The sequence below is a fragment of the Salmo trutta genome, chromosome 19, assembly GCF_901001165.1.
Source record: "Salmo trutta chromosome 19, fSalTru1.1, whole genome shotgun sequence".
Classification (NCBI taxonomy): domain Eukaryota; kingdom Metazoa; phylum Chordata; class Actinopteri; order Salmoniformes; family Salmonidae; genus Salmo; species Salmo trutta.
Genome location: NC_042975.1, coordinates 44,184,522 through 44,246,516, shown reverse-complemented (window position 1 = coordinate 44,246,516; position 61,995 = coordinate 44,184,522). Strand labels below are relative to the sequence as shown.

At 42.4% G+C, this 61,995-nt stretch overlaps 7 protein-coding genes and 1 pseudogene across 9 annotated transcripts; 4 read left to right on the top strand and 4 right to left on the bottom strand.

Annotated features, from left to right (window-relative positions):
• Positions 1-1,723: 1,723 nt before the first annotated feature.
• LOC115154695 (uncharacterized) lies at positions 1,724-6,237 on the bottom strand. Its single transcript, XM_029701173.1, has 2 exons — positions 6,208-6,237; positions 1,724-3,669 (listed from the first exon to the last, which is right to left on the bottom strand). The coding sequence occupies exons 1-2, from the start codon at positions 6,220-6,222 to the stop codon at positions 2,791-2,793; spliced, it is 894 nt and encodes a 297-aa protein (XP_029557033.1). The 5' UTR covers positions 6,223-6,237; the 3' UTR covers positions 1,724-2,790.
• Positions 6,238-13,034: 6,797 nt separating this feature from the next.
• cdca5 (cell division cycle associated 5) lies at positions 13,035-18,144 on the bottom strand. Its single transcript, XM_029701172.1, has 6 exons — positions 18,064-18,144; positions 17,595-17,679; positions 14,949-15,016; positions 14,722-14,790; positions 14,099-14,602; positions 13,035-13,911 (listed from the first exon to the last, which is right to left on the bottom strand). The coding sequence occupies exons 2-6, from the start codon at positions 17,626-17,628 to the stop codon at positions 13,831-13,833; spliced, it is 756 nt and encodes a 251-aa protein (XP_029557032.1). The 5' UTR covers positions 17,629-17,679; positions 18,064-18,144; the 3' UTR covers positions 13,035-13,830.
• A 618-nt stretch (positions 18,145-18,762) lies between these two features.
• Positions 18,763-26,049, top strand: LOC115154693 (zinc finger protein-like 1). The gene is made up of 8 exons (XM_029701171.1): positions 18,763-18,947; positions 19,190-19,306; positions 20,928-21,039; positions 21,213-21,406; positions 21,648-21,723; positions 21,887-22,081; positions 22,303-22,450; positions 23,598-26,049. The coding sequence occupies exons 2-8, from the start codon at positions 19,205-19,207 to the stop codon at positions 23,782-23,784; spliced, it is 1,014 nt and encodes a 337-aa protein (XP_029557031.1). The 5' UTR covers positions 18,763-18,947; positions 19,190-19,204; the 3' UTR covers positions 23,785-26,049.
• Positions 26,050-30,715: 4,666 nt separating this feature from the next.
• Positions 30,716-35,091, top strand: LOC115154691 (FERM domain-containing protein 8). The gene is made up of 11 exons (XM_029701170.1): positions 30,716-30,891; positions 31,467-31,554; positions 31,764-31,931; positions 32,432-32,533; positions 32,799-32,857; positions 33,108-33,274; positions 33,412-33,627; positions 33,737-33,860; positions 34,232-34,381; positions 34,505-34,739; positions 34,870-35,091. The coding sequence occupies exons 2-11, from the start codon at positions 31,467-31,469 to the stop codon at positions 34,968-34,970; spliced, it is 1,410 nt and encodes a 469-aa protein (XP_029557030.1). The 5' UTR covers positions 30,716-30,891; the 3' UTR covers positions 34,971-35,091.
• A 3,221-nt stretch (positions 35,092-38,312) lies between these two features.
• Positions 38,313-45,703, top strand: LOC115154688 (vacuolar protein sorting-associated protein 51 homolog). Of its 2 annotated transcripts, none has more exons than XM_029701166.1 (11): positions 38,313-38,535; positions 38,867-38,996; positions 39,138-39,284; positions 39,437-39,656; positions 40,103-41,024; positions 41,147-41,362; positions 41,508-41,591; positions 43,292-43,426; positions 43,578-43,699; positions 43,860-43,947; positions 44,925-45,703. In XM_029701166.1, exons 1-11 carry the CDS (start codon positions 38,344-38,346, stop codon positions 45,183-45,185), a joined length of 2,517 nt encoding a protein of 838 aa, XP_029557026.1. In that variant the 5' UTR covers positions 38,313-38,343; the 3' UTR covers positions 45,186-45,703. The 2 variants fall into 2 exon arrangements, with proteins under 2 accessions (XP_029557026.1, XP_029557025.1); XM_029701165.1 differs by having other exon boundaries at positions 38,463-38,654.
• A 149-nt stretch (positions 45,704-45,852) lies between these two features.
• Positions 45,853-51,824, top strand: tm7sf2 (transmembrane 7 superfamily member 2). 2 transcript variants are annotated; one of them, XM_029701167.1, is made up of 11 exons: positions 45,853-46,090; positions 46,481-46,548; positions 46,694-46,890; positions 47,001-47,055; positions 47,387-47,581; positions 47,694-47,797; positions 47,897-48,016; positions 48,215-48,383; positions 48,497-48,577; positions 49,036-49,158; positions 50,870-51,824. In XM_029701167.1, the coding sequence occupies exons 1-11, from the start codon at positions 46,008-46,010 to the stop codon at positions 51,028-51,030; spliced, it is 1,356 nt and encodes a 451-aa protein (XP_029557027.1). In that variant the 5' UTR covers positions 45,853-46,007; the 3' UTR covers positions 51,031-51,824. The 2 variants fall into 2 exon arrangements, with proteins under 2 accessions (XP_029557027.1, XP_029557028.1); XM_029701168.1 differs by lacking the exon at positions 45,853-46,090 and adding an exon at positions 46,140-46,400.
• A 135-nt stretch (positions 51,825-51,959) lies between these two features.
• Positions 51,960-53,213, bottom strand: LOC115153764 (uncharacterized; annotated as a pseudogene).
• Positions 53,214-53,728: 515 nt separating this feature from the next.
• On the bottom strand, positions 53,729-55,873 carry mrpl49 (mitochondrial ribosomal protein L49). The gene is made up of 4 exons (XM_029701169.1): positions 55,719-55,873; positions 55,329-55,479; positions 54,780-54,904; positions 53,729-54,586 (listed from the first exon to the last, which is right to left on the bottom strand). Exons 1-4 carry the CDS (start codon positions 55,827-55,829, stop codon positions 54,440-54,442), a joined length of 534 nt encoding a protein of 177 aa, XP_029557029.1. The 5' UTR covers positions 55,830-55,873; the 3' UTR covers positions 53,729-54,439.
• Between the last annotated feature and the right edge of the window lie 6,122 nt (positions 55,874-61,995).

Here is a 61,995-nt window from a genome sequence, read left to right as displayed (position 1 = left end):
CTGACATGACCTTATGGCATTATATCAGTGTTAATGAAGCCTTAGTAACAGCATTTGACAAGACAAGCCAACCCTTAAATTAGCAGGCCACTAAAATGGCCTGAGAAGTGGGTAGAAATACATATACTCGTATACTACTCATATCTCAGTAAACCTGCTGCACGCCGAGGAGAACCCATGAATCAAAGTGTGTCTCCTCTTTGTGATAACTGACTGACTCTCCTCCCCTCAATCTAACGCCGTCGCCTACGATCAAACACAACAGTGTCACGCGTTTGACGGAATTATTTATACTAGACTTTGTGTGTCATTATTTGTTTTAATTCATGTTAAATTAGTACATTATAGAGGACTATATTTATTGAGAACATTCAGACACATGTGCAGTACACAACACGAGGATAATAAATACAGACAGTGGTAGTTCTACACAGCTCTGTAGTATCGTGCATGGTTAATGAGGTTCAACCTGGGGATGTAGAACAGGGAGACATATGGTGAAAGCAACAGCTATTGCTAAATAATAAATATGTAATATATACAAACATTATCGTACATAATCCATATAGTGGAACTCTATCCCAAAACTACTGGACCTGCAATAGAGGTATGGATTGGAGGGGGAGGCAGAAGGGGGCATGACAGTACAGTCATCATAACACACTGTGCTTTCATTACGTTTTGACACATGACACACTGACTATGATTTTAGTTGAAAATAACAATATATATTCCCGACACACCCTCTCTATATATGCCCCTTCCGATCCATCTCAATACACTGAGTGTACAAAACATTATGAACACCTGCTCTTTCCTTGACTGACCAGGTGAATCCATGTGAAAGCTATGATCCCTTGTTGATGCAACTTGTTAAATCCACTACAATCAGTGTAGATGAAGGGGAGGAGACGGGTTAAAGAAGGATTTTAAGAGACAATTGAGACATGGATTGTGTATGGGTGCCATTCAGAGGGTGAACGGGCAAGACAAAAGATTTAAGTGTCTTTGAACAGGGTATGGTAGTAGGTGCCAGGCGCACCAGTTTGAGTGTGTCAAGAACTGCAACATTACTGGGTTTTTCGCGCTCAACAGCTTCCTGTGTGTATCAAGAATGATCCACCACCCAAAGGACATCCAGCCAACTTGACACAACTGTGGGAAGCATTGGAGGGCCTTGAGGCCGGTACGTGGAGCTTATTAAAGAGCAGTGTGCGGGTTTCTTCTTTTCTCTCATTTTAGTCAACTGTTACCATGCACCTGCAAAAAAGGTTGCTCAGATGTGCGAGTGCCTTTTGAATTTTGAAACATTGGAGTAAACATGGGCCAGCATCCCTGTGGAACGCTTTCGACACCTTGTAGAGTCCATGCCCTGACGAATTGAGGCTGTTTTGAGGGCCAAAGGAGGTGTAACTCAATATTAGTATGGTTTCCTAATGTTTTGTACGCTCAGTGTTTTTTATTATGGTTACCAGAGGAAAATCTCCTACAGGACAAAACTGACATTTCATGTGGCATAACATTGCTTATATCATACATCTCTCAACTGACTGTTGCATGCCTCTGGTGACCACAATGAGAAATGGTGATTCAGATTTACATTGTGTCTTGTGGTTTTTGCCATAATATCAATATGGAGACTACAGCATGTACACAAACATCAATATTAAAATATAAAACATACTGTAGTTTGCATGTACATAAACATCAATATTTTCAAGACAAAACATAGTTTTCATGCAAGAAGAATAAATATGTTTCTTTTTTTTTTCCCCATGGAAGGAGGAAACTATCTAGCAGTTGGAACCATTCACACCAGACCACACAGATCCATCTGCACAATTCATAAAAACGTATCAAATATTTCTGTTTTAATTTTTATCTCCATCAATTAAAACCTGACTTAAAATATATTGTTTCCCATCCACAGTGACGGTCCAACGGACACTATTTATACTGTATGTTATTAAATATTTGACTATACACTGTAAAGATTAGATTATGTCTATATCTGCAGGTGAATTAACTTATGAGGATAAACAAAGTCTATCAACATGTCTTACATCTTACCTAAGGACCTAAATTCTATGAAACACTCCTCTTCTTATCTAAAGTGCACTGAGGGAAAAACACAAACCATTACAATGAATTATGCACAAGAGGTTCTGAAAGGATCTAGTTTTATATAATCCAGAGACAATGGGGGGATTCGGCTGCGCTCTGCTATGATGAGACAGGAGTGAAGCCTAGGACAGGGTTTCCCAGAGTGAGGGAACAGGGAAAATCAAAGCCACATGCGTTTTTGTTTGATGTTACCTCTGGAGGACATCAAAGCCAAATCCCTGCATACTGGGAAAAAAAGACCTCAGGACATGTCTTTGATTATGAATCGAGAAAAATATCACCAATATTAAAATGTGGAGCTGAGGATCTCCAACTTGGTCCGCTTGCCATTACAGCTCTTTGCAGGCGTTAATTACTTAATATCTTCAAAAAGAGGAAAACACTATGTTTGAAACAGTTTCTTTATCTTACTTGTTTTTAATGATGAATACTCTTTGGGGCCTTGTTATTTAGCCCTGAAAACGTTTTAAATCAGATGAAAATGTAAATAATTATAATTAAAAGTATTATTATTCAAGTGGTCAGTTCTGTTGCTTTATGTTCAATATACAAAATATTCAAAGGTGAATTATGAATACCAAATGTTATCAAAGTCATGCTTACTTCAGTAACCACCAACCCAGTCGACACCTGTCCACATCTGTGTCTCTGTGAAGAGATCAGGTGTCACAGCTGTGTTCTCTCACCATTCAGCACTTCGTCCGGCACCACTCCGGTCCAGCCCCGCCCCTCCTCCACACTGGGCTGCAGCTGGCAGATGAAGTGGTTGAGCATATTTTGGGCCGACTGCAGGTTGTCCAAGCTGCTGCCAGGATCTACCTCCCTGACATCCACACCCATGTCCTCGCTCCTTGTCCTCCAGTTACGGATGATCTCATCTTCTGAGTCGTCCATGGTACCGTCCTCTGGTTGGTGGAGGTCCATCATGGCCTCTGTGCCCTTCAGCTGGCCATGCTGGTCCTCCTGCCTGTGCTTCTGTCTCCTGGAGGAGGGAATCTCATCCAGACTGGCTGACAGGATGCGGATGGGAGAGCCCAGTTTGCGGCTCGCAGTGACCCTGTACCCATCCTCCTCTGTTGGGCCATAAGCTGAGTTCTTGAAGCTGGTGGTGAGGGTGACATCATCCATGGGGGCTGGTAAGGTCTCAGAGTGAATGGTGACATGGAGATGGGGGATCTGTAGGGAGTGGGGAGGGTGTTGTCTGACAATTTCCTCACCTCCTGACTCACTCTCTGTGTCTCCCTCTCCCTGTCCTGCCCAGCAAATACGCTCCTGTCTCCATGGTTGAAACGCTGTGCCACCATGATGACCTCCCGCTGACCTCAAAACGCATTTTGGAGCCTCATCCCCCATCTCCGACCAATCAGATTCCTCCTCTTCTGGCAATGTTCCCAGCGATAGGTCTTCCCCTTTGGTGGTGACCTTTCCATAATGATGACTATCCATGAATTGGACTGGAGGGGGGGCAACAGGGAGAAGGAATTGATTGACAGAATCATCTGGGTGGAAATGTTTGTCGAGGGCTTCCTGTAGCAAGGATGTTACCTAAGGAATGAAAATAGACGACACAGAACAGAATACAGTTATGTTGTTATGACAGTGAACAATGAACAACTGTACATCAAGAACAAAGCTGAGTCAAGACTAAAAGACAACTCATAGCTTTATAACAATGGGCTTTAGAAAGAATGGGCTACGTAAAACAGCATTTACTAACTACACGCAGCTCAAAGCAAAAACAATGGTTTCTATTGGTGGTTTCACTCTGAACTAAAACGGGTTCGATGAATAAACAAAAGGTCAAACTAATGGGAGATGTGGGTGGTGGAAGGAAGGAGACATTCTATACAAAGAGGAACATACACTACATGGCTAAAAGTATGTGGACACCTGCTCGCCGAACATCTCATTTCAAAATCATGGACATTAATATGGAGTTGGTCCCCCCCTTTGCTGCTATAACAGCCTCCACTCTTCTGGGAAGGCTTTCCACTAGATGTTGGAACATTGCTGTGGGGACCTGCTTCCATTCAGCCACAAGAGTATTAGTGAGGTTGGGTACTGATGTTGGGCGATTAGACCTGGCTCGCAGTCGGCGTTCCAATTCATCCCGAAGGTGTTCAATGGGGTTGAGGTCAGGGCTCTGTGCATGCCAGTCAAGTTCCTATTACTGTGCCACGTTGAATGTCACTGAGCTCTTCAGTAAGGCCATTCTAGTTCCAATGTTTGTCTATGGAGATTGCATGGCTGCGCGCTCGATTTTATACACCGGGTGTGGCTGAATTAGTCGAATCCACTCATTTGAAGGGGTGTCCACATACTTTTGTATATATGTTGTAGTTACAATTCGTTAATCCTTTACAGTCGTGGGAATTGGCCTATATGGTTAGGGCTAAATTTACATTTCTTACAGAAGAAATATAAAAAGCATATACATAACCATGGTAGCAATTGAAAGGGAACAGTTTGGAGATAATGGAAAAATTATTAGACAAAAGGTGAGTGCACAACCGTTCATCTGACACAAGACTGAATCTAAAAATTACACTTTTGATTTAAGTGCATTTTACATATGCTTTTCCCCGAATTTGTTGATAATGAAATCTGAAAATACTCTGGATACAGTCATCAACATGATAAGACTAATCCTGGAAAATGTGGAGTAGGTGCAACATAAGACAAAGAAATGACAAGGGTTTGAGTGAGAGGACTAACTGGTGTCGCCAAGTGGCCACACCTCTCCAAAGTGTGCACAGTTCCTAAGCAATTTCATTGTACTAATATGACTCATAGAAGAGTTTTCAACTATAAGGTACTTTTTTGAGCTCTCCTAGCTGTGCTGTCAAGGAACTAGAGCAAGCACACTTGTAGTTGTTTCGTTTGGAACACAACAGTTGTTGTTTACGCAATCCAAAATCTGACCATTTTTAAATCGCAATCTGAGTCAGGTGGGCATGATTTAAAATCTTCTTCTATTGCCAACATAAGTTATAAAATACCATCTTGCAGTGTTAGGCATCATAAGGCAATTCAGAGAAGCAGATCGTATTTTTGCAGCAAATAGAAAGGAGTCCTGAGTGCATTCAGGTGCGTGTGCCGTGTCAAATCTCTTCAAAATAAACAAAGATAGGCTCATTCTGTTCGGAACAACCTAGGGTATGATGCCATGTTATCTTGTAACTGTACATCATACATAGTGATCATAGATGTTGTCCCTGTACAGATAGATGTAGGATCTTAATTTGAGCCAGTTTGCTACAACAGGGAAATAATCCTGCAGAAACAGGAAATGTGAATTATTATGGTGATTATAATGAATGGATTTTGTTTTAGGAGTTTATACATTTTTCGTTGGGGCAAATCAAGTCTGACATTTTAAAGTGGAAATTACAAACTTCAGAAGCCTTTTTAAACTTTGAATGCACTGCAAGTTTGCATTTCCTGCTGTGCATGAAAATGATGAGCAACAAAAGAGTGATCAAATTAAGATCCTACATCTGTATATGACATGCGTTTTAGGATTTGAAGTGCACATTTGGACTCTAAGGTGTTTGGCTTGCTTGTTTGACATCAAAGCGGGATTTATTATAATCCTCAAAGTCTTATCTTTCAAAATACATTGAGTCATCTTAATTTACAGCATTTCCCTCGCTCAGACAATAAAAAAATGGTAAAAGTTGCCCAATTACGGGGCGGGATGGGGTAACTTCTTGTCGCGCAGTGCTCAAGTTCAGATCGGCTGTCAGTCAAAACCCATACAGAGCTCTGACGTCATGTATAGCATGTTACTGTACAGCCACTACGCTCCAATTTAGGAGCCATTTTCAACCAGTATACGGGTACGAATGTAAAGGGATAACATTGTGTAAGTGCATGCCATGCACTATAGCTCATTCTTATTGCAATGCATTCCAAGGTTGGGGCTTGAGGGTCAGGGGATCATAGAGGTCAGGCGGGTTTGATTCAGGACCTGTACTAGCAGTACAGTATTTCTCTGTACTTGGCCACTCTGATCTGGTTTTGCGCACGTTTTTGGTTGTCTTTTTGTCTCGGCTAGATCTGTTCATCAGGAGGAGTTCTCACGTTAATAGTCTCCATGCTGTGGATGGTGGTCTTGGCTGAGGACAGCTGATCTGTCAGGGCTGTGATGCGCTGGTTCAGATGCTCACGCTCCCCGTCCATACTCTGAGCCTGTCAAACCACACACATAACATAAAACACACATAAACATGACTAAAAAATTGTAATACAATTTTCCAGAAGTGTAAACAATGTACTTCTATCGACTTCAAAAAGTCAAATGAGCCATCTGCTGGTGCCTCACCACTGAATGAAGCTTCCGCTCCAAGAGATTATTGGTCTGTTGAGTGTAGGAGTAGTTATCACTAAGTCTGAAATGCAAGAGAGAGAGAAGGATTGTCAGAGTTACAGTAAAAACACTATCTAAGCTTGTCAATGTCATTCACATCAACAGAAAATAAATGGCAAATAAAAGAACATTGTAACGGCCACACTAATTTTCCTCCCTGAACCCCCTTTTAATTCTGAGGTACCAATGACGTATAACTCCTCCCCCGACCTTTTGAATTTGTCCAGGAGGCTACTCAGCTCCACACGTGTGTTCTGTAGTTCTGACTCAAGGAGCTGGTGACTGCTCTTAAACTCCGTCCCCATGCACTCCATTCGCACGGCAGTCTGGAGCAAACTGTGGTGCAGATCCTCATTTTGCTCCTGAAGCATCCTGAAGGGAGTAGGAGAGAGGAGGGCGAAGAGGTTAGTGCTCAGTTAGATCATCATTTGTATCTTCATGAAACATTTATTCATTTGTTAAACAACAATAATATGGAACATGTGACAAAAAACTTTTATTTTACATTCCCAATTTGAATTATTCCCCCGATAAGCAACAAGACAGAGATCAAATTAGACATAAAATCAAACTCACATTATTCGATCAACCTCGGATCCTTCCTATATGGGAAGGACAAAACCAAAATTGATTTTTACAGTAGTCAACAACGTGCATTTCATAAATAGAAATGGATTTTGCAGCTTCCAGTTAATAGACATTGATAACCAATAGTGACACATTGTGTGATAATTTTGATGTGTCATCCATGATTATGTAGGTAGGTGCCTGCATGTTTAATGCCACAATCAATGGAAAGCAAATTAATGGAACATTCTTACATAAATAATTAAGAATGTAAAACACGTGCAACGGTACAAATTGGTCAATAAATATAAAGTGTACAGTAGATAATGCATGACATAACTAGCAATAGTAATAAACACAACCCCAGGAGCAGTCATACTTTATGTAGAGAGGCAGTTGAGCCGCTGTAGCCCGTCTGCTGCTCGTCCTGATTCGTGGGGCTGCTGGTATTCCTGGAAGACTTGCTGGAATGGGACAATGACTCCAGCTCTGCAGCTGATACACTGACAGGAGAGTTCTCCTTAGAATGGCTTGATGGGCTGTGGTGATCGTCATGGTGATGATGGTGGTGGTGTGTGTCTGCAGGTGAGGAGGGATGGTGGTGAGATTCATAGTGGGAAGGATGGTGGTGATGATGAGGTTCTAGGTTGCTAGGACTGTGATGTGGTTCAGAATGGGAGTGTGGATGGTGAGATTCTGAATGAGAGGGGTGGTGGTGATGGTGAGAATCTTGGTGGGAACTATGGTGGTGTTGGAGAGATTCTGGATGGGAGCCGTGGAGATGGAGAAAATCTGGATGGGAGCCATGGTGACGGAGAGATTCTGGATAGGAACCATGGTGATGGAGAGATTGTGAATGAGAGCTATGGTCATGGAGAGATTCTGGATGGGAGCTGTGGTGATCATGAGATTCTGGATGGGAGCTGTGGTGATGGAGAGATTCTGGATGGGAGCTGTGGTGATGGAGAGATTCTGGATGGGAGCCATGGTGATCATGAGATTCTGGATGGGAGCTGTGGTGATGGAGAGATTCTGGATGGGAGCCGTGGTGATGGAGAGATTCTGGATGGGAGCTGTGGTGATGGAGAGATTCTGGATGGGAGCCGTGGTGATGGAGAGATTCTGGATGGGAGCGGTGGTGATCGTTGGATTCAGGGTGGGACAGATGATGGTGGTGGTGCAATTCTGGATGGGAGCCATGGCGATGGTGAGAATCTGGGTGGAGAGGATGGTGGTGGTGTCCATGGTGATGGGGATGAGTTGGGCTGTGGTGGTCTCCATGGTGATGAGGATGAGTTGGGCTGTGGTGGTCTCCATGGTGATGAGGATGAGTTGGGCTGTGGTGGTCTCCATGGTGATGAGGATGAGTTGGGCTGTGGTGATGTCCATGGTGATCGGAATGACTCGGGCTGAGGTGATCTCCCTGTTGATGGGGATGCGTTAGACTGTGATGGTCTCCATGGTGACGGGGTTGGCTTGGGCTTTGGTGGTCTCTATGGTGATGGGAATGAGTTGGGCTGTGGTGGTCTCCATGGGTATGAGTTTGGATTTGGCTGTCTCCATGGGGATGTTGATGGGTTGGGCTGTGTTGGTCTCCATGGTAATGGGGATGAGTTGGGCTGTGGTGGTGTCTATGGTGATGGGGATGACTGGGACTGGGGAGGTCTCCATGGTGATGGAGGTGGCTTGGGCTGTGGTTGTCTCCATGGGGATGAGTTTGGCTGTGGTGGTCTCTATGGGGATGAGTTTGACTGTGGTGGCTTCCATGGTGATGGGTTGGGCTGTGGTGGTCTCCATGTTGGTGGGGATGAGTTGGGCTGTGGTGGTCTCCATGGTGATGGGAATGGCATGGGCTGTGGTGTTCTCCATGAGGACGAGTTTGGCTGTGGTGGTCTTCATGGGGATGGGGATGAGTTGGGCTGTGGTGGTCTCCATGGTGATGGGGGTTTCTTGGGCTGTGGTGTTCTCCATGAGGACGAGTTTGGCTGTGGTGGTCTTCATGGGGATGGGGAAGAGTTGGGCTGTGGTGGTCTCCATGGTGATGGGGGTTTCTTGGGCTGTGGTGTTCTCCACGAGGATGAGTTTGGCTGTGGTTGTCTTCATGAGGATGGGGATGAGTTGGGCTGTGGTGGTCTCCATGGTGATGGGTTGGGCTGTGATGTTCTCCATGACAATGGGGATGACTTGGGCTGTGGTGGTCTCCATGGCGGTGGGGATGGCTTGGGCTGTGGAGGTCTCCATGGTGATGGGGGTTTCTTGGGCTGTGGTGTTCTCCATGAGGATGAGTTTGGCTGTGGTTGTCTTCATGGGGATGGGGATGAGTTGGGCTGTGGTGGTCTCCATGGTGATGGGTTGGGCTGTGATGTTCTCCGTGACGATGGGGATGGCTTGGTCTGTGGTGGTCTCCATGGTGATGAGATGGACTGTGAAGACCGTGATGGTGATGGTGGTGAAATGGAGAATGGGAGCGATGCTGGTGATGATGGTGGTGTGTGGTTGAATGAACGGAGGGATGTCTTGATGAGGAGGGGCTATTATCTGGGCTAGTGCTGTGATCGGTGTGGCTGCTGGGACTGTGGTTTAAGTCTCTTGCAGGCTGATGGTGTTTATTGTCCTGGTGTTTGCCGAGATGGGAGCGAGAGTGCTTGCTGGAATGAGAGTGCTTGCTGGAGCGGAACTGCCTGCGGATATGGGAGTGGACACTGAAGGTCGTAGAGCTTGCACTGCCAGGCCGACTACTCTTTTGTCTTTGCCTCTCCTCCCCTCTGTGTTCCACCTTGGGGGACCTCAGGGAGGCTTGTCCGGGGCTGCTGGGCCTCTGAGCAGCTGTGACCCCAAGAGAGGTGAGTCTGTACGGGCTGAACACCTGCCTGGTGATCTCGTTCAAAAAGGCAGAGAACTTCAATTTATCCTGCAATAAGTTCTTCTTGGCGACCTGCTCCCTTTTCTCCAACTCCTTGTCTACAATGGTACCTGCATCTCCATCCCTGTCCTTACAATGGGACAGTGCCTCCATTGACTTTGCCTTGCGAAATTTGCCAGCCATTCCTGCCACTTCAGAACTCTCCTGCTTCTTCAGGATGACATTGGCAGGGGTCTGATGAGAGGACATTGCTTTCTTTTTCTTTTTTTCTTTCAGGCTCTTTTCCTGTCTTGGGAGGTGGCCTTCATCATCTATCAAAGGAGATGTGTCATCTTCCTCATCTTCCTCCTCGTCATAGGCCTTCCTCCCCCTGTAGATGTCAGTGCAGGACTGTGAGTACTTGGGCTTCTGCAGTGGATGTTTCTTATCCTTCACGGACTCATTAATACTAGTCTGAGAGGACCAGGTGGAGGAAGAGCCAGAGGATGACGAGGAGGAAGAGGATGATGTTGAGGAAGAGGAGGAAGAGGATGAAGATGATGATGATGAGGAACCAGAGGAGGAGCTGGATGAGGTGGCTGCAATCTGAGGGTGGGAGGTCACATTTGTAGCATGGTGATGCAGATAGTGATGGTGATGATGGTCAGGGGAAGTGGGATGAGATTTCTCATTGTGGTGGTGAGGGTGATTGTTGTGGTCATGGTGATGGTGGTGGACAATGCTGCCCTCTGATGTTGAATGGTTGCTACTGCAAGAGAAGATAACAATGACAGAATTGAGCAGTATTTCACTGAGGCAGAGACCATACTCTTAGGCTGAGTTACACACTTTACTATAATGTAGCGTTGGTAAATTAACTAGGACAAGATCATTTTGTCACATCTGCATAATATTGATCAAAATATGTACAATTTCCAAAATGTTGAATACCAAAACAAGAAATTACAGTTCCATCCAGACAAAATGTCAGAACTTAGTTAACTAATAAAGTAATGTAATCAAACATACCCATGATCATTCTGATCTTCTGACCAATCTGTCTTTTGCTGGTGAGGATGAGGATGGTGATGATGATCATGGTTATGGTGGTGGCGGGGATGGTGTTTGTGGTGATACGTTTTTTGGTCAGCCATCTTGCCATGCTTGGGGTCCTTCTCCTGATGCTCATGGAGGTGGGGCTTGCCATGCCTGTGGCCCCTGGTCCCCTGCTTAAGCTGCACAGGAGTGAAGTACTTCTCCATCACCTGCTGCTTCCCACTCCACTGCTTCCGTGTGGTAGTCCTGGGTGCAGGAACAATCTGTTCCTTTGCTTGCTGTGCAGTCTGCAACTGTCTTTGAACTATCCCTCTCCTTGCGTAATGGGTGTATTTCCTTGATTATTTCTGATGATTCAAAAATATTTTCTGGACCAGAACTCAACTGTTTGGAAAAATGCCACATAATTATAGCAAAGTTAGGACATTACTACATGTGAGCTAATTCAAACTGAGCACATTCATAAGTGCGCAATAGTTATGCTGACTTAAAACAAGCTATTTACCACATTATCTTGCATCAAGTACAACTATTTTTATTACAAAACTAATAACATGTTGAGTTATTATTTAAATATTTTAAGAGGTCAACACAAATACAAAAACATATCAGCAAATACAATCAATCTCAAATCCATCAAATCAGTCAGACTTACCTAAAAAAATGAATTGAAAATATTTCGATGTGCCATTAATTCAAGAATCCTTATCAGGATTAATGAACTTGATCTTATTAATGAATTCAGATATTATCCTAAACCACATAAGCAGTGAGTGCCAGCACATACTCTGTCAGAGAACCCACAAGAATGACACAGGCTGAGATGCTCATTGATGTTTTGTACCAGGATTCTGCTGGCACTCTCCATCTGATGAAACCATTTTCCAATTGCGCTGGAGCGTGCATGAAACACACCACACAGAAACATCAATAAATTCTCTCCACCCACCCATTAGCCCCAAGCTATTTCAGAACACATGTGGAAGCTACTTAATAATAGACAAAACACACAAACTTTTCCTATTTTTGTGATGCATAATAAAGTAAAGCATTGGTCAGCTAGTCTATTCAAATGACATGGTATGGCCAATGTTACATTTCAAAACACTTGTGTCATTTTTGCAACATTCTTGGGAGATGTAGTTTATTCACAAACTCAATTATTATATTTAAGAACTCATTGTTTATGTTAAGCTTAAACTGAAACCAAAAATATCTCTGAATTTGATCAAATAATGTTGCCCTTTAAGTTTTCTATGAATACAATTAAACTGTGTGGACTTCAGTCTTTAGGAGATTGCCTGGTTATTAATGCCCAGCTTGCTATTGACCTACCTGCTTCTATTGTGTCACTGCAATATCCACCATGATATGTGACCAATAAAATGTGATTTGATTTGCAATAGTCCATGATAACTAAAAGGAACAGCACTGAGAATTATATTTAATTCCAATGGCATGACACAAGCAATCACATCTTATTCCCATATCACTCCACCCTGACAGTTAAGTACAGAGGTACACATAAAATTGCTTCTGGGATGTTTGACACCAGTAATATAGACAATAATTTGTCTCCGGACTGTCTATCTCTGAGGTTATAGCCATACAATACTAGCGTCTGTAGTTGTCCATCGCCCGCAGCCCCTTTCCCTGAATTGATTATCAATTGTGTGATACAGCACAGCCCTCCACTCGCAATCAATGGCAGCACTGCACTGATGTGACCCTCCAGCAAAGAGAATGGAAGGTCAAAGCAGTGTGGGGCTGAAACCCAGCCCACAGGTTATATAACTCAGAAATCAAGTGTTTTCTCCTTCAATTCTAAAGGACAATGTTATTTTGGAGACCTAGAACATTGATACTCAATATAATCAAAATTGACTTTTTTTTTTTTTTTTTTTAAATCACTGGCCTGGTAAAATGTTAGTTCAAAAAGTATCTTTAAAAGATAAAAAAGAATGACTATAATGAACGCATCATGTAGCACAGTTGTTATAACAAATGCATAGATCAAAGGAAAAAAACATAAATAACTTAGTTTGTTTCATACAGTAATTATTCAAACTGGAAGAGTTACACAGATTAAACTATTTATTATATAATTGATAGCAGAACAATTCTAAAAAGTAACATTACTTCTTACAAAAAAACGAAATAAAGCAGAAACGTCTTCAACCATATGATAGACTTGAGTCAGTAACGGACATGGTCAGCCAATAAGAACGCGTTTCCAATTGATATGGAGTAGTGATCAGATAAGTCTTAATCACTAACATCTAAACTATCATCTATGAGTGGAATAAAGAAACTAATTACATTTACACTAATACAAAAGAAAACAACAGTGATGGAAGAAGCCACAATGAGAGGGTGAGCGCAACCTCTAGGGAACAAAATGTGACAGGAGCTTTGTAAACTATTCTTATAGGTTAAAACACACCTGCAATCCAACAATGATTTAGTAAATAATTTAAAATATAAAGGGTGCTCATCAACACAAAATTATGTCCCAGTGACCTAATGAAGTTGTAATTTCAAAAAACAAATAACTATCAACATATCAAAGTGACAGGAACATCCTTGTAGCTAGAATTCTTTCTTGAGATGCATTGTTGATGATACCAATCTGACATTTCCAACTGAATTTTTTTTATGATTAAAAAATAAAATAAAAAATTAAATCAACATTTCGGTCTTGTAAATGAATCCTTTTGGTTTCCCATAGTTGGCATTTTCATGAAAATAAAAACTTAACTCGTCTTCATTGTCTTTGTAATTCAATAATGAAATTAAAAACATTAACGTTCTCCAGTATTGGCAACAAGTCTTTCTAGTTACATGTCAAAGTCTTTGTAGATGACCCATGAGTTTATTCCACCAACAATTCAAATCCTTCTGCCTCTTCAAACTCTGCATTCATCTTTGCCGCAAGGTCGTCCAGCTCTGCCAGCTGGTTAGGAAGGAAATTGAAAAGTAGATCAACAAAGGTACAAATGCTATAGCTTCTTCCACATCTTCATCTTGAAAATAGTGTAAGTGCTGGTTTTCATATCTTGTTAAGTGGTAAAGTACACTGTAGTCTACTATAGTTTAGTTGTCCATCAATGTTGTCAACAGTGACATATGTCCTCACTTACTTTTATTTGAGGAACCTTCTTCCTCCTCCTCTTCTCCTTTACCACAACGACACCAGGGATGTTGACATCTGGCTCTGGGTCGGGAGCAGCACTGTTGTCCCCTTCCAGCAGGGTGAAGGAGCTGACTCCACAGAGAGACCTGGAGGCTTCAGGGCCCACCCTGAACTGCTCCACCTTGCGGAGAACCTGAGGTGTCTGAAGCTTCTCAAATCCAAACAGGGTCTCCCGACGCTGAGGAGATGGGGAGTACTCGACCTGGTGACTTTCAAACGAAGGGTCTCCTAGGCTTAGGCGGGTATAGGACCGCCGCACCTTTTGTGACCATGCTGAGTCTTCTGGGTTTGCTGCAGCCTGTGGACAGGGTGGTGAGGGGGCCAAGATCGGGGAGATCATGGTGGCTTTTGGTGGAGGGACCTGGGCAGGTCCTGGGGTATAGATTTGGGACTTCTTCCGACTGCCTTCAAGCAATCTTTGTTCATTTCCTGTGTGGTCCTCGGAGGGGACCTGAAACAAAATTAATTGTGCACATATGACTGGGCTGATATGAAATAGCAGAAGGACCAAACATTTTAAAACCATGCAGCTTATTATGGAAACCGATTTGCTGTGTTCTTTCAACTCACATTGACTTGTGTTTTCCTGGGTGCAATCTTCCTCACAGTGATGCGCCGTTTTACGGCATCTGTAGGAGCCTGTGGATTACAGTAACATAATAATTCGACAAAATACTGAAATGACTGAAGATGTTTGCAGGATGCAGTTTGACTATGTCAATAGGTAAATTGAAATGTTACTAGTTCTGAAAGACTGGTGGTGTTTAGTTCTAGCTGCTGACAAAGGTACTACTCACAGAGTTAGGAACATTATCATTTGGAGAGTTCAACCGCATTGACCTCCTTCGTGGCTGGCTGGCAGAATCTGGTATAAGCCAAAGAATGGTCCAACCATCAACAATTTTACCTCACCGGCAGCTTACAACCGGCAGCTGCACATCTATCACTCCAGTGTTTAATTGCTATATTGTAAATATTTCCCCACTATAGCCTATTTATTGCCTTACCTCCCTTATCCTACCTCATTTGCACACACTGTATATAGGATTTTTCTATTGTATATGTTTGTTTATCCCATGTATAACTCTGCATTGTTGTTTGTTGCACTGCTTTTCTTTATCTTGGCCAGGTCGCAGTTGTAAATGAGAACTTGTTCTCAACTAGCCTACCTGGTTAAATAAAGGTGAAATAAATATTATTTTAAACAATTGTGTGTGATCTTTGTAGCCAGTAGCAACATGACTTGACTGGTAAAGTTGAAGTGACAGTTGTTTTTAGTCTAATGTCAAGATGAGTCCATGTCCAAAGCCATCTGTTGTCAAGATCCAGCTGTATGCTTTAATATGTAAAGGCATGGGGAAGATAGGCAATAGTTTGTAACTGCAGCCTGCAATTCAGGGCGTTCCCCCTGCCTACCCTTACCACCTGGGGGAGGACCGTCAGGAAGTCCAGAATCCAGTTGCAAAGGAGTGTTCAGTCCCTGGTTCCTGCAGATGCAGTAATGCCCAAATGCAGGGATGCCCTGAATTGCAAGCTACAGTTGTACCCTTCTCAAGATAGACATCAAAATGATGTAAATAGATAGATCTTGCATTGATTTGAGATTGGGGCATATAGTTAGCTATATAACTAAGTCTACAAAATAGATAACTTTTGACACGCATCTCACTATAAAATAAATGTAAAGTTTGATTTAGTGAACCACACATTGGCTAGCTACAGGCAAGCACTTAAGAACTTCTCTAAATGACTTAGAATCTAAGACATTTAGGTATCAAAAAATGATTTGATAAAATATTGACTTTGACCTTACTACTAAAGCCCATAGAAATATATTGAATAACACATTCATGGCAAAAAGGACAGTATACACACACACACATACATACATACATCCATCTCCAGTCAAATGTTTGGACACACCTACTAATTCAAGGGTTTTTCTTTATTTTCACATTGTAGCATAATAGTGAAGACATCAAAACTGTTAAATAACACATATGGAATCATGTAGTAACCAAACAAGTGTTAAAAAAATATATATATATATATATATTTTAAATTCTTCAACGTAGCCACCCTTTGCCTTGACAGGTTTGCACACTCTTGGCATTCTCTCAACCAGATTCACCTGGAATGCTTTTCCAACAGTCTTGAAGGACTTCCCACATACGCTGAGCACTTGTTGGCTACTTTTCCTTCACTCTGCAGTCCAACTCATCCCAAACCATCTCAATTGAGGTCAGGTGATTGTGGGGGCCAGGTCATCTGATGCAGCACTCCATCACTCTACTTCTTGGTCAAATAGCCCTTACACAGCATGAAGGTGTGTTTTGGGTCATTGTCCTGTTGAAAAACAAATGATAGTCCCACTAAGCCCAAACCAGATGGGATGGCATATCACTGCTGAATGCTGTGGTTGCCATGTTGGTTAAGTGTGCCTTGAATTCTAAATAAATCAGACAGTGTCACTCGCAAAGCACCCCCACACCTCCATGCTTCACGGTGGGAACCACACATACGTAGATCATCCAATCACCTACTTTGCGTCTTCCAAAGACACGGCAGTTGGAACCAAGTCTCAAATTTGGACTCAACAGACCAAAGGACAGATTTGCACCGGTCTAATGTCCATTGCTCGTGTTTCTTGGCCCAAGCAAGTCTCTTCGACCATGAAGGCCTGATTCACGCAGCCTCTGCTGAACAGTTGATGTTGAGATGTGTCTGTTACTTGAACTCTGAAGCATCTATTTGGGCTGCAATAACTCTAATGAACTTATCCTCTGCAGCAGAGGTAACTCTGGGTCTTCCTTTCCTGTGGAGGTCCTGATGAGAACCAGTTTCATCATAGCGCTTGATGGTTTCTGCGACTGCACTTGAAGAAACCTTTAAAGTTCTTGACATTTTCCACATTGACTGACCTTCATGTCTTAAGGTAATGGACTGTCGATTCTCTTTGCTTATTTGAACGGTAGCCTAGTGGTTAGATCGTTGGACTAGTAACCGAAAGGTTGCAAGATTGAATCCCCGAGCTGACAAGTTAAAAATATGTCCTTCTGCCCCTGAACAAGGCAGGTTCCTAGGCCATCATTGAAAATAAGAATTTGTTCTTAGCTGACTTGCCTATTTTTTTTTAAAGGGAAAAAAAAGGGGCTTGGTATTTTACCAAATAGGGCTATCTTCTGTATACCACCCCTACCTTGTCACAACACAACTGATTAGCTCATACACATTAAGGAAATAAATTCCACATATTAACTTTTAACAAGGCACAACTATTAATTGAAATGCATTCCAGGTAACTACCTCATGAAGCTGGTTGAAAGAATGCCAAGAGTGTACAAAGCTGTCAAGGCAAAGGGTGGCTACTTTGAAGAATCCCGAGGGACATTTTCCGGATATAGCGGGTGTGAAATAAAGAACAAAATAACAAAAATACTGACCAGCCAAAACGGGTTGTGGTGTCTCGTTGCTCATCCTTGCCGCCTGTCCAGCTTGATTTACCAATTAAAATCAGTAGCTAACAAGCTAGCTCACGAAATGAGAACAAAGACAATTGTATAGTTAACAAATAAATACATATAAAAAGCTAACTATGCCCCTAATAACTAATGCAAAATTCCGAGTGTATAACTTGCTAGCTGGATAGCTACTGTAGTAGTTCATTTTGCTTGAACTCCCTAGCTGAAGTCCTACTGGTTTCAAAATTGCCCGCCCGGAAGTACCGGAAGTGTTGGATTGCCATTTCCTGTCCGTTATTTACGTCTTTCTCCACAACCATTTACTTCAGTACTGCACAGGTGCTACATTAACGATAAATGTGCGATTCCAGCTAAACTATGATAAACTCCAGAATAGTAGGCGGAAACACAGGGCTAGATCAAATAAATAGATTAACACTCCAGTATACACCTTTCAGTTTGTTGCAATCCGCCAAATACACATTTAAAGAAGAAGAAAACCTACGATAAACACATTTGCCAGATATTTCACCGGATGTATACGTTTGAAGCATCCGGTTGGCGTTTCCACTCACTACCGAATATGGCGATGACAGGAAGCGAGATGGATTTGGCCTATATTATGCAAATTTTCTAATACCGTTTTCTATTCTCAAACCAATAATTGTATTTTTCCAAAACTAAAACCTGTTACCAACAGTGGACTAAGTTTTGTAGATTTTACCCTTTAGGAGTGCAAGGGCGAATTGACTTACACAGTTGCACGTCATAGAGTAGGCGAAAATATGCAATTACGTACTAGAACGCGCCAATATTATTATTATGAACAAAACAAATACAAAAACAAAAATATACAAACAAGAGTACATCAACCTAACAGACATGAGTATTATGTATCGAGATACATTTTCAATTTGTCAAAAAGGTTTATGGTACGTAACGTTATTGCTTTTTTGTTTTTACACTTACTGATAATTTTAAAATAATACTTAAATTCAATCTTAAACAATGTGAAGAGGGGTTTGTTCTCCACCCACTTCATTTAAAAAAATAATTGTATAATAAAATCTGATCGTTGATCAGCTCTCGCCAAACCAATTTTAACCTGACAACCTCAATTAAAAACTGCACAAACTAATCTTGGGCCAGCTGTGCCGTGCTCACGTGACATCATTGTTCTGCGACTCTACCGGAAGAGACGTGGCAAAATGTCAGCATCTGAAAACATTCGCATTTTCTAGATTTAGCTGACCAAGTTGGTAGAGCAGAACAGCAGTATTTTTACAACCCCTTCCTTCATACGAAAAAGCATCGAGAAGAAATCTTGCGTAACAGGTAAGGTTGAGATAACTTATAATTAAGGCCACCCGAAACAAATCTGATGCTAGTGAACTAGCTATATCTATCAATACACGTAAGCAGTGTCTTACACACCCATATGTAATCATCAAACTTAATTTGATCCATGAGTAGATTTGACTGGGATATCAGAACATTGCTTAGATAATACCTATAACTATGATGTCGTTGCTGAAGCTTGTTTTGGTGGTTACTTGTGTCTGAATCTGTGTGTACAGTACTACAGACAGACCATGGGTCTGTGCAAGTGTCCTAAGAGGAAGGTGACCAACCTGTTCTGCTTTGAACATCGGGTGAATGTTTGTGAGCATTGCCTGGTCTCCAACCACAACAAGGTCAGTGGATGGACAGCTCTAAATATTAATGTAATGTGAACATCAATTATCATGTAATTTCAGATATGTGAGGGTAGCCAATCCGATTGGCATGTAGCTAGCTAGCCCATGACTCTCCGCTCCATTACATTGGACGAAGGTGTCTTCTGTACCTGGGATGTTGTTAAGATCCTCAACACTCGTTCTGAACATTACTATGCATCGCTTGCGGTACAGTTTTGGAAGCATAAGGAACTTATCTATCATATCAGCGAGAAATAATGTGTGTGTACATACATACATACATACATACATACATACATACATACATACATACATACATACATACATACATACATACATACATACATACAAAATTGATACACACCTTCTTTATAGGGTTAGTGTTCCCACATGGCCATATCTCCATGTTACAGCGCATGTTTACGGAAGATGGAGGGACCACATGTGCTACCTAGCATGCTCAGAACACCTTTGTGTAACGGAGGAATGCCACCAGAAACGTGTTGTCAATGAAAAATATTGTTGGCTGCAACTCTGATAAAGCCTGTTAAAACATTGTACACTAAGTGTATATTTTGCATTTGTGAAATTATTTTGATGTGATATGAAAGTAAAGGGCTTTATGTTTCTAGAACCTTATAGCAAATTGAGAATCGATTAACTTGTAGATTGTGTTTGTGGCTGCCTCAGCAAGTCCTCGTCCTGGTAAAGTTGTCAGTCAGACTTCTGTCATCACCACTATAGATGGCTATATGCAAATATTGTTTGATTTTCTTGCCATCTAATTTATCCCCTGTTAGCTTATATGGATGTGATATGTTATTAGCTAGCAAGTTAATTTGACGTGATCATCAATCAATGTAGCCTATCATGTCTGTCAGCAGCAAACTGTTCAACGTTTATACTGGTAGCTTTCAAAGTAAACATTATCAGTTAACTGTACATCGGCAAATGCGCCCTTCTGCTGCTTGACAGGCAGTGCCCTCAAAGGATGGGAAATTAACCTAAAAAAACACTCATACTTGTCAGGTATAGTTCACTTTTACTTTATCACTCAAATTTCCAATTCATGGTGGCCAATATTGAGAGATATCTTGAGGCTACCCTCACATATATTTTAAATTACATGATAAAATTGTTTACTGAAAAGCATGCAGTTAAATGCTGTATAACTCTGATAGAGCTAAATGTGCTCTATTGTTTTGCATGTAATATTCTGACATTTGTGGTTCTGATTATACTCTTCAAGAGGTGATGATATTATGACCAAACAGTTAAGATTTAACAATCCCTTGAAAACTGCATTGTGTCGGTGTTGACGGTACGGGCTGGAGGTGCCAGCCGACAGAACCATGTGCAAACCGGCGTACTGAAGGTCGGACTGGTAACAGTTCTTTGTGGATATATTGTCTCAGATTAAAATCATTGCCAACAGGTAAAGTAAGTCCAGATGAAGTGTATTAAACATTCTGACTTGTAATGGGACTATTTGGAAATGTTGAGCTTACATGTTAGAGACGAGAGTGTAAGTCTTCCACGCTCTGATTCTAAAAGGGACTAATAGTAGCTGTGTTTGCCACTAAACTATGAAGTATTTTCTCTCCATTCTGATTACCAGTGTATAGTGCAGTCCTACCTCCAGTGGCTTCAGGATAGTGATTACAGCCCTAACTGTCGACTGTGTAATAACCCACTGATCTCCCAGGATACTGTCAGATTGGTCTGCTATGGTAAGATTGTCAACATCTTGGATTTGTTATCCTTTGTGCTCTTATTGAATTTGTTATAGTTGTGTTCTTTTTTGAGAGGAACTCTCCATATTGTTGTTGTTGTTGCTTGATGTTATTGCTCTGTGGAATTTGCACAAACCCACCTGGATCATTGCCCTTTATCTCTATCCAAGATGTATTCCACTGGGCCTGTCTTCATAACCTGGCAGCCCGGTTGCCCCTACACACTGCTCCTGCGGGATACCAGTGCCCCAGCTGCCAGGGTCCAGTGTTTCCCCCCTCCAACCTGGCAAGCCCAATAGCTGACATGCTGAAGGAACAGCTCTCCTTAGTCAACTGGGCAAGAGCTGGACTAGGCCTACCTCTGGTGAGGAATAGGGTTGGGCTGGGTCACACTAACCGTTAAAGAAATTGAATAGTGATGGTGACAGGGATATACTGGTTGAGATGCTGGGTACCAACATTAAATTGTGTATGATATTAGTGTAAAATATTTTTACGGCTTAAATTATGTTTTAGGACCCATAAATCAAGTGTTTCTTTCAGCGAGATGGCAAGTATTCTGTGACAATTCAAATCTAACATGCACATACTCTCTCCACTGCAAGATTGAAGAACCTGTAGAAGCTATTCAAGACAGCACACAGGATGTCACTGATTATGCTGACTGGTCCACATTTGATGGTGAGTCATTGTTTCTGGTCTGTTACTGCCTTGTTGGTCTACAATAGCGGGAGCCTGTATTGCAGCCGAAGGCATCATGACATAATGCTAAGCTAAATGTTCGATTTGTTTGTTCGAATCAGAAAGGTTACTGGAACATTTACCTTCTCCCCCACTGTGCTAGCCCCAGCATTGGAGACCACTGAAGCTTACCCCGCCCACTCCTACACCCCCAGCCCGGCCCCTACTCTAGTTCCACCTCCAGTACAGGAAGATCATGGAAATCTCTACAACAACGGGGGGATGACAGCACAAGAACAACACTCTGGGGTCAACATGATCACTACAACCACCAGTGACACAATCACCCTACACACAGGTAAAGGACTATGAATGTTACTCTGGTTTGCAGGAACTGTACTAACCCTAACCTTTACTAACCACACAGTGTTGTCATGCCGTACAGGCTAGTCCAAACCGTAGCCTCAAATCTAATCTTAGTTCATGTCATTTTTGATAACGCATCTGATATTCTTCACGTAGATGCATGTGTATAATGTATCCTCATATTTGGTTATTCATTTGATGTTTTGCTTCCAGCATCAACCCCAAGGAAAATCTATGACACACGGGACTCTGGTCCCAGCTCTGGTTACAGCTCTGGACACAGCTCTGTGACACAGATCGACTTTGACGACGACAAGTACCGGCGACGGCCAGCACTCAGCTGGTTTGCACAGATTCTCAAGTCAGTAATTGAATTCTGTTACTAGTTATTTAAAGTAGGTGCTATTCATTTAGTTATTACACAGCAAGTATACCTTTCTGAGCAAACTACATTACATATGGACAACAGTACTTTTTATTTTTATTTAACCATTGTTAAATAGTTCAACATACTTAAAGGATAAGTTTTATTTTTACAACCAAATCTCTATTTTTATGTATATGGAATGTTATAGAAGGATCCAAGACATCTTTTTTTGTGATTTGACTTGTTTTCGATATACTTACCCCAAACAGCAATTATTTTCCTTGTTGTGTAGTATGGGGGGCCAAAGGCTCCGAAAACACCCAAATACATCCTTTTGGAAACAACAACGCTCTCAGTATAGCGACGCAGGTCTTCAGATGTTGTTCACATGAAATTGTGTCATTCCCAACTTTATCAGCAATGTTTTATTCCCTTTTGTGCGACTCGAGCTGTTTCCCCTATCCAGCTGTTTCATTCTCCATGCAGCCTGCTGCTACAGGTAGCTGCCAAAATCAAAGAAACACCAACATAAAGTGGTTTTAATAGGGTGTTGGACCACTACGAGCCGCCAGAACAGCGTCAATGCACCTTGGCATAGATTCTGGAAGTGTCTGGATCTTCCTGTGTGGAGTCACCCTATGCTTTCAATATACTGTACTTTGTATCCCTCATTTACTTAAGTGTTTATTTGATTCTTTATTTTTGGCAGTTACCTGTAGAATGGACTGAGAGGGTCGCAACAAAACTGAATATAACATTGCAGATAAAGTTCGGAATGACAGAATTTCATGTGTACAGCATCTAAAGACCTGCATCGTTACTGAGAGGTTTGTTGATTCTGAATGGATGTATTTGGGTGTTTTTAGAGCATTTGTTCATGGTTTTTCTGGGCCCCCATTATATACAACGAGGATCAGGAATTGATTTGCTGTTTGCAGTTGTTTTTGAGAAACTTACCCCAATCACAAAAAAAGATGTCTGGACTCTTCTATAACAATATTCCATTTACATCAAAAACAGATTTGGTTGTAAAAAAAACAACTTATCCTTTAACTTACATTGATTTATCAGTTACTCTGTTTCCAAAGGTGGAGTCCCATTTCTCTTAACTCTGAAGATATAAATGAATTTGTGTTCTCAGAAACCGGATGGGTTCAAAGAGGACAGGCCTGTCCTGGAAGCAGAGGGTCTTCATGCTCCTTCTGGTTGGAGTGCTGGGATTCTTTACCTTGATTATCATTATGGCTAAACTGGGCCGTGCTTCAGCTGACTCCGACCCCAACTTAGACCCCCTACTAAACCCCAACATCCGAATGGGCAAAAACTGACCAGCACCCAACTCCATGTCCTGGTGAGTGTTGAACATGGGGCCGATATAAGTCCATCTAAGATGGTAGGACCAGTAGAGGCAGAGAGGCACCTTCTCTCTCGGATATGAAAGAAGAGGACAGGATGGTGCGTTTTTTTTGCCCTGGAAATGATAGCAACCTTACACCCTTTTCCCCTCTTTGGGGTTGGCAGGTGCAGATTTCCTATGCATCTACTACTCAGAACTAATAGGCTATATAACCAGCGTGTGTGTGGAAACACATTCAATTATTTACATTGCTTTTAGAGCTATATGTAAAATTAATATATATTTTGACCCACTGTACACTAAAGTAACTGTCCAGTGAAATTCTCACTTTAAGTTCATACTCTATTTAACTTATACCCAAATAATGTTGTTGACTCATATTTGTGGCCAAAGCATACATTTGAGATTTTTTTTATTGTTTATTTTTTTTAAACCACCTCAAACTTGTATCTCAAACAGGCTGTTTAAAAAAAACAAATGCTAGCTATTTACTCATAGAGGATGATGTCATCCTGAGGATGAGCTGGTCAATCAGCGCTTTACTCGCATTAATATTTTTTAACATAATTACCCTTTTTTTTGGAAGGAAGTATTTCACTCCTATTGTAATTAGTTATAGGTCATATTTAATATAAATCTGGGCTCACTGGACAGTTACTTTGAATGAGATTGCAGTGTTGGTAATAATGGTGATGGGAAAACAGAAATACTGTATTCTATGTATGGCAAACAAATATGGCTTGTTGCAACATCTGCTAAAAACAAAGGTATTTTTGGAGTGGGCATCAATAACAGTTGTTCAAGTTACTTGAGTGAGTGTGAGGTTTGTGTTGAACTGGAAGAATGCTGTGTCTGACATTCACATACTGTTTTTGTATGTTGATTTAAATCTTAAAGTATGTAAATATAGAAATTGAATGAAATATGGTGAGTTGTGTGTTGAACTGGAATACATGTTTCTAGCCAATTGTCTCCCAAATTCTGAATGCAATATAAGTTGTAATCTTTGGACAAAGAAAATGTAGAACAGATAGTCTGAGGATATTAAAATTGAGTGGTTGTTAACCCAGGGGACATTGTTCATCTTGGTATAGCATTAAAGTAACATAGTGTTCTGAAATCCACAAGTGCCCTGTGCCCCAACCTGGTCTCAGAGTACTTTGTATTATTCTGTATGTAAATCCGAGACACTCCATTTTACTATGTTATGTTTCATATGGTATGTATTAATTTGTGGATGTCCATCACCCACTTCATGACATGTTACGAATTTGCTAAACGTATGATATGTTATGAAATCTAGCTAGGTGGCTAACATTAGCTAGGCTAGGGGTTAGGGTTAGCTAACATGCTAAATAGTTGTAAAGTTGCTAAAATTCTAAAGTTGTCCTTGATGAGATTTGAAATCGCACCCATCCAACCGCCCTACTTTCAATTTTGCCTTAAGTAATCATCTGTTTTACGTAACTATACCATACTAAACATATCATACTATTTTCAGGGTTGAGGATTTACATTGGCTATGTTACATATAGTCTATGAGACCAGGCTGTGGGCTCAGACACTTTGACAGAGTGGTCTACTTTCAAAGATCCTTAACTTGCTTCTCTTGAGTTTGAAGTGTTACTAAAGGTGTCTGCGCATTGCTGTGGTTCAAATTTGGTTGTAATATTTGGACATTCTTTGACCATTTAACTTGCCATTTACAAAAACATAATATGTTAGTAGGTAGGTGTGTTGATAGGACCTCACATTTTAAAATGTATGTATTGAAATCAAATGTCTACAGTACACCAATATCAATTTGCTGTTCTTATCTTTGCACTTTGGTGAAAAATTACACTTTCAAAAATATTTGAGGAAAAATATCTCTCTTGCTGATGCTTACTCTGCAGAAGACAGTTCTGTCAATGTAAGAAGCTGTATTTTTTTTATTTTGGAGTAATGTGTCCTTTTGATAAAGCTGACTTACAACCCCAATTTTGTTTTGCTGTACTATTCACATTTCTCAATTAAATTATGCTCTTTGTAAAGACGTAACTATTTGAAATGATCTATGAACACACATGTCATATTGTTACTTTTCACATCAGATTTTAAAAGAACTGAATGGTTTGACATAGCAACTTTCTGTCCTCAGAGATGATGATGTTTCTTGAGAGGAAGGTGATTAATTTATTGGTATCTCAGAACTGCTCTGTACAAAATGTTGTGGAATATAAAATTACTTGCTTGATATGTTTTCCAGTTTCTTAAATACTTTGCAAAGCAACTTTATTTCTATGTGAGAACTGAAATGGTCTATTCATTCTTTTTAGTAGATGCTCTTATCCAGAGTAACTTACAGTGGTGAGTCCCTACATTTCCATACTTATTCATACTGCTCCCCTGGTGGGAATCAAACCCACAACCCAAGCATTGCAAGCGCCATGCTCTACCAACTGAGCCACGTCATCACAAACCACTTGCTATCTCAATGTACTCAATTATATTGGTCATTGTTTTTCTATTCATGGTGATGGAAAGTCTACAGGTACGAACTTAGATGACCGGCCTATGTACAATACAGTAATGTACATTAAGTGGTTTGTAAGGATGGTCAATTAATTTCCATGTTATTTGATCAAGAAAAATGTTTTGTGTCTTTGCCCATAACTTTCCACCTTTGGATGTAAATGTTTGAGGACCGGGTTTTGTTCTTACTGGATTCAATTAGAATGACAATCACAGAGAAAGGGACAAGGCAACAACTCTTTCAATTCCAACTATTGAATCATACAAGATAATTATACAACCTTTTTTTGCCAAAGCAGATATGCTGAATAAATGTTTTTGCCTGCCCTACAGACCTCTACATCGGTCCACTAATACTAGTAAAGGGCCAGTGCACTACTTTTGGTGAATTTTTTTCTTTTCTTGTATTAATCATTCTTTTTTGGGGTGGGGGGTGCTGCAGAACCCCTACTTCCCACAGCTATGGTGCCTAGTGAAAGTCTACACACCCCTTGCAGTCTTCATTGTTTTTTTTCCTACTGATCTACACAACATACTCCACATTTTCAAAGTGAAAGAAAAATGATAGAAAACGTACAAAACAATATAAAAAAATAAGATTGTCTTCACACCCCAGAGTTAATGCTTGGTGGAAGCACCTTTGACAACCATTACAGCTGTAAATAATTTTGATTAAGATTCTACCAACTTTACAGAACTCTTACTGCAACATATCCATTGTTTATGTCAAAATTGCTCAAGTGCTGTACATTTGGTTGGGAATCATTGATGGGCAGCAATATTCAAACTGCAACTAGACCACTCAAGAACGCTCAACACCTCTTGGAAAGCCATGGGAGCAAACTGAAAAAGTTCAGCACTGCTCTACTTTATGCAAATTGCACGTGGCTGCCGTTAACCGATCAGGTGAGGAGCGGATGTTTGCTTGAAGATATTCGGTTCATGAAACATTGTTCTGCCTGTCTTGATTTTGCTTTGTTAAAATACAGAGACAAAATCATAAGGTCAATGGCATGGAGGAAGATTGCAGAGATTGTTGGTGTTGGTGGTGGGTGAAAAGAGATTTTCACAACAGTATATGCTTGTGCTGCTAGCTACTGTAGCTATGAACATTTTTAATGTATTTTTTATTTAACCTTTATTTAACCAGGTAGGCTAGTTGAGAATAAGTTCTCATTTGCAACTGCGACCTGGCCAAGATAAAGCAAAGCAGTTTGACACATACAACAACACAGAGTTACATATGGAATAAACAAACATACAATCAATAATACATTAGAACAGTCTATATACAGCATGTGCAAATGAGGTAGGATAAGGGAGGTAAAGCAATGAATAGGCCATGGTGGCGAAGTAATTACAATATAGCAATTAAACACTGGAATGGTAGAATGTGCAGAAGATGAATGTGCAAGAAGAGATATTGGGGTGCAAAGGAGCAAGATAAATAAATAAATACAGTATGGGGATGAGGTAGATTGGATGGGCTATTTACAGATGGGCAATGTACAGGTGCAGTTATCTGTGAGCTGCTCTGACTGCTGGTGCTTAAAGCTAGTGAGGAAGGTAAGAGTCTCCAGCTTTAGTGATTTTTGCAGTTCGTTCCAGTCATTGGCCGCCTCTCCTTACAGTTCTCTGCTGCCAAAGCAAGAATTGGCTTTGGGGGTGACCAGTGAGATATATCTGCTGGAGTGCGTGCTACGGGTGGGTGCTGCTATGGTGACCAGTGAGCTGAGATAAGGCAGGGCTTTACCTAGCAGAGACTTGTAGATGACCTGGAGCCAGTGGGTTTGGCGACGAGTATGAAGCGAGGGCCAGCCAACGAGAGCGTATAGGTCGCAGTGATGGGTAGTATATGGGGCTTTGGTAACAAAACGGATTGCACTGTGATAGACTGCATCCAATTTGTTGAGTAGAGTGTTGGAGGCTATTTTGTAAATGACATCGCCGAAGTCAAGAATCGGTAGGATGGTCAGTTTTACGAGGGTATGTTTGACAGCATGAGTGAAGGATGCTTTGTTTTGCGAAATAGGAAGCCGATTCTAAATTAAATTTTGGATTGGAGATGTTTAATGTGAGTCTGGAAGGAGAGTTTACAGTCTAACCAGACACCTAGGTATTTGTAGTTACATATTCTAAGTCAGAACCTACCAGAGTAGTGATGCTGGACGGGCGGGCAGGTGCGGGCAGCGATCGGTTGAAGAGCATGCATTTAGTTTTACTTGCATTTAAGAGCAGTTGGAGGCCACGGAAGGAGAGTTGTATGGCATTGAAGCTCGTCTGGGGGTTAGTTAACACAGTGTCCAAAGAGGGGCCAGAGGTATACAGAATGGTGTCGTCTGCGTAGAGGTGGATCAAAGAAATACCAGCAGCAAGATCGACGTCATTGATGTATACAGAGAAGAGAGTCGGCCCGAGAATTAAACCCTGTGGCACCACCATAGAGACTGCCAGAGGTCCGGACAATAGGCCCTCCGATTTGACACACTGAACTCTATCAGAGAAGTAGTTGGTGAACCAGGCGAAGCAATCATTTGAGAAACCAAGGCTGTTGAGTCTGCCAATAAGAATGTTGTGATTGACGGAGTCGAAAGCCTTAGCCAGGTCGATGAATACGGCTGCACAGTAATGTCTCTTATCGATGGCGGTTATGATGTCGTTTAGGACCTTGAGCATGGCTGAGGTGCACCCATGACCAGCTCTGAAACCAGATTGCATAGCGGAGAAGGTACGGTGGGATTCGAAATGGTCGGTAATCTGTTTGTTAACTTGGCTTTCGAAGACTTTAGAAAGGCAGGGTAGAATAGATATTGGTCTGTAGCAATTTGGGTCTAGAGTGTCTCCCCCTTTGAAGAGGGGGATGACCACGGCAGCTTTCCAATCTGTGGGAATCTCAGACGACACAAAAGAGAGGTTGAACATGCTAGTAATAGGGGTTGCAATAATTTCGGCAGATAATTTTAGAAAGAGAGGGTCCAGATTGTCTAGCCCGGCTGATTTGTAGGGGTCCAGATTTTGCAGCTCTTTCAGAACATCAGCTATCTGGATTTGGGTGAAGGAGAAGTGGGGGAGGCTTGGGCGAGTTGCTGTGGGGGTGGAGGGTTGTTTATCGGGGTAGGGGTAGCCAGGTGGAAAGCATGGCCAGCTGTAGAAAAATGCTTATTGAAATTCTCAATTATAGTGGATTCATCGGTGGTAACAGTGATTTCTAGCCTCAGTGCAGTGGGCAGCTGGGAGGAGGTGCTCTTATTCTCCATGAACTTTACAGTGTCCCAGAATGTTTTGAGTTTGTGCTACAGGATGCAGATTTCTGCTTGAAAAAGCTAGCCTTAGCTTTCCTAACTGCCTGTGTATATTTGTTCCTAACTTCCCTGAAAGTTGCATATCACGGGGCTGTTCGATGCTAATGCAGAACGCCACAGGATGTTTTTGTGCTGGTCAAGGGCAGTCAGGTCTGGAGAGAACCAAGGACTATATCTGTTCCTGGTTCTACATGCCCCGTTCCATACATTTGGAACGGGGCATGCTTATTTAAAATGGTGAGGAAGGCACTTTTAAAGAATAACCAGGCCTTCTCTACTGACGGGATGAGGTCAATATCCTTCCAGGATAACCGGGCTAGGTCGATTAGAAAGGCCTGCTCGCTGAAGTGTTTTAGGGAGCGTTTGACAGTGATGAGGGGTGGTCGCTTGACCGCAGACGCATTACGGATGCAGGCAATGAGGCAGTGATCGCTGAGATCTTGGTTGAAGACAGCAGAGGTGTATTTGGAGGGCAAGTTGGTTAGGATGATATCTATGAGGGTGCCCGTGTTTATGGATTTGTGGTTGTACCTGGTGGGTTCATTGATCATTTGTGTGAGATTGAGGGCATCAAGCTTAGATTGTAGGATGGCCGGGGTGTTAAGCATGTCACAGTTTAGGTCACCTAGCAGCACGAGCTCTGAAGACAGATGGGGGCAATCAATTCACATATGGTGTCCAGGGCACAGCTGGGGGCAGAGGGTGGTCTATAGCAAGCGGCAATGGTGAGAGACTTGTTTCTGGAAATGTGGATTTTTAAAAGTAGAAGCTCGAATTGTTTGGGTACAGACCTGGATATTAAGACAGCATGCTATCTCTGCAGTAGATTGCAACACCGCCCACTTCTCAGCGGAGTAGTTACGTGGAGTATTGTCACAAGCCGTAACACCCTCACAGGTCATGGAGTTTTGAAGCAAGGAAGAAGTGGGAGTTTTGGGGGTTTGGTTTTGTCAATGTGCTTTTTAAAATTGTTTTATTTGGGTGGATTAAGTTAGTTCTCCCTATCACGTATGGGGTTTTATTTTGACCTTGGTTTTTTCAACCCCGTCCAGTTGGTGGCGGTAATGCAAAGTTTTTGATTGTAGTCTGCCATAAAACCCACAGAAGAAGAAGAAGCACAAAGGGCGCAGTACGTTAGTACAGACAGTTGTCAGTGTGCTGGTAAACTGTTGAAGTTGTTGTTTTGACAAAATATATTCTCATACGGATTTTTAAAAATATTATCTTGTGGACTGTCAATTCTACATTTTCAGTAAAAGAAGGTAATTGAATGTCATCTCACTGGATTAGCCCACCGCTGTCTTCTTTCTTGGTAACTAGCTAGCTAGTAGCTAACGTTAGCATAATATTCGTAATTGAGCTGTCTACAGTTTGTTGGCAGGATACCAGCTAACTTAGATGTGAAATGTCGTTTCAGTAAAAACTCTTACGACTTAACAAGAACGAGAAAATCAAAGCCTTGATATTAAACATAATTATAGATAACTAGGACAGGGAATTGTAAGGGACCTCACGATACGATATATATTCTATAGATAAATTAGATATGTATTGCGATTCGATGTTCCAAATATTGCTCACTATGTGTATGCTGCAGAGGGACAAGCGAGACCCATGAGAAAACGAGTTATCATCAGTCAGGGAATAAAACTGCTGAAAACAAATCGGCTCACTATTTAAATAGAAGATGGAGAACAACTGTATCGATCCCCACCATCACCACAGCTATTGTTAACGTTACTTACGGAGATGGCTAGCTAGCTATGTCACAGTGAATTTGCTAGTGGATAACATACATTTTTCGAAAAACTCGTATTGATTTGTGTGTCTCACACAGATGGAAGTAGATGAGTGTGGGGGCTTTCCTCCAGAACCATCGGAGGGGAGCTCACAGAGAGGAAGTGTGGCATCCTCTGTCATCCGCGGTCAGTTCCCTTTTGTCTTTGTCTGGTGTTTACAATATAACATTTTTGTCCCTGTGTGTTTTCTTATTTGGAACATGGTGTTTAATAGCCCTGTGTATATGTCAAACGGATTCATGTGAGCTCATGACATCGTCGTGGCTTGCAAAATGTTTCATGTTTTGCATTAGATTATTATGGCAACTGTCCTCCCTGTGTTTGTTCTCCTACAGCTCAAGATGTGCTTGTGTACCTGGTGGGTGACAGTGCGGTACACCTGTGTGTGGAGGGGGTTGCCTGTGTGAGTGTCCAGGAGCTAGGCCGCAGTGTCCGGGAGGCTCTCCACATTCCTGATTCTGCAATGGATGCCTTTGCCTTCTGGCTCTGCTCTCCTCTGCTCGGTAATGACCGCTCTCTCTCTGTATGCACCTCCCCCTCCTCCTCCCCTAGCCCTCTAACAACTGTGCGGCACATGCTGTTATTTTAATATAAGCAACTTGGCCATTCATTTGACAGTTTCTTGATTTGATCAGGGGGAAGAGAGGCAGATATGTATTACAAAGGAATAGTGTTGTCTGAGGCTGGTCTGGTTCATTGTATCATGTATTGGTGGCGATTGAAGAGAGCCGTTGGGCCATAAGAGGAACATTTGACAGTTTGAATGCTTCTCTTTTGAACTACTGTCTTGCTGAAAGACTAGCATTGTTTGTAAAATAGGGAAGGGATCACTACAGCGAAATGAGTGTAGGCCAAGTCTATGGCTTGTGGATATGGTGCTATAGATTAGCATGCTTTGTCATGCCAAATTCCTTTCTTTGTTATGCCATGAGAATGCTTTTCATCATCCTTTTCATTAATTATCACATCGTTGTCTACTCCCTGCCTTTTCCTCCTCTCTCAGAACTGCAGTTAAAGCCGAAGCATCAGCCTTACAAACTGTGTCGCCAGTGGCAGGACCTGCTGTATCGCTTCACCGAGGCCTCAGAGGAGGACATATCTCAAGGTGAGACTGCCTGTGTCTGTGTGTAGGGATGAGCTTGTGTGTTTCTGTAATCTTTTCTATTTGTTTCTGTATTTTTGGCAGATGAACATTTTTGTCTCACATCTGTTAGATTTTTTTCATCCCCACTGCTGAATTCATATTGCTTTGTCAACCTGACCTCATGTTACCACTGACCCAACGTCACTAATCCTAAGCCGTACATCTGCCATTATATAAAAATATTCTGTAATACCCTCCTCATGCCCTACTTTCCTTTTTTCTCCAGATGAGCCATGCTTGCAGTACAGAAGGAATGTGTTTCATCCCAAGTCTAAAGAGCTGCAGGTACTGCTTGTTCTGTTTTCTAATTAAACTTAACATGGGCGGAAAAAAATATCAGTCAAGATGTATTGTTGTGTCAAATGGATAGATTATACATTCCTGGTTGTAGACACATACCTCAGAGCACTCTAGCACCAGCCCTCAGACAAAAGGTTATGTTTGTCCCTCAAGAGTTACAAGAATTGATGAATGCCCCTATCTGTGTTTGGCTCCTCCTATATTCCACATTTCATTGCATGGTATTTCCCTCCAGATTGAAGACGAGGGGGTGTTGAGACTACTTTACGACGAGGCACGGGTTAACATCCTCGCTGGCCGCTTCCCCTGTGACCCTGAAACCTGGACGGGTTTGGGAGCACTGTCTTTTGCTATGGACCTGGGAGTAGGTCTGGACGACCAGAAAGCCACTGCTGCTTTAAGGTAAACTATGCCTGGCATCTGAACGTCTGCCTGTTGGTGACGACGTGTATTATTTTTAAGAGTATAACACAAAATAATTTTTCCCAATACCTGGCTGCATACCCAGACTATTGCTTCTCCTCTCCCAACTCCCTCAGAGAGAAGAAGCTGATATCCTTCCTGCCTGCACATGTATCAGGGGGAGGTGGGGGGCTGTTTTCTACCTTGAGGGGGAAAGGGGGCCGTCAGGCAGTGCTGGAGCACAACCTGTTGGAGGAGTATCGCAAGATCAGCACCTTAGGCAGTACCCCCCCGGAGCCCACTCAGCATCTACGCCAGTACCTCAGCACATGCCACTCTCTGCCTTACTATGGGTAAGGAACCAGCAAAACTAATGGCCTCAACTTAACTGCATGGAACACATTCACAGTTTGGATCTTCTTCACGCGTCACTTGCATCATGTTTGTTTCTTGTCTGGCCAGGTGTGCTTTCTTCTCGGGGGAGATTGACAAGCCAGCTCAGGGGATTCTTCATAGAGCAGGACGGAAAGCTGTCAATGTGGGGATCAGTCTGGAGGGGGTGTATGTAATGGACATCAAAGAGAAGGTGAGACCTGGAATGTCAAGCTGTGAGTGGCTGTGTCACATCTGGCCGTGATTGATTCCATTTATGTGATTGGGAGTCCCATAGGGCGGCGCACAATTGGCCCAGCGTCGTCCAGGTTTGGCCGGGGTAGGCCGTCATTGTAAATAAGAATTTGTTCTTAACTGACTTGCCTTGTTAAATAAAGGTTAAATAATTGATAACTCCTCTACATTACTAGCAGAATTATGACCTATTTTACAGTGTGTGATTGAGTAAGATGCGGATTTGTATGAACCAGAGGTGTCCTTTATCTATGCAAAAAGACTTCACTGAATACCCAACCCTCTACTTTTCTTCCTTGTTTTCTCCGGGGCATTCCTACTCCATGACAGCATGTGCTCCTGGGACTGCGTTTCAGTGAGTTGTCTTGGGACCACAGCTACCCCGAGGGGGAAGGGGACTCGCACATCCTGTGGCTTGAATTCGATGGGGAGGAGGCCGGCACCCCTGTCAACAAGTTACTGAAGATCTATTCAAAACAAGTAATGAAACCTAAACCTACCTACCTTTTAAAAATAAAAATGTATTCAAAATAAACAAGGTGGTCATAGATGCCATTGAAGTGACCAGAGCTGCTACTGTTCTTTCTTCCCTCGTTTCTCTAGGCAGAGCTTATGAGCGGCCTTATTGAGTTCTGTGTGGAGCTACAGTCTGCAGCCGAAGGAGGGGCGGCGACGGAAACGGAAACGGACAGTGATGTCAGTCTATCCCATCAGCCTGCTGGACAGGCAGGGAACAGTGACAGAGGAAGGGGCGGTCGGCGAGGGAAACTGCGCAGGCAGAGCAGTGTGGTGTGCAGTCGGGTCCATACGCTGAACACCATCAGCTACGTGGACAACGGTGAGTCTGGGGAGAGGCCATCATGCATGTCATTCATTTCGTCAGTATTAACCATCCATATAAGCTTCATTTGTTTATCAGGTTAGGTTGTAAAACTAACTGTTAAATGTATTTGTTGTCCTCCGGGCAGGTAAAGAAATCAAACGCTTGAAGCCAAAGAGAGCTGCTTCCTTTTTCACCAGGCAGTCACAGCCACCCACATACTCATCAGTACAGGTGGAGCAAGGTTGAGCCTCCATCTGTGATCTAGGCACTGCTCTATGGTAACTGGAGACCAAAACTGAACATGCAAGTTGAGATTGAGACAAAAAGATATATAGGGAGTTGGAGAGGTTTATCTTGATTGCAAAAATACTACGGACCAAGAGTAGGATTTAAGTGTGAATACATATTTATGGTTAAATGTTGTGTATATGAAGTTACGTTCTTTAGGTGCTGGAAAGTGACGTTGAGTGGCATTGCTTCACTGGTCAAGTTGAACCAGATACCTATTTGGTAGAAGTTGGAGTTTAATATGAAACTGTTGATGAGTAGTGGTAACATTGACAGTAGCGCCACCTTTTAGCTTTTACCCTTGTGATAGGGGACCTTTATTACAGTTCTCCTTCAGATGGAGTTTATGTGCAATGACTATGTACACTATATATACAAAAGTATGTGGACACCCCTTCAAATTAGTGGATTCGGGTATTTCAACCACACCAGTTGCTGACAGGTATATAAAATCGAGCACACAGCCATGCAATCTCCAAAGAAAAACATTGCCAGTCGATTGGCCTTACTGGGGAGCTCCGTGACTTTCAACGTGGCACCGTCATAGGATGCCACCTTTCCAACAAGTCAGTTTGTCAAATTTCTACCCTGCTAGAACTGCCCTGGTCAACTGTAAGTGCTGTTATTATGAAGTGGAAACATCTAGGAGCAACAACAGCTCAGCCGCGAAGTGTTAGGCTACACAAGCTCACAGAACGGGACCACTGAAGCATGTAGCGTGTAAAAATAACCTGTCATCGGTTGCACCACTCAATACCAAGTTCCAAACTGCCTCTGGAAGCAACGTCAGCACAAGAACTGTTGGTCGGGACCTTGGTTAAATGGGTTTCCGTGGAGCCTAAGGTCACCATGCGTAGTGTTAAGGGTCGGCTGGAGTGGTGTGAAGCTCGCCACCATTGGACTCAGTGGAAATGCGTTCTCTGGAGTGATGAATCACGCGTCACTATCTGGCAGTCCGACAGACGATTCTCAGTTTGGAGGATGCCAGGAGAACGCTACCTTTCCAAATGCATAATGCCAACCGTCAAGTTTTATGGAGGAGGAATAATGGTCTGGGGCTGTTTTTCATGGTTCGGGCTAGGCCTCTTAGTTCCAGTGAAGGGAAATCTTTACGCTATAGCATACAATTACATTCTAGATGATTCTGTGCTTCCAACATTGTGGCAACAGTTTGGGGAAGGCCCTTTCCTGTTAAAGCATGACAATGCCCCCGTGCACAAAGCGAGGTCCATACAGAAATGGTTTGTCGAGATCGTTGTGGAAGAACTTGACAGGCCTGAACAGAGCCCTGACCTCAACCCCATCGAACACCTTTGGGATGAATTGGAACACCGACTGTGAGCCAGGCCGAATTGGAGGGGCGGCAGGTGGCCTAGTGGTTAGAACGTTGGGCCGGTAACCGGAAGGTTGCTGGGCCGAATCCCCGAGCTGACAAGGTAAAAATCTGTCATGCTGCCCCTGAGCAAGGCAGTTAACCCACTGTTCCCCCTGGGCGCCGAAGACGTAGATGTCGATTATGGCAGCCCCCCACACCTCTGATTCAGAGGGGTTGGGTTAACTGCGGAAGACACATTTCAGATGAATGCATTCCTTTCCCTTTAAAAGAAAATTACAAATAAATCGCCCAACATCAGTGCCCAACCTTACTAATGCTCTTGTGGCTGAATGGAAGCAAGTCCCCGCAGCAATGTTCCAACATCTAGTGGAAAGCCTTCCCAGAAGAGTGGAAGCTTTTATAGCTGCCCATGATTTTGGAATGAGAGTTTTGACAAGCAGGTGTCCATATACTTTTGGTCATGTAGTGTATCATTCATTGAAATGTATGCTACGCTCTTGGAAACCAAACAACACGGGGGGGGATTGAATTATCTGAAAGGAGGGCGATATTGGAGGCTCTGCAACTATCTTGTTCAAACCTCAGTCTTTGTACCAAAACAAACGTGTATCTTGTGGTAGTCTATGCCGCTCCATGCTAAACACTCAGATTCAGAGTCTCATGGTTATCATGGACTTTATCTGCATCCCCCTCCCAGAAATGACAAGGCTTTCTAGCACTGTTATTGTTTATATTGTACACCATGCAAGGGCAGCTTGACTTGGGAGGGGAGCGACTAAAGGGAATTTTCTGACGTGCAAACCAATATTTATTTTTTAGAATTGGTTAAATGTGGGTTAGGGTCTGAGTTAAGGTAAGGGTCAGTTTTAGATTTGGCTAGTCGGTTTGCACGTCAGAAAAGTCCATTTAGTCTCACCCACTTAGCTGACCATTCAGCAAGAGGATGTGTTTCCTGATGACAGTTTCCCTGCTGGCCTCTTCAGTATGAGAGGAGCGATTCTACTGTATATCTCTGATGCAATTAAGTGTTCATAAGCTGAAGAATGTGGTTTCCACTATGTTATAACTGATATTGTCCATTATGCGAACGTGGATGCAAAGACAAAATGTTCCGATTCATAATTCTTAAGGCACGCGATCTATGGATGTGGTATTCCTTTTTAAAAAGATTGTAGTGTACTCACTTGCTGTACATGCACAGCATTCAATATCTTAGACATGCACTATTGATACATCAGAAATACTGTAACGTTTTTACCTTTGGTCATTATTTGTATTATTATTGGAGTAATAACTTGGACTAATATTTTGTTTGACTCTCTTACACTGTCTCTCTGTTTCTGTCTTTCTCACACTCAAAGGAAGCAATAGTCTGGATTAAAAGACCAAGTGCCTTTTTTCTTTCAGTATTAATTTGGCCATTGAGAGACTGACCTGGTAAACGTGTAGGCTTGTTTGTCAAACATGATCTGCTCTGTTTGCTATACATTTACTTTACCTCGCGTGTGTACATTGGCTGCGTTTACACAGGCAGCACAATTCTGATATTTTTCCCAATTATAGGCAAGATGGCTTATCTGATTGGTCAAAAAAACAATTAATCAGATAAGCTATCTTGTCTATAATTGGGCAAAATATCAGAATTGGGCTGCCTGTGTAAACGCAGCCGTAGAGACTAAAACATATCGAACCCTGTAACTTCACTATTTTCTTTCCTTTGTAATTTATATAATGTGCACTACCAAACTTAACCAGTGACTGACTGTAGGTTTAGTTAAACCCACAATACGTTTTTTATTCAGCTTTGTACTGTTTTGACAAAACTATAAGATTTGTTATAACTGTGTTTTAAACCTTAGTATCGAAGTTTTTTTGTCCATATTTGATCAATAAATTGTTTTATATATCAGATCCTCCGTTTCTTGATTTTGTGTTCTTTGAGTCATTGCTGCCACCTACTGGCTCGTTTCTCCATCACGGGCTTCTCATCCGGACATGTACGGTAACTTCTCTGTTTGCTTTAGTGGTTGTCTGTTTAGCTGGCTGTCGGTTACATTTAGCTGTTCATTGGTCTGTCCTGCAATTCATAACAATTTCGCTGGTATTCAGTCTAAATGGACGGGGATATTTGTGCTACGGCCACCACACCACCTGACTCCGACCCAGCGCGGAAGCGTCGAGTGCACGGTATGTTGAAGCTCTATTATGGGTTGAACGAGGAAGGAAAGACCGTGGATCAAGCAGAGTCGATGAATCCTTGCGATATAAACGGCACGCATTTCGATCCTGAGGTTTATCTCAATAAGGTAAAATCCAATTTCTGTGTCTGGATGCGACACATAGTTGGCTATTCATTGAACATAAGACAACAAATGAAATCCAGAGGCAAACGATTATTTTCTGTACAAGAGCCAATGCCAACTGCTTATCTGGCATTGGTGTCAGTCACCGTACAGTCGCTCAGTGATGTCTGTTGTCTTCTCTTCAAAACTGACCTTTATGTCATTGGTGGCTGCAGCTTAGGAAAGAATGTTCCCTTGGAGAGCTGATGGACCAGGAGAGCTGCATGGTGAAGCAGATCCGCTCCTTGGACAGTGACATGCAGACATTGGTGTATGAGAACTACAACAAGTTCATATCTGCCACAGGTAAGCAAATAGGGGACAGTGTATGCAATGCATTGGATATCATGTTATTACATTGGATTATGTTTGCGTCACTCACTAATCAGAATACATACATACCATGTGATTAATTCATGAATGAATGTCCTCATCTCCTCCCACTAGACACAATCAGAAAAATGAAGAATGATTTTAAGAAGATGGAGGACGAAATGGACTGTCTCTCTACTAACATGGCCGCTATCACAGAGTTCAGTGCACACATCAGTGGGACTCTTCAGGACCAGCATGCACAGATAACCAAACTGTCAGGTTCGTAATGAAGCCTGTGGTGACACACCTCCATCGCCTGGAATGAAAACTAAATAACAAATTGTATTTGTTGGTCATATACCTATCATTGTCAGATTACTTGTTCAAACTTTTCCTCTCTCACCCCCCCCCCCCCCCCCCCCCCCACCCAGGAGTCCACACTCTCCTTAGAAAGCTGCAGTTCCTGTTTGAGCTGCCTGCCAGGCTGAATAAGTGTCTGGAGCTGCAGGCTTATTCCCAGGCCGTGAGCTCCCATCGTCGTGCCCACTGTGTGCTGCAGCAGTACAGCCACATGCCCTCCTTCAGGGGCATCCAGGATGACTGTCATGCCATCATGGACAAGCTGGCACAGGAGCTTAGGCAGAAGTTCAGGTAGGAGAAGTAGTCACTTGTGGAAAGATTCGGCGTGCAAACCGAGAGAATCTGTCGGGACTGAATGGGATGCAGTTGATCAGCTGTTTGGTTTTTCCTCACTGGCGATTTGGACAAATCACGATTTTGCAGGTGTTCGCATCATTTGAATTTCAGAAGGGGGGGGGACATTCGGCCCCTAAATTGCAAAAAGAAAGGGTGGAGATCCTCGTTCCGGTTCCGCTCCTTCTAGCATTTCTTGATTTCTTCTCTTAACATGTATGGACCCAGAACTTAATGGAGAAGCTGACCAATGACCTGAGACTTTAGTTCTGTGTTAACTGAGATTAGTATGGTTGCAAAACAATGTTCTTTGAATTTTATTTCTAGTTCATATTCTATAGTAATAATACATTATGCCTCTGCATGGATGCCTTACCTCTGCTTGGTGTTGACTGTGTTTGCAGAGATGGAGGTTCGAGTGCGAAGGACCTTTCAGAGTGTGTGGAGCTTCTGCTGCAGCTGGATGAGCCAGCAGAGGAACTGTGTGACAAGTTCCTGAGCCACGCCCAGTCACGACTGGAAGCAATCCTCCAAGGACTGGAGGCGGAGCTAAGACCACCATTGTCCTCTGGACCCACAGCAGTGATAGATCCCTCCATTGGCCCTGCCCGCAGACTGTCAGCTGCACCCACTGCTGGATCTCCAACTAACCCCACCTCTCCAGGCAATCCCTTCCTCTCTCCCAGCTCAAGGACTGATATTCTGGAATTCATAGACAGAGGTTGCAATGAATTCGTCAGCAGCCTTTGCTTGGTCATTGCCTCGTACCAAGAGTTGTTTGTCAACCGTCCACAAGAAGGTAATCTGGCCTCCAAAAACATCCCCCATATGGCTATTGGCAAGCTGCATGCTTTCGTGGATTCCCTGGCCACCTGTTACTTCTCGCTGGTGGAGAGGAGGATACAGGAGGAGAAAAGTGTTGGAGACAACTCTCTCCTGGTCCGTGCTCTGGACCGTTTCCACCGCAGGCTCCAGGCCGTGGCCAAACTGCTGCCTGGGTCTGCTGTGCCCAGCCAAGGGACTGAGATTGTGGTGCGAGCAGCCAGGGAGAGGATCAAGCAGTACCTGGCAGCCCTGCAGAGCTTCTACCTGGACAGCCTGAGAGACGTGAGGCAGGCCCTAGCAGCCCCTCGGCTGGGTGGAAGCTCAGCTGGAGGTGGCTCTCATCTGGCGGGACCAGCCACTGGGAAAGAGGCTCCCGCCAGCCTGCCAGAGCTCCTCTCCTCTCTGTCTGCCTCCATTCTCAATCAGATCAAATCAGTGCTGGCATCAGTGCACCTCTTCACCGCAAAGGACATCACCTTCTCCAATAAGCCTTACTTCAAGGTGAGATTAATACTGATGCTTTTGTGGGTTAGTTGTGTCCCTCAGTTTGTGAGTTGCTATGATAATATGCCTTATTTTCTGAATTTGGTTATTTATAACTCTCTTTCACCTCTCTATTTCAGGGGGAGTTTTGCAGCCAGGGTGTGCGTGAGAGCCTGGTGGTTAACTTCATTAAGTTTGTGTGCCAGTCCTCACGTCAGTTCTGTGAGAGTGCGGGAGACAGGGGCGGCTCTACACCCCCTGCCCTCCTACTGCTGCTGTCACGCCTCTGCCTGGACTATGAAACCTCCACCATCACCTACATCCTCACCCTCACAGACGAGCAGTTCCTCGTGCAGGTAAATATGCCAATGGTACTCTGAACACTTCTTCAATGCTGTTGATGGGAATGTAAGAATATCTGTCCAAATAATAGGTCCTCTTTAGTCACGAGAAATGTTTATCACGTGCTGTTATATCCTCTTGTTTCTCTCGTGTTCACAGCATCACACTCCTGTAACTGCAGTCGCAGCTTTATGTGGAGAGGCCAGAGAGGCAGCACAGAAGCTACTGAACCATTATGTCAAGGTAAAGTACCCCTTGACTTTTTCCACGTTTTGTTACAGCTGGAATTTAAAATGGATTACATTGAGATTTTTTTGGTCACCGGCCTGCATACAATACCGTATAATGTCAAAGTGGAATTATGTTTGACATTTTTACTAATTCATTAAAAATGAAAAGCTGAAATATGTAGCTCAGTAGAGCATGGCACTTGCAACACCAGGGTTGTGGGTTCGATTCCCACGGGGGACCAGTATGAAAATGTATGCACTCACTACTTACTGTAGGTCGCTCTGGATAAAAGTGTCTGCTAAATGACTAACATGTAAAAATGTTAAGTCAATAAGTATTCAACCCCTTTATTATGGTAAGCCTAAATAAGTTCAGGAGTAAACATTTTCTTAACAAGTCACATAATAAGCTGCATGGACTCATTCTGTGTGCAATAATAGTGTTTAATATGATTTTTGAATGACTACCTTATCTCTGTGCCCCGCACTTACAAGGTCCCTCAGTTGAGCAGTGAATTTCAAACACAGATTCAACCATAAAGATCAGAGAGGTTTTCCAATGTCTTGCAAAGAAGGGCACCTATTGTTAAAAATAAAAAGCAGACATTGAATATCCCTTTGAGCATGGTGAAGTTATTAATTACACTTTGGATGGTGTATCAATACACCCAGTCACTACAAAGATACAGGCTACTTCCTAACTCAGTTGCAAGAGAGGAAGGAAACCGCACAGGGATTTGAACATGACAATGGTGACTTTAAAACAGTTACAGAGTTTAAGGGCTGTGGTAGAACATTGTAGTTACTCTACAATACTAACCTAATTGACATAGTGAAAAGAAGTTCTGTACAGAATAAAACTATTCCAAAACATGCACCCTGTTTTCAACAACAAAAAGCAATTAACTTTTTGTCCAGAATACAAAGTTATGTTTTGGGCAAATACAACACATTACTCAGTACCACTCTCCATATTTTCACGCATGGTGGTGTTGGCTGCATCATGGTATGGGTATGCTTGCAATCGTAAGGACTGGGGAGGTTTTCAGGATAAAAAATAAATGTAATGGAGCTAAGCACAGGCAAAATCCTAGACTAAAACCTGGTTCAGTCTGCTTTCCACCAGACACTGGGAGATTAATTCACCTTTCAGCAAGACAATAACCTAAAACACAAGGACAAATCTACACTGGAGTTGCTTACCAAGAAGACAGTGAATGTTCCTGAATGGCTGAGTTACAGTTATGATTTAAATCTGCTTGAAAATCTATGGCAAAACCTGAAAATGGTTGTGTAGCAATGATCAACAACCAATTTGAGGTTGAAGAATTTTGAAAATAACTTGTAAATATTGTACAATCCAGGTGTCAAAGCTCTTAAGAGACTTACCCAGAAAGACTCACAGCTGTAATCGCTGCCAAAGGTGATTCTAACATGTATTGACTCAGGGGTGTGAGTCAATACATATCTGAAAACACGTTTTGACTTCATTATGGGGTATTGTGTGTAGATGGGTGAGAAAAAACATATATATTTAATCAATTTTGAATTCAGGCTGTAACACAACAAAATGTGGAATAAGTCAAGGGGTAGGAATACTTTCTGAAGTACACATTTTCCCACTTTACCAACAAATTACTATTGCTGTGACTGGCCATTTGAGGACTATTCCTTCTATTTCAATGCTGACCCCTTCTCTCTTGTTGTGGACAGGTTCAGGGCCTGATCATATCCCAGATGCTGAGAAAGAGTGTGGAGACACGAGACTGGGTCAACACTATCGAGCCACGGAACGTCCGTGCTGTGATGAAGAGAGTGGTGGAGGACACCACCTCTATTGATGTGCAGGTAATGTCCGTTATCTCTATAAAACCCTTTTGGAATGTAGGAAAACTGTAATCACTGTATAAATGTGAGTGGACAAATCAATCATCAGTGCTAGGAATCTAAAGAGCTTTACTCCCTCCCCTGATCTGTCTCTCCTTGTGTTTCCCTACAGGTGGGTCTTCTCTATGAGGAGGGGGTGAGGAAAGCCCACAGCAGTGACTCCAGCAAAAGGACCTTCTCTGTCTACAGCGGCTCTAGGCAGCAAACCCGCTACGCCCCCAGCTACACACCCAGGTACCAGAACTACAGTCGCCTACCACACAACCCTTTCATAACAACATAATACATTAACACTGCATCACAATGTGTGGATGTTTAGCAGAGGCAGGATCAGTCTGTTAGTATGATGGCTATTTTTCCTAATTGCTTATGAACGTTTTTTGTCTCCCTGCAGTGCTGCTATGGATACCAATCTCCTGAGTAATATACACAAGCTCTTTTCTGAGCGGATTGACATCTTCAGTCTTGTGGAGTTTAACAAGGTGGGTAGGGAGGGATCACAGAGCTCTGGTAGCTTAGGGCCTAGAGTAGGGGTCTTCAACCGGTAGCTTGTTGCCCACCTATGAGTAGCTCGCAAAGCAATTCTAAAAGTACAGGCAATTTTTTTTCAGGTGTTCCATCGCAAACTGTCATAAACATAAAGCTCCCGGCTACTATCCAATCAAAGCAACGTTGACATTATCCCACCCCTGTTTAGCGCCTCTTGGCTTTAAAATCCAAATGTAACACAATATCTGCCAATTAATTTCCAGCAATATTGCATTTCTGTCTGTTTGGTGCGCGCATTTGTCTATGCTCACTCCGTAAGTAGCCTGTTAGCGATGCTAGTAATGATAACATTTGAGAAGGTCGTTGACTGCAAAGTAGGCTTACCTGACAGATATCATAATTATTTGTATCAATTGGGTTGCCATTGTTTTTGCAAACTCGGCCACAACATGTTGCAGCAGTAGGCCTAACATAAACATTGCTAGACGGAGCAATGAAATGCACAATTAAAGGGGAATTACACTCAAATCAAACATTGTTATTTAATTTTTTTTCAGACCTTAAAATTGGTCTTCGGATGTGATTTGAGAATTGACATGGACTCAGAACATCCATTTTCATTGTTTCTCCATAAAGAATTGTAGTATTGAGAGTAAAAAAAAAAGGGAAAAAATCCAAAACCAGGGAAAATAAAACATAGAACTCAATTCCGGAAAATACAATAGATAATTTTATGGGGCCCCTTAGAGGTGTTTATTAAACATTATTTTACCAGAAAACAGATCTCTTTTACAACAAGGACCTGGTGAAGAGTTGCAGGGAAGAGGAGAATGTTCCTATTTGAAACCTAAAAAAAAAAATGAGTAGCATTTTTTAAAAGTAGCTTTCATGCTAGAAATGTTGGAGACCCCTTTGTGTTGAGACTGTCTCTTACACCCCCCAATTTGACAGTCTTAATCTCCTCTCTCAGGTCTCTGTGTTGACAGGGATCATAAAGATCAGTCTGAAGACGTTCCTGGAGTGTGTCCGCCTGCGTACCTTTGGTCGTTACGGCCTGCAGCAGATCCAGGTGGACTGCAACTACCTGCAGATGTATCTGTGGCGCTTCGTCTCCGATGAAAACCTGGTCCACTTCCTACTCGACGAGATAGTGGGCAGCACTGCCCACCGCTGCCTGGACCCCACTCCCATGGAGCAGAGCGTCATTGAGGTCATCTGTGAGAGAGGTTAAAGGCCAGAGGTCACATTGGTTGAATTGTGATGGTGAAATTGAAGAGTGTGTAACAGGTTAAAACCCCAAAAATGCCTTGAAGTTAACTGAACATTGAAGATTGGACAAAGAGGGCTTTTGCTGAATACTCTTGATTCCCATGATGTAAATGTGGGTCAGGAGGGGGATTGAGGTTACTATGAATGTTATTACTAATGATGTGATGTTTGGGTGGGGTGCATCTATATTAATTTGATTAGTAATTACAAACATTATCATATGGTAAATGAATTGAATTAAAAAAATCTAACTCATAAACGGATGTAAAGCAGAGTTGCACCTCTTGGCTTCAAAGACATATGATCTCAATTTGCACACTTAATTCTGCAATTGAAATTCAAGGACATGTGATCTCAATTATTTGTATTTCTCATGTTTTCCCTTTGCACACTTAATCCTGCAATTTAAATTATAATAATGATGTTACAATTAATCATCTCTGTAAAGTATGTTATATAAAGTGTCAGTATTCTAAGTAATAACTTTGTTTCAATTCATTTTGAGTCATGATTGATTAATCATCATACTTTGAATCAATTATGGAAATAATGTTTGCGTATGTGTTGCGTGAGTACTTTCTCACGTCATAAGCAAGATTCCCGTCTCTGGCAACCAATAAGAGCGCTGTAGAGTAAAAAGGTGTACATTAAATTTGACCATCACTTTTCTAGGCCCTATGATATATGTGGTCACCGCCCCAGCGTAAATTTGATTGGTTTAACGCTCCCCTCTCCATGCTCTTCTGATGACCATGGCTTAATCCCATTGGTTTAGAGGTGGATCATGTCAGGCGGGGTAGCTTTGGGGCAGTTCTACGCACGCGTTCTTATCGTCGCACTGTACTTGCGTATACATGAGGAATACAGGTGAGTGACGCTATAAATTATGCGATGTTGGAAAAAAAACTTTTAATATTCTTTGTTTACGTCCAACGCAATTTTTTTTCTCTTTAGCTGTTATCTATTAATGCGCATGGAATTGTTTTTCTGTGATGTAACCTGTCTATGTTGTAGTATCTGTCTACATTGTGTAATTCAACCGAATCTTATCCTCGTTACGCTGGAGAATAACTATATTGGCAGAGTTATGTTTTTATTTCTCAACATCAACAATAAAGTATGACATTATAGTAGTCACTATAGTCTATACTAGTCCAGTTCATTCAGAGAATATGAGGTAAAGGTCTTTATTGCCGCCTATCCACATTTGTCTTGAGCATGCACTCTACCAGTGTCCACCTTTTAACATTTTCACAGGAGACAGATAATGAAGTTCAACAAACAAAAATCCCCACAAGCAGAAAAGGAATTTGGGGGGACTTTGGGTGAGTCGCAGTTTGTTTGCTTTATTAAAAAGAGAACACATTTTGCATGTTCAGTTTAAATAGGCATATTGCAATCCCATCTCCCACCCATTCTCTTCTCTACCAACTTCACTTCCTTGGTCTCTCTTCCTCTTCTCCCTTGAAGGTGCCACCTGTATCCCTGTCTTCTTGCCCCTGACGGTACTTTACCTGCTCTGTGTATGTCGCTCCCCTGCGGCCAGCGTGCTCCAGTGGCCCCCTGTCCTGCCCCCCACAGCCCAGCTATGGGACCCCCTGGCCCCTGTTCTCATACTGGGCTGGATGGCCCTCCAGAGCTTCTTTTACCTGCTGCCTATGGGGAAGGTGAGACGAGGTGTTAATTATGAATACCTTTTGAGTTCTGGAGTCCTTGTCTCTTGACTACGTTGTCATGTGAGGTTTGGCTGATACATATATCTCTGTCTTACCTGCAGGTGTCTGAGGGGATGGTGCTAAAAGATGGCTCGAGACTCAAGTACCCCATAAACGGTATTGTAGGGTTGGCGGGTGCAGAAATAATGCTTTGAAGTAGTGTGTTCCAGTGTGTACAGTTTCAATTTTAGGCAGGTTTGATTTGAGCTGGGTGCGAAGAGTTAACTGGTTGTTTTCCTTTCATCTACTGCAGGTGTCATTAACCTTGAGCTATGCAGGCCATTAGTCCACAATGATTTATCTTGTTGCAAGCTACTCAGTCCAAACTCAACTTATTTTTATGATTCCCTCTCCCAACTAAGTATCTATTGTATCTATCCCTCCCACCTGCTCCCTCACCCTTTCTAGCTCTGTTTCTATCTTTCTCTATTTCTCTCTCCCTCTACAGGTTTTCATGCCCTTTGCGTCACAGCTGTGCTGTTGACATTGTCACTATGGCTGGGGATGCCTCTGGGGTATCTCTTTGAGCTGTTGTTGCCCCTGGCAGTGTGTGCTATTGGGGTGTCATTCCTCCTCTCCCTCTACCTCTACATCTGCTCCTTCTGGGCCCCTCACCATGCCCTCGCCCAGGGGGGAAACACAGGTAAGGGTGGTGCAGGATTAGAGAAGTAACATAAAATATCAAGTAAACAACATGCATCAAAATGCATTCGAGGTTTTCCTGTGTAGGCTCACGCCTGCTATATCTCACACAGGAAACCCCCTGTATGATTTCTTTATGGGACGAGAGCTGAACCCACGGATTGGAAGCTTTGACCTGAAATATTTTTGTGAGCTGAGACCAGGTCTGATTGGCTGGGTGAGTGGAAATGGAGCAAGGGTGACTAGATTATATGAAGTAAATATATATAAATAGATATATAAAGAAATCTGATCCAACGTACTCTCTTCCAATTAGGTGGTGATTAACCTTGGGATGCTAATGAAAGAGGTGGAGCTACGGGACTCCGCCTCCCTGGCCATGATACTGGTCAACAGCTTCCAGCTGCTCTACGTGGCGGATGCTCTGTGGAATGAGGTGAGAGGACAGTCCACAGGAATAGCTAGGAAATAAGTGGTATAACAACGGTAACAGAGTGATGCCAATTGAATGTATTGTGGTGTTACACTGCGGATGTATATTGAGCCCTAAAATTCGTTACATTTCTGCAGTGCTGTATGTTTCATTTGACAGTGGAATATATTTTCTTGACTGATGCTCTCTCTGATGTTGCAGGAGGCTGTGCTGACCACCATGGACATAGTGCATGATGGCTTTGGGTTTATGTTGGTCTTTGGGGACCTGGCCTGGGTTCCCTTTACGTACAGCCTGCAAGCTGCCTTCCTGGTCGTGCACCCACAGTCCCTTAGCCTTCTAGGAGCCACAGCTATAGTCACATTGAATGGTAAATCATGTTTCAAGATGTGGGGTGGGGAAGTGTGCATTCTTCACTTAAATATGTGTTATATTGTTTGTCCCGTTATTAATGGAATGTATTTTATCTCTTCCTGTCATTAGGTGCTGGGTATTATATCTTCAGAAAATCAAACTCCCAGAAGAACCAATTCAGACGGGACCCTACGCATCCCAGTGTTGCAAGTCAGTATTCAACTTCTTGATTCGATTTCCTGGCATGGAAATAGATAGAATTGGGCCATCTCTCTGATGACATCTTTATTACTAGCTGTTTCAAATTTTGTTTTCCATAATGGAACAAAGTGCATAATGAATACAGTGGACGGTAGGAGGCACCACAGAGTAGAATCTGGCCCCAACAGAAAGAGCAGATGGAGTGTGAATTATTTGCAATCTGATCTCTCTCAAATGGGGCGGCAGGTAGCCTAGTGGTTAGAGTGTTGGACTAGTAACCGAAAGGTTGCAAGATCGAATCTCCGAGCTGACAAGGTGAAAATCTGTCTTTGAACAAGGACGTTAACCCACTGTTCCTAGGCAGTCATTGAAAATACGATTTTGTTCTTAACTGACTTGCCTAGTTAAAGGTAACACCAAGTCCAAAACGAAAGAAAAATATATATAATCTTCCCCCGTGCCTGTAGACCTGGAGACTATTGCCACAGCAACTGGGAAGCGCCTTTTGGTGTCTGGCTGGTGGGGCCTCGTACGCCATCCTAACTACCTAGGAGACCTTCTCATGGCCCTGGCATGGTCCCTGCCATGTGGTAAGTAGAGATCAAATAGACCCTCTCTGGATCCAGCCGGCATGTGTCCATAACCAGTGGCTGCACCTGAACAGTGCTACTGACTATACAGTGCCTTCGGAAAGTATTCAGACCCCTTGACTTTTTCCACATTTTGTTACATTGCAGCCTTATTCGAAAAATGGATAAAAAATATATATTGGCATCGATCTACATACAATACCCCATAATGACAAAGCAAAAACTTTTTTTTGGACGTTTTGGTAAATCTTTTACAACTAACAAAACTGATATCTTATTTAAATAAGAATTCAGACCCTTTACTCAGTACTTTGCTGAAGAACCTTTGGCAGTAATTACAGCCTCGAGTCTTCTTGGGTATGATGCTACAAGCTTGGCAGACCTATATTTAGGGAGTTTCTCCCATTCTTCTCTGCAGATCCTCTCAAGCTCTGTCAGGTTGGATGGGGAGCGTCACTGCACAGCTATTTTCAGGTCTCTCCAGACATGTTCGATCTGGTTCAGGTCCGGGCTCTGGCTGGGCCACTCAAGGACATTCAGAGACTTGTCCCGAAGCCACTCCGGCATTGTCTTGGCTGTGTGCTTAGGGTCGTTGTCCTGTTGGAAGGTAAACCTTCGCCCCAGTCTGAGGTGCTCAGTGCTCTGGAGCAGGTTTTCATCTTTGCTCCGGTCATCTTTTCCTCGATCCTAACTCGTCTCCCAGTCCAGTCTCCCAGTCCCTGCCGCTGGCTGAAAAACATCCCCACATCATGATGCTGCCACCACCATGCTTCACTGTAGGGATGGTGCCAGTTTTCCTCCAGACGTGACGCTTGGCATTCAGGCCAAAGAGTTCATTCTTGGTTTCATCAGACCAGAGAATCTTGTTTCTCATGTTTTGAGAGTCTTTATATGCCTTTTGGAAAACTCCAAGCGAGCTGTCGTGTGCCTTTGACTCAGGAATGGCTTCCGTCTGGCCACTCTATCATAAAGGCATGATTGATGGAGTGCTGCAGAGATGGTTGTCTTTCTGGAAGGTTCTTCAATCTCCACATAGGAACTCTAGAGCTCTGTCAGAGTGACCATCGGGTTCTTGGTCACCTCCTTGACCAAGGCCCTTCTCCCCCCATTCCTCATTTTTACCATGTGGCCAGCTCTAGGAAGTCTTGGTGGTTCCAAACCTCTCCCATTGAAGAATGATGGAGACCACTGTGTTCTTGGGGACCTCCAATGCTGCAGAAATGTTTAGGTACCCTTCCCCAGATCTGTGCCTTGACACAATCCTGTCTCTGAGCTCTACGGACAAGTCCTTTGACCTCATGGCTTGGTTTTTGCTCTGACATGCACTGTCAACTGAGGGACCTTATATAGACAGGTGTGTGCCTTTCCAAATCATGTGAAATCAATAGAATTTACCACATGTGGACTCCAAGTTGAAACATCAAGGATGATCAATGGAAACAGGATGCACCTGAGCTCAATTTTCAAGTCTCGTAGCAAAGGGTCTGAATACTTATGTAAATAAGGTATCTGTTTTATATTTTTAATACATTTGCAAAAATGTCTAAAACTGTTTTTGCTTTGTTATTATGGGGCATTGTGTGTAGATTGCTGAGGGTTTTTAAAAAAATCAATTTTAGAATAAGGCTGTAACGTACCAAAATGTCAAGGGGTCTGAATACTTTCTGAAGGCACTGTATTCTGATCCCATGTACTGTATGTCTTGTTCCAGGATTCAACCATCTTCTACCTTACTTTTATGTTGTGTACTTCACTATCCTGTTGATTCACCGAGAGGCCCGTGACGAGAGGCACTGCAGGGCCAAGTATGGCCTGGCATGGGACAGCTACTGCAGACGCGTGCCCTACAGGATCTTCCCCTATATCTACTGAGCTAAGCTCGACCGAAGCAGTCAGGGCAGTGCCGGGGCCCGGGAGCATGCAAGGGATGTACACTGCATATGATAGCCAGCTGCGTTGTATAAAGTGCACTTTCTGAACCTCAACAGACTAGACTGAACAAAAACTACTGAAATGCTGTCTTTTCTCTGTAATAATGAATATGTACTTTATACATGATGACTGTGGAGAAAATGGCACTTCTGACTGGATAAACTGGCCAGACAAGCTGACAGTTTGGCCCAGCAGCTTTACCAGTTGTTCACAGTAGTGATGTCTTTCTAGTGAGTCTCAAGCACGATCAATCTTGAGCATTAGCTATCATAATGATCTTTCCTTTCTTCCTCAAGATTGGACACTATGGGCTGGTTTCCCAGACACAGATTAAGCCTAGTCCTGGACTAAAAAGCATGCTCAATGAGGAATCTCCATTTAAAGTGCGTTGTAGCCCAGGAGTAGGCTTAATCTCTGTCCAGGAAACCAGCTCTACACTTTATTTCAAATGAACAGATGAGTCACATTTCAGAAACTGTGGTGTATTAGCACTGATCTGAAAGATATTCAAATGATCAGGAAAATGTATGCATGTATTCAAATGGTCATGTTGGATGATATTTGGAGAGTGACAGACTATTAGCCTGTTTCTTTAATATTTCAAAACTGAAATTGAAGCCTTAAGTTTACCTTAACTTTATTGCATAACTTTGTGAATTTTTGCAACAAAAAAAACCAATAAACAATAGTAATTGCAGTCAGAATAAATGTTTACAAAATTGTATACAAACAAATAATACCAGTCTGGCCCTGAATTTGAATTGAAAATAAGATGGGTAAATATGAGTCTTTATTAACTGTTATAGAATACCAAAACATTCTCAATCAACACACCCTTCACTTTTCTTCTTCCGTTCTTCCAGCGTTCTTCAACTCTTCTCCAAAGCACTCATCTCATCCTCCCTCTTCCTGTGCTCTTTAGCAGCCAGTCTTCTCACCTCCTGGGTATTGTCAGAACCCCCAAGCTTGAAAGAACTCACATTTCTTCCCAGCCAGGAAATACTTATTTCCCATATCCCCTTCATCTCCCCCTTTGGGCAGAGCTGCCCTGGCCTGGGATAGCACCGTATGGAGTTGTCTCAAAGCTGCCAAGCAGTATCCAACATCATCCTGCTTACTTCTTGCGAAGGTGTTGCCAAACAGAGCATTGACCAAGCCATTGCAAACAACAGGGGATGGATGGATGGGAAGACCAGGAGCCTAGAGGTGGGATTGTGTCATTGACTGGAGGCACATTAGAGGTTGATTTTGTCCCTTTGGCCTTCCTCACCTCCTTTCTCTGTCCCTGCTCTTTCACTGATTTACCCACACTCAAGTCCAGCCCCAGAATCCTTGACTTCGATATCCACGATGACCACAATTTGACTTTCAGACTCTTTCTTCACAACTGGATGAACATGCCCCTTCTGTCCTTTATCATCTGTCTTCACTGCTTCTCTTGTACTGCTCCCTTCCTGTCCTGCGGCATCATCATCTCCTCCTCCTGTAGCTCCATCTGGGCTTTTCCCCCTCCTTGTGCTGTTCCCACTAGGGTTTCCACAGGGGGACCAGAGCCCCTACAGCCCCACCCTTCACCAGATTCCTAAACTTCTCCTCCTGGCTGCTCAACAGGTCCCACAGTGCCTCTTCTGAGAAAGCATCGATATTCAGCCCAGAGAGCGTGTCAGAAAGTCCAGCTCCTCACCGTCTTCAAACCGACCACCTGCTCTGCTTCTTCATCCTCATCTCCTATTTGAGTTTGGTTAAAATGTCCTTAATCTCCTCCACACTCACTTCCCTAGATGACTGAATTTCTGCTAACCTGGAGAGCTCTATAACCTGTGCTCTTTCCTTTGTCTCCTCACTACCTCCCATTTCCTCAACGTTCTTTAAAACACTCTCCATCCCATGTTTCAGCCTAAGCAGAATATCCTGCATCTTCTTCCTACCCCCACTCTCTGTATCTCCCATGTGTTCAGCTTCTGTAAAACAAATTCCTTATAGAATTCCTCTGAGCACACGGAATGATTTGTAGTTCGGTAGTATTCCAGTTCGTTGTATCGTGGACAGGTATAGCAAGAGGGTTTGGATAAGCACAGCCTGCACACTTTGCTTTGTGGTATCTGTATGATCAGCATCTCCATTCTTTCCCTGCAGCTGGTGTCAGAAAATCCCTGTTCTTGGTGATTACTCTGGCAGGAAGTTCAATTCCATCTCTAGTGATAGTATCAGACTCCATGTAAGTTTAGAAAATAGATACAGTAATTGCCTGCTAGGGTGCGTTTCCATTCAACTATCTTGGGTTGATTAACTGCTGGACGTAATGACGTTACACCTATATAAAACTTATTTCAGCAAAAACCTAGTTTCGAATTACATGTTTCCATCACCCATTTAGGAAAATTTCCCATTAATAAATTGGTGCCAGCCTGTATGTCCTCACACCTATCTGTCTCAGGTAGCCCACCTAAACCAGCATGGATAGAATGCAATAATTGACTATTTGCCGTTTTAATAATTTTCATGTGGCAACGATCACCACGAGTCCACTCTATGGTAAAACTTGCACTTCTGTAGATCTTAAATAATTGGATGGTGAAACTTTTCAGCCAACCAGAAAAGCAAGGCCAAGCAATTCAGGCATTCTTGAAAGTCAGGATACATTTTTTATAGTTTTCCATTTATTTTTTTTGACAAGCATTAGGCATTTTTAATTAAATGTGGAGTTGAGTTTAATGACAGCACGTGCTCCACATACCTTCAAATGTATTCGGCAATAAGAAAGTTGGACAAAATAAAAATTCACCCGTCATACGGACAAAAATATTATCGATCTTCAGAAAAGTATCTGCAGTTTCCATGAGCATTGCAAGGATTTTGCTTTTGTCGAATAAACCTGGGCCAATGGAAACCTGCCTACATAAACATCACAGTATCGTTCGAGATACTTCCCTCAAGTATAATTTCCTATATATAAAAAAAAAAAAACACCAACAGCCATGAAAAATGTGTAATACACCAAATTGTAAATTAATTTGTCAGTATTGACCATAAACAGGTAAGTGATTATTTTATAGCAATACAACTGATATTGTTCCTGTGGATATAAAATAAAAATAAAGTAAAGCAGACGCCCCCCCCAAAGGAAATGGCCATTTAATAATTCAGCTTTCAAGTATGCTGAGCGTAAGGTGTTCCATACAAATATAATTGACATGGAGCACATCTACATAAATAAACTGTCTCTTAATTATCTATTCTATTTCAATACAGGATGCATTTCAAATTGTTGGATTTCATGTAGAAAAGTATGCACTCTTTTTCTCTGACAACTGTTCTGCAACAGTTCACCCCCTCGCCAACGGTCCAGTTAGAATCCCTTCTCCACCAGCCACTCCTTCAGCTCTGTATCAAAGTGACCTTTGACCCGAAGTGTCATGGTCACCTCATTGACCTGTGTTGGCAGGTCTTTGCCAGTAAGCTGTTGCAGGTACTCCTTAACATCCTTCTCAAGAGCCTGACAGGAGAAAGTAGCACCATTAATTAGGAGGAAACAATTGCATATTGACAGGAAAACAACATTCAACCCAGGGTTTGCTAGATAAATATAAAGCTCTTATACTTCGTCAGTCATCCTTACGGATTTGCAATTCTGCCAAAGTTACAAAAATGTTTTGACAAAAGAACCATAGAAATTCTGTCTCACTCACCCAGATGTCCCCTTCAACCTTGCGTACAAGGGTTGTCTTGCGGCTGCCATGGGTGAGGTCTGTGTAGACAGGAACATTGTGCATTCGGGAGCGACGGATCATGTATGGCAAAGCAGGAGGCACCTCTATAAAATGATGGGTTAAAGGGGGTGAGGAAAAGATGGAAAAACATTTAATTGAGGTTAACCATAAAGTAAATTAGCACCTGATAGGTTAGTCTTTGATCATGACTTAGTTCCATTACATTACACATGAGTCATTGGACAAAGGCGTCTTCTGTAAGTCGCTCTGGATAAGAGCGTCTGCTAAATGACGTTAATGTAATGGGAGTTTTGTTAAGAGCCCCGACGCTCGGTCTGAACATTAACATGAATCACAAGCGGTATGGTTTTGGAAGCATAAGGACCTTGTCTTTCATATCACCGAAAAATATACTGTCGGCTGCAACTGGCCATATTTGCACGTTACAGCGCTTGTTTACGGAAAACAGACGGAAGACAGTTGACTACCTATACTAATTAGCCATCAATCTCCGGTGTCAAGCTTTACCTGATGGAGGAGTCCAGCCAGATGGGGAAGGACCGTCATGTTTAGGGGGAATGGGCACTCGTGAAGGTGGGATCAATCGTTCCACAAATTTGTATTCTTCTGTAGATTGTAATATCCCAGTATTTGCTTCTCCAACTGAGCTACACAATGTCTGTTTTTGAAGGGGAAGATACAGGGAGAAATGTATTCATGCATACCCATGATAACTCATTAATGAAAATAACCAATCCATCCCAATTCCACACATTAGGTATTGCTTGACATTGACACGAGCGAGCTAGCATCCTTGATTTCATGCTAGCTAACATTTGTTACTTCGATTTGACCAACATTTCAGCCATGGAAATCTTTTTTTTTTATGAAGATATTAATATCAAATAGCCAACTCACTCGTAACCGTATCGTAGTATTTGGAATCCTTGTCGTGTGGTCGTAAAGATTTAAACTAGCCCTAAATCCTCTGAATAACTTTGCGGATCTGTGTATGAAGGGGAGCGACATGTTTCTTTTGACCACCACACGTGGGCGGGATCAGAGAATACAACGTCATAGGTATGCGCAGTTAACTACGTCCTTTTCGTCCATAAGCTGTGTTCGAATACTCATACTAACAGTACTATTTGTGACGTAAATTGAGTATATAGTATGCTTATGGGTCATAGTATGGATATAGTTAGTATGCCACAATTTATCGGAGTCCAACGAGAGCAGATACAAATTCGTTGCTTTAACTAATTATGACAAATGTTAAGAAAATGTTGAACAATGTAATAAAGTAAATTACGTTACACGTTATGTTGGCTGACAATTTGTAAACTACGCTATCCTTAGGAACCGCATAGCATATCGTTACAGCAGTATGTACCGGGTATGTTAGCTACCTACTGTAACGTTTGTTGGCTACTAGTACATCGAACTTGCCAGTGTATTTACTTTATGCTATCTAACTAACTAACCAACATTTCTTGACTTGATTATTCACGTCATTCATAGGAACAACTGATGAATTTACAAACCGGTTGGATGTGGTAGGCTGTCATTGTAAATAATAATTTGTTCTTAACTGACTTGTCTAGTTAAATAAAAATACATGTAAAAAAATGTGGCCCGGCAGTAAAAGTAAAAAAAATCCAGCAACACAGTTACAGTCACAAATGCTCTGGATAAACTGCCTAACCAGCTCTGCTAGGGCGATTAAAATGATCAGAGTGAAGTATTCTCTCATTTGTGTTTGGAAGTAGTTAGCTTGGGTGCTTGACTGCCATTGTGAGGTCAGAATGCTTGGAACAACCCTACCCCTCGGCCAGAGCGTCCAGTGTGCTCTCTGAACACTCGAGAGCAAATGCTTTGAATTTATGAACTAGTGCACTCTGGCACTCCAGGTTGAATTTACAAGTAGGTTGCATAGCAACAGCATCAACTTCCGGTAGACAGGCAAAGCGCTAGTATGCTCAACTGAAAGGATACCGTTCGTTTACAGAATACTAAAATGAACTGATAGTATGTAGTATATTCTCTTTACGTATGTAGTGTACAGTATGTTAGTATGGGTATTTGAACACAGCTTTAGTCATGACCATAGAGATAGAGGACTCGTCTTTGTATCTGTGCCACTATAGCGTCTGTGACAGCAATTGAGGCTATCTTCATTTTAAAGTTGTTAATTTTCTTCTTCACGATTGGCTCATCCCTCCTTATGACCCAGTTGGAAATGACTCCGTCAGGGTCACCAAGAGGGATCAGCCAATGAAGTTGGAAGTTCCACCCAGTTGACTACATTAAAATCTGTCTGTGTTCAATGGTGGATGCCCTCAATGGTGCTGCCCATGCTAATATGGCCTTTTGGTCCAGATGACAGGTGGCACGCTTGCTGACCTGCGACTTTTTCGTGAGATATAAAATACATTTAAACTCTGTGTTGTAACATACACTACATGACCGAAAGTATGTGGACACCTGCTTGTCAAACATCTCATTCCAAAATCATGGGCTTTAACACGGAGTTGGTCTCCCTTTGCTGCTATAGCAGCCTCCACTCTTCTTGTATTCTGTGCACGTGACAAATACACTTTGATTTGACTAGCCAGAGTCTCTTGATATTTCCTGTCGACTTAAATGTCAACAAGGACAACTTCTTAATAGGCGATATTTAAAATATCATGAAACTTGAGTCCCTTTGTTATTAGTACACTGTACAAAAGTATGTGGACACCCCTTCAAATTAGTGGATTGAGCTATTTCAGTCACACTCATTGCTGACAGGTGTATAAAATCGATCACACAGCCATGCCATTTCCATAGACACACACTGGCAGTAGAATGGCTTTACTGAAGAGCTCAGTGACTTTCAATGTGACACCGACATAGGCTGCCACCTTTCTAACAAGTCAGTTCGTCAAATTTCTGCCCTGCTAGAGCTGCCCCGGTCAACTGTAAGTGCTGTTACTGTGAAGTGGAAACGTCTAGGATCAACAACGGCTCACCTGGAAGCGCATAGCGCATAAAAATCGTCTGTCCTCATTTGCAACCCTCACCACGGAGTTCCAAACTGCCTCTGGAAGCAAGGTCAGCACAATAACTGTTAGTCGGGAGCTTCATGAAATTGGTTTCCATGGCAGAGCAGCCGCACACAAGCCTAGGATCACCATGCGCAATGCCAAGTGTCGGCTGGAGTGGTGTAAAGCTCGCCGCCATTGGACTCTGGAGTAGAGGAAATGCGTTCTCTGGATTGATGAATTACGCTTCACCTTCTGGCAGTTCGACAGACTAATCTGGGTTTGGCGGATGCCAGGAGAACTCTACCTGCACCAATGCATAGTGCCAACTGTACAGTCTGGAGGAGGAATAACGGTCTGGGGCTGTTTTTCATGGTTCAGGCTAAGCCCCTTAGTTCCAGTGAAAGGAAATCTTAATGCTACAGTATACAATGCCATTCTAGAAGATTCTGTGCTTCCAACTTTGTGGCGACAGTTTGGGGAAGGCCCTTTTCTTTTTCAGCATGACAATACCCCCCATGATCAAAGCGAGGTCCATACAGAAATGGTTTGTCGAGATCGGTGTGGAATACCTTGACTGGCCTGCACAGAGCCCTGACCTCTACCCCATCGTACACCTTTGTGATGATTTGGAACGCCTACTGCGAGCCAGGCCTAATCGCCCAACATCAGTGCCCGACCTCACCAATGCTCTTGTGGCTGAATGGAAGCAAGTCCCCGCAGCAATGTTCCAACATCTAGTGGAAAGTCTTCCCAGAAGAGTGGAGGCTGTTATAGCAGCAAAGGGGGAACCAGCTCCATTTTAATGCCCCTGATTTGGAAAGAGATGTTAGACGAGCATGTGTCCACATACCTTTGCTTATGTAGTGTAACTTATTACTTCAATATGATGTTTTTTATATCAATATTTGCACATAAAGGCGTTTCCACCTCCATTTCTAGCATAACATATTTTACAGACATAAAAAGATCCCATCGTGTCAAACGAACAAATTGTCTGTCGGCATTTATAAAATTGTACCAGCATTTCATGTGTCCATCAGCCCGGTCGCAACTTTTTTCATGCATCAAGTAAGTCATCCGCATTAAATGGTTGGATGGATAACTGGTTATTGAAAGGTATTCAGCTCTTTATTTTCTTCTCTTCTCCCCAAGGCTCATATTGAGGAATTGGAAGGACTGTCCTGTGATAACCAGGTGGTGTACCCCTGCAGGACAATGCTGTGATCAGCCAGTCTGCACTGGAGTTCAGCACACTTGAGGTTACCCCTGGACTGTTGGGAGGCAAGTAATCAATAATTACATCTAGTCCTTAATTGAAAGAATAACCAAATGGTTACCCCACCTCTGTTTTGGTTCAAGGCTGAGGGATGTGCCTGGAGAAATGTAACCACTCTCAAATTCATTGACAGCTATGGACGCAAGGACTGACTATCTACAGTATGATATAAAAATTATAGTTTTAACCATGTTTTGAGGCTATACAGTGTTTGTTTACAAACATTGGAATAAAAAAACGTACATTTTGGGTACTGATGGGGTAGGAGTTGAACTATGCTCATGAAGCACTGCAACCTGATCTCAGAGCATTTCGTATTATTCTGTACGTAGTCCAAGACACTCCATTTAGTATGTTATGTGTTAATTTGTTGATGTTCATCACCCATTTTGTATGATATATATATATATATCTTTATTTAACTAGGCAAGTCAGTTAAGAACAAATTCTTATTTACAATGACGGCCTACCGGGGAGCAATGTGTTAACTGCCTTGTTCAGGGGCAGAACGACAGATTTGTACCTTGTCACCTCAGGGATTCGATCCAGTAACCTTTCGGTTACTGGCCCAACGCTCTAACCACTTGGCTACCGACCTACGAATTACAAATCTTATTATATGTTACGAATTTGCAAAACGTATTATATGATACAAATTCTAGCTAGATGGCTAACGTTAGCTAGGCTGGAGGTTAGTGTTAAGTTTAGTAGTTAGGTTAAAGGGTTCGGCCACCCATCCACCTCGACATACCACCCTATTTTCATTTTTTCCTTAAGTAACCATCGATCTTATGTAACCATACTAATTGTAATATATCATACTAATTTGAATGTCCCAGATTTATATTTACTATGTTACATCTAGTCTGAGACCAGTCTTGGTCATTTTATAAGTTATATTTCTCCAGAATCAATAGGTATGTATCATTCATTTAAAAGTTTTTAAAAAAATGATGTAGCAACTAAGGATCTAGCTTTAAACATTCTAGAACATTACCATAAATATGTGAAATTTTCTACATTGTAAAATAATAGCGAAGACATCAAAACTATGAAATTATTCAGGTCTGAGCCATTTATTTGTGTACCATTATTTCAAGAGATTATTTGAAGGGGCTTACTTTGATTAATCTTTTCCATTTCCTTTTCCTATCCCAGTCCAAGCTCCTTCGCCAGAGCATGAAATGTCAAGGGACATACTCCCAAGGTGGGCTTTTGTGTTTAATAGAAATTAAATTAACTACTAAAATGAATGTGGTATATTCAACATGACTTGCACTTCTGGCAAGTTTGCTTTGAAGACGCCACACTTCTGACCCTTTGTTTGTAACCATTCTCACAGGTGGACAAGCAGGAGAAGAATTAAGACTGGTAGGCTAAAACAAAGATCCAGTATAACAGGCGCTTTGTGAATGTGGTACCAAAATTAAGCAAGGAGGGACCAAATGCCAACTCATAAAACTATTTCCCCCCAAAGTCTGTCTGCTGTGTCTCACCAGTCGAACATTGACATGACCATTCACACTGTGTGAGCAATGGACTTGGACCAAGTTCTGTCATTGGAATTACATTTGGAATTGGGCTGATATTCACTGTGATTAAATACAATAAAACTCAGTGAGGAAAGAAAGTGGTACTCTGCACCGATTTGATGGTTCTATTACATTGGGAAAATTGAGCAGTTGTATGACAGGCTGTCCTGATTGTGGTTAAGAACCAGTGATGAAATGGACTCTGGCATAAACACAAGGTAGTTCTCAATTTATTTCATGTATTGGACAACGTTTACAAGTCACGCTGACAGATGATATGAGAATATTCTTTGGCCTTATCTCATCCAGTATGCCAAGATCACTCTTATCTGCCAAAGTGATCTTGGATATGACCATGGTTTCATATCTAATAGGGAGGATGGATTATACTTCAGCAGCTTCAAAAAACATATCTGACAGTAGGGCATCATCACGTCTTCCTGTGTGATTTCCCCACTGGATCAGTTATGACAACAATTCCCCAAGCAGCCAAACCTGAAACAAAAATATTGAGTTATGACTGCACCTCCAACACAAAGGCCGTGTTCTTACTCTTAATACTCTCTGTCATGTCTCAAGCTCTGAAAGATAGTCATGTAGGGTAGCCATGCTGTACCTGTGCAGTTGTGGTGGATCAGGTATTACTACTACAAGACAGGAAAGACGAATACGTTTAGAAATACTGACAGTATTTTGCAGCAGGTACTCACTTGCTGCAAATGCGATTTGTGCGACATTTCCCATAGAGGTTGTCCCACCTTGGCGCATCACCTTTCGGGTGGCTAGGAACACATTCAGTGGCTTGCGAAAGTATTCACCCCCCTTGGCATTTTTCCTATTTTGTTGCCTTCCAACCTGAAATTAAAATGTATTTTGGGGGGTTTGTATCATTTGATTTACACAACATTCCTACCAATTTGAAGATGCAAAATATTTTTTTATTGTGAAACAAACAAGACAAAAAACTGAAAACTTCTGCGTGCATAGCTATTCATCCCCCCAAAGTCAATACTTTGTAGAGCCACCTTTTGCAGCAATTACAGCTGCAAGTCTCTTGGGGTATGTCTCTATAAGCTTGGCGCATCTAGCCACTGGGATTTTTGTCCATTCTTCAAGGCAATACTGCTCCAGCTCCTTCAAGTTGGATGGGTTCCGCTGGTGTACAGCAATCTTTAAGTCATACCACAGATTCTCAATTGGATTGAGGTCTGCGCTTTGACTAGGCCATTCCAAGACATTTAAATGTTTCCCTTTAAACCACTCGAGTGTTGCTTTAGCAGTATGCTTAGGGTCACTGTCCTGCTGGAAGGTGAACCTCCGTCCCAGTCTCAAATCTCTGGAAAACCAGTGATGACCTAACC

Coding starts and splice junctions, on each gene's coding strand:
- mrpl49 (XM_029701169.1), bottom strand. CDS start 55,829: ATGTCGCTCCCCTTCATACACAGATCCGCAAAGTTATTCAGAGGATTT. Junction 55,480..55,718: donor ATACTACGATACGGTTACGA/GTGAGTTGGCTA, acceptor CTTCAAAAACAG/ACATTGTGTAGCTCAGTTGG. Junction 54,905..55,328: donor TGGCTGGACTCCTCCATCAG/GTAAAGCTTGAC, acceptor ATCATTTTATAG/AGGTGCCTCCTGCTTTGCCA.
- cdca5 (XM_029701172.1), bottom strand. CDS start 17,628: ATGAGCAACGAGACACCACAACCCGTTTTGGCTG. Junction 14,791..14,948: donor ATGATAATGTTCCTAACTCT/GTGAGTAGTACC, acceptor TGTAATCCACAG/GCTCCTACAGATGCCGTAAA. Junction 13,912..14,098: donor AGAAGGTTCCTCAAATAAAA/GTAAGTGAGGAC, acceptor CTTCCTAACCAG/CTGGCAGAGCTGGACGACCT.
- LOC115154693 (XM_029701171.1), top strand. CDS start 19,205: ATGGGTCTGTGCAAGTGTCCTAAGAGGAAGGTGACCAACCTGTTCTGC. Junction 21,040..21,212: donor TGTCAGATTGGTCTGCTATG/GTAAGATTGTCA, acceptor TCTCTATCCAAG/ATGTATTCCACTGGGCCTGT. Junction 21,724..21,886: donor TGACTGGTCCACATTTGATG/GTGAGTCATTGT, acceptor CCACTGTGCTAG/CCCCAGCATTGGAGACCACT.
- tm7sf2 (XM_029701167.1), top strand. CDS start 46,008: ATGTCAGGCGGGGTAGCTTTGGGGCAGTTCTACGCACGCGTTCTTATC. Junction 46,549..46,693: donor GGAATTTGGGGGGACTTTGG/GTGAGTCGCAGT, acceptor TCTCCCTTGAAG/GTGCCACCTGTATCCCTGTC. Junction 47,798..47,896: donor GACCAGGTCTGATTGGCTGG/GTGAGTGGAAAT, acceptor TCTTCCAATTAG/GTGGTGATTAACCTTGGGAT.
- LOC115154691 (XM_029701170.1), top strand. CDS start 31,467: ATGGAAGTAGATGAGTGTGGGGGCTTTCCTCCAGAACCATCGGAGGGG. Junction 31,932..32,431: donor GCTCTGCTCTCCTCTGCTCG/GTAATGACCGCT, acceptor CTCCTCTCTCAG/AACTGCAGTTAAAGCCGAAG. Junction 33,275..33,411: donor AAAGCCACTGCTGCTTTAAG/GTAAACTATGCC, acceptor CAACTCCCTCAG/AGAGAAGAAGCTGATATCCT.
- LOC115154688 (XM_029701166.1), top strand. CDS start 38,344: ATGTACGGTAACTTCTCTGTTTGCTTTAGTGGTTGTCTGTTTAGCTGG. Junction 38,536..38,866: donor GCGGAAGCGTCGAGTGCACG/GTATGTTGAAGC, acceptor TGGTGGCTGCAG/CTTAGGAAAGAATGTTCCCT. Junction 39,285..39,436: donor ACAGATAACCAAACTGTCAG/GTTCGTAATGAA, acceptor CCCCCCACCCAG/GAGTCCACACTCTCCTTAGA.